Source organism: Lathyrus oleraceus, chromosome 7 (genome assembly GCF_024323335.1).
Source record: "Lathyrus oleraceus cultivar Zhongwan6 chromosome 7, CAAS_Psat_ZW6_1.0, whole genome shotgun sequence".
Lineage (NCBI taxonomy): Eukaryota > Viridiplantae > Streptophyta > Magnoliopsida > Fabales > Fabaceae > Lathyrus > Lathyrus oleraceus.
Genome location: NC_066585.1, coordinates 63,044,510 through 63,116,598, shown reverse-complemented (window position 1 = coordinate 63,116,598; position 72,089 = coordinate 63,044,510). Strand labels below are relative to the sequence as shown.

The window sequence follows — 72,089 nt, the reverse complement described above, 5'->3', positions numbered from 1 at the left end:
TTCTAGCCGTCAAAACCCTCCCCAAAATCCGTATCAACCTCAACAACCGCCGGTCGTCAATTCTAAATTGGAAGAGACATTGACGCAATTCATGCAAATGTCAATGGCCAACCAAAAGAGTAATGACGCGGCCATAAAAAATCTTGAAACTCAAGTTGGGCAACTTGCCAAGCAACTCGCTGAACAACAAACCGGTCCTTCTTTTTCGGCTAATACGCAAACAAATCCTAAGGAGCATTGTAAGGCGATTATGACAAGAAGTGGGAGGGAGTTGGGTAGTGAGAATGAAAAAAGAGTTGAGAGTGAACAAAGAGAGAAAGAGAAGGAGATTGAGGAGGAAATAGTGGAGGAAAATGTTGATGGTGAAGTAGGAGTGTGGAGTGATGAGGAAGTAGTTGAAAAGAATAAAAATAATGATGAAGTTGAAAAAGAAAAAGGTGTGGAGATTGAGGAAAATAAAAGTGATGAGGTAATAAGGGAGGTAGTGAAGAAGCCTAGATGGAAAAGTGCTAGAATTGCAAAGGGAAAGGAGGTAGTGAGCGCTACTCCGGTCCAAAATCTCCCTTACCCTCATGCTCCCTCCAAAAGGGAAAATGAACGGCATTACGCCCGGTTCATGGATATTTTTAAACAGTTGCAAATCAACATTCCGTTTGCTGAAGCCTCGGAACAAATGCCAAAGTATGCCAAATTCATGAAGGACATACTAACCAAAAAGCGGAGGTATACGGAACCGGAGACCATCGTCCTTGATGCGAGCTGTAGTGCCATTATTCAAAGGACGCTTCCTAAGAAAGAGGTTGATCCGGGAAGAGTTACATTGCCGGTTAAAATTGGTGACGTGTATGTCGGGAAGGGACTTATTGACTTGGGGTCGAGCATTAATCTTATACCTTTGTCAATTATCAAGAGGCTTGGCAACATCGAGATTAAGTCCATCCGAATGACATTGCAATTGGCGGATAAGTCGACGACCCATCCTCATGGCGTAGCCCAAGATGTGTTGGTGAAGGTCGACAAATTCTTTTTCCCGGTGGATTTTATTGTAATTGATATGGAGGAAGATGATGATGCTCCGCTCATATTGGGCCGACCATTCATGAAGACCGCAAGAATGATGATAGATGTTGATGACGGTTTAATGAAGGTGCGGGTTCAAAATGAGGAAGTCACATTTGATCTATTCGAGGCGATGAAGCATTCCAAGGATAGAAATGATAGCTTTCGCATCGATGTGATCGAAGACGCTATTATAGAGGTTTCAAAGCATATTCATGAGATATCTCCTATGGAGTTAGCTCTTGACGACTCATTGGAGGTTTTCACTGTTGAAGAGGAGCTAGCTCTTGAGGAATGCTTAAAGGAACTTGATAGTTTGGAAGACCTACAACCGTGGGAAGTAGAGGAAGAAAACTTGAAGAAGGAGGTCATTGACGAGAAAGCGCCAATTGAATTAAAAGAGTTACCTTCAACTTTGAAATATGTGTTTCTAGATGAGACCGAGGCAAAGTCGGTCATCATAAGCAACCTCTTGACAAAAGAAGAAGAAGCCCGTCTAATCATTGTGCTAAAAACCAATCAAGAAGCTATGGGTTGGACTCTTTCCGATCTAAAAGGAATTAGTCCATCCTATTGTATGCACAAGATTTTGATGGAGGAGGATTTCAAGCCGGTAGCTCAACCACAACGCCGCTTAAATCCTACCATGAAAGAGGTTGTAAGAAAGGAAGTGGTGAAGCTATTGGATGCGGGAATGATTTACCCGATCTCGGATAGTCCGTGGGTTAGTCCCGTGCACGTGGTTCCGAAGAAGGGTGGAATGACCGTAATCCGAAATGACAAAGACGAATTGATCCCAACTAAAGTTGCCACGGGGTGGAGAATGTGTATAGATTATAGACGGTTGAATACCGCGACTCGTAAGGACCATTTCCCACTCCCATTTATGGATCAAATGCTTGAAATACTATCGGGCCAACAATACTATTGTTTTTTGGACGGCTACTCCGGGTACAACCAAATTGCGGTTGACCCGGTTGATCATGAGAAGACGGCTTTCACGTGTCCGTTTGGAGTGTTCGCATACAGAAAAATGCCCTTTGGGCTGTGCAATGCACCGGCGACCTTCCAACGATGTGTCCAAGCCATTTTTGCCGATCTGATAGAGAAAACAATGGAAGTCTTCATGGATGACTTCTCGGTATTTGGTGGGACGTTTAGTCTATGCTTGGCAAATTTGAAGACGGTGTTGGAAAGGTGTGTGAAGACCAATTTGGTGCTAAATTGGGAAAAGTGTCACTTCATGGTGACCGAGGGGATCGTGCTAGGCCACAAAGTCTCTAAAAGGGGGCTTGAAGTGGATAGAGCTAAGGTTGAAGTAATTGAAAAATTTCCCCCTCCGGTGAATGTGAAAGGCATCCGTAGCTTTTTGGGGCACGCGGGGTTCTACCGGCGCTTCATCAAGGACTTCTCAAAGGTGGCTAAGCCTTTGAGCAATTTGCTCTCCAAGGACCAGGTATTTCTCTTCACCGAAGATTGTTTGCAAGCTTTTGAGGTTTTAAAAGAAAAATTGGTTACCGCTCCAATAATAGTCGCTCCCGATTGGAATGAAAATTTTGAACTAATGTGTGACGCGAGTGACTATGCTGTTGGAGCGGTACTTGGCCAAAGAAAAGACAAAACTTTTCATGCGATACATTATGCGAGTAAGGTTCTTAACGAGGCTCAAATAAATTATGCCACAACGGAAAAAGAACTACTCGCAATAGTGTATGCGCTAGAAAAGTTTAGGTCCTATCTTATAGGGTCTAAAGTCGTTGTGTATACCGACCACGCGGCGATTAAATATCTGCTAACCAAGCCGGATTCGAAGCAAAGGCTCATCCGTTGGATCCTCTTGTTACAAGAATTTGATGTCGAAATCAAAGACAAGAAGGGGTCGGAAAACTTGGTAGCGGATCATTTATCCCGCTTAGTGAATGTCGAGGTTACCGCATCTGAAAAGGAAATCCGGGAAGAATTTCCTGATGAAAAATTGTTTAAGGTTCAAGTTAGGCCGTGGTTTGCAGACTTTGCAAACCACAAGGCTAGTGGTTTTGTGCCTGCCGACCTAACTTCGAACCAAAAGAGGAAGTTCCTTTCGGATGCGAAGTATTATGTTTGGGATGACCCATACTTGTTTAAGTTGGGTAGCGATAACCTGTTAAGGAGATGCGTAACTGGTGATGAAGCCCAGAGCATCCTTTGGCATTGTCACAACTCGCCTTATGGCGGACATTATAATGGGGTAAGAACGGCCACTAAAATTCTTCAATCGGGATTTTATTGGCCAACTATTTTCAAAGACGCACATACCCATGCGCAAAGTTGTGACAGTTGCCAAAGAAGTGGTGGGATAGGTAAGAGAGATGAGATGCCTCTCCAAAATATCCAAGAAGTGGAAGTGTTCGATTGTTGGGGCATAGATTTTGTAGGACCTTTCCCACCCTCTTATGGGAATGAGTACATGCTTGTTGCTGTTGATTATGTCTCTAAGTGGGTTGAGGCGATTGCCTCACCTCGGGCGGATGCCAAAACGGTGATAAATTTTTTAAAGAAAAACATATTTTCCCGTTTTAGAACCCCCCGAGTGTTGATAAGTGACGGAGGGTCACACTTTTGCAATGCACCTTTGGAAACTATTTTAAAACATTATGGTGTGTCGCATAGGGTGACAACTCCGTACCACCCTCAGGCTAACGGGCAAGCGGAGGTCTCTAATCGTGAGATTAAGAGAATCCTAGAAAAAACCGTGTCTAATTCTAAAAAAGAGTGGTCCCAAAAATTGGACGAAGCATTATGGGCCTACCGTACGGCCTTTAAAGCTCCAATTGGCCTAACTCCGTTTCAATTGGTATTTGGTAAAACTTGCCATTTGCCGGTTGAATTGGAGCACAAGGCCTTGTGGGCCCTAAAGTTTTTAAATTTTGAACATGAGTTGGCCGGTAACAAAAGGAAAGTACAACTACTTGAGTTGGAGGAGATGCGCAATGCCGCATACCACTCAAGTTGGTTGTACAAGGAAAAAGCAAAGAAGTATCACGACAAGAAGATCCGTAACAAAGAATTTGTGCCCGGACAATTGGTCCTATTGTTCAACTCCCGGTTGAAGTTGTTTCCCGGGAAGTTGAAATCAAAATGGTCCGGGCCATTTCGGGTGAAAGAAGTAAAAGAGTACGGGGCCATTGTCATTGAAGACATGGATAAGAAAGATAGTTGGACCGTGAATGGCCAACGATTGAAAGTGTATCTCGACGGTCATGTGGATCGCGAGAGTTGTGCTCAGCCGCTCGATGCTCCTCTGTGAGCATCGCACCGTCGAGCTTAGCCGACGTTAAACAAGCGCTAGTTGGGAGGCACCCCAACATTGTAAGTATTTACTGTTTTATGTTTTGTGTTGTATTGAGTACACTGTGCTAAACCCATGCTGGATGACTTGCAAGTGCAACATTTGCCAATGCACTTGCTGTCATGCTCGCTTGCAGCTCGCTAGGCGAGGCAGTAGCGAGCAAGCTCGCTATCTGCTCGCTAGGCGAGGCAGCAGCGAGCGCTGCAGTACTGTTTACTATTTAAATCTCAGCAGGGCCATTTTGCCCAAACCTTCAAAAAAATTTCTGAACGGCTCTGCTGAGGATTTTGTGCTAGGCTTCTCAAACTCTCTCATTTGCATCTTTATCACCAACACTCCGGTGCTCGAGCATTGTTAGCGCGTGAGCAGTTTATGCTTAACGCTAATTGGCCTGTGGACAGGCCAGTCTATGGTGAGGGGGTGGACGCTGATGCTGATGCTGATGATGTTGATGATGAGGCTACCGGTTCTGATGCCGGTAGTGAGGAGGAGTCCTGAGCCCTTTGTGGGTTAAGTTTTTGTTTTTGTATTTTTTCAGTTTTTTATGTCATTTCTATTTTTATCTTCGGATTTTGTATTTTGACCATGGTGTTGTACTATTGGGGTGTTTTGTCCCCCATGAACAAATTTATATTTTATGTTAATATTATTATTTATGTTTTTAATTTTGTGTGTTTAATAAATTTTTGGTTGATTGAGTGGCAAACCCTTCTAGATTGGTTGCTCCTCAAGAAGTACCCAATGAAGGTGCATCCGAGCTTGGATGGCAATGATAAGAATAAACAAGTGAATGAAGCTAAGGTACATGGTTACCGTCGGCTAGAATTTTAGAATGCATTAGGAACTTTACTCTTTTTGGTAAATTGAATATTGTCTTTTTGCAACATAATTGAATGAATGTTTCATTTAGAACTTAAAACCACAAATTGTGAGGAAACCTCCATTGTTCACTTAAATGCTGGATTCTAATAAGTTTTGTTGATTCATGTGATTCATGCTTTGTCTTTTATTATTGTGAAATTGTGGAAGCAATTAGAAATGATCAAGGCACTTGTTTTCTTATGAGCACAACTACATCCAAAAACAACTTACCTGTGAGCAGAGAGAGTATTTGTTAACCCCTTTGAGCCTAAACAGTTGAATCTCGGCTTGAAATAAAGCGAGATCTCAAAAATCTTTTTTTTTACAACCCGAAAAATCTTGATTATTGTTCTTTTGCCGTAAAAAGTTAAGAGCATTCACTTAGGGTGTGGAAGAAATAAGTTGGGGAGAACGGAAAAGAATTGGTAAGTACCACAACTCTTGAAAAAGAAAAGAAAAACCGAGCAAGCATAGAAAAATATATGTATAGAAAATATAGAAAAGAAACATCTGTTTTGTATATTTGATGTGAAAGAAAATAACAAAAATAGAAAGAATGAAAACGAATGCTTGCTCGGAAGAAAAATAGTGAAAAATAAAAATTGAGTTGTGGAATATGTGTTGTGAAGGTTTCAAATAAGAAACAAATGAAACAAAGTCGAGTAGTGTGAATAATACTGTGAATGTCTCTTTTGCATCGGCACTTTCGTTTCAATGGCCTTAGAAATGACCCTTGTTTGTTAACCTAACCAAGCTTCAACCGAAAAGCCCTTAGTGATCTTTATGCTTCCACAATACCATTTTTAATTGTTAGACATTGTATGAATATATTTGATTTCTTCATTATTTGTTAGAGAGTGAGATTAGTCCCGCGGTTGCAAACGCGCAAAATCTTCATTCCTTATTCGAAGAGGAGAGATAGGATGATTCATTCAGAATAGTATTGTTGTAGATAGATAAATATTTTGCATTGCTATTTAAGTTTTAGTTCTTATGTATTATTTGATTCGAACCGTTGGAAACTTGTATATGCTGATTTCGCTTGTGTTTGAGCCGTTTATCCAACTTCGGAGAAACCGTTTCTTAAAGCAAATCCTCTTGTCCTTCAAGAGGCATACTTTGCTTGAGGACAAGCAAGAATCTAGTTGGGGAGAGTTGTTAGATGCCCAAAAGTGCTTATTTGAGCTATCATATGTGGGCATCTTCCACTCTTTTTCCTTGCTAAAATTGTCAAAACCACATTTGTTTTACATGGAATGAATTACATTGATAAACAAGCTTGGTGCCTTTGATTTGTGTGTTATTGTGCAGGAAAGACATGAACTAATTGAAAATGAAGACACAAGAGAATTGGCAAAGGAACCAAAGAATACAAGCATTTCATCTGCCTGCTCGCTAGGCGAGGCTGTTGTTAGATGCCCAAAAGTGCTTATTTGAGCTATCATATGTGGGCATCTTTCACTCTTTTTCCTTGCTAAAATTGTCAAAACCACATTTGTTTTACATGGAATGCATTACATTGATGAACAAGCTTGGTGCCTTTGATGTGTGTGTTATTGTGCAGGAAAGGCATGAATTAATTGATAATAAAGACACAAGAGAATTGGCAAAGGAACCAAAGCAAGCAAGCATTTCATCTGCCTGCTCGCTAGGCGAGACTGTGGCGAAGAATGGGTTCGCTAGGCGAGCTCCTGGCGAACAGCTCCAGTAAATTGGCAAATTAATTCGCTAGGCGAGCTCATGGCGAAGTTTGCAGCGAATTCATTCTGTTTTGGTGAAAAGTGCAGCCAACACTCACTCGCTAGGCGAGGCTCTAGCGAGTCCCCAGCGAGCATTCCAGTAGCAAAACCTCTCAACCTCGCTGGGGCGAAGGTTGAGGCGAGTCCTTCGCTAGGCGAAGGTATGTTCGCTAGGCGAACATCACAGTTCACCAAGGCCCTGTTTTCTCTGGGCGCAGGGGCTTTTTGTGCTCATATTTGACCTTCGCTAGGCGAGCCATTCTGCTCGCCTAGCGAACATGACAGTTCTGCACTTGTCTATAAGTAGCAGGTGCCACTTTTGGGCACCATACCTCATTTTTACCAACTTTTCCATTTTTTGTACTTTCTCCTAGATATTTTATAGCATTGTTTTGTGGGAGCTTTTATGCCCTAATTTCATTTCTCTTTATCTAGCAACCATCTTCCACAAAAAGAAGGTGGATTCCCATCCAACTTCGATTATCCGACTTGGATGTTGATCAACCTTCTTTCCTTACTTGCCGACCAAGCTACCATGCAAATGAGTAGCTAAGTCTTCCATTTGTCAAGGTTAGATGTAGGTGATTGCTAGCTTTGTGTGTAAATGTAAGGATCCTCATATGTAAACTCTTTAACGGTAAATATATGATGAAAACTTTGTTTCTATTTAAAACTCTTTGTGTTGGTATTTGATCGAGAGATGTTTACCGATTCTTGACCTAGGTTTTCATCCAAACTTGTTTGTTAGCTAGAGATAGTAACGAATGATTTTGTTCACCATAAGGTTGAACCAAAAAGTTGTCATTTTGATAGATTGTGTTCGAGAGAAACAATGGATCAAAATGGCAAAACTCACAATGGGTGTTCGAGAGAAACGCATTGAGAGGACCTTGTGAAATGATTTATCATCTAAAGGAGTTTATAAGATTGTTGACCGAGCAAATATATGCAAAGCAATGTAATCATTGAAACCTAACTTTGACAATATTTCTCATATTAATCAAAACATAACTTTTACCGCAATTAATTACTTTGAATGCAAGATAACTTGATTAAAACCAAAACCCTAGTGTTACATTAAGTTAAGATTAATTCAACCATTGAACGGCAGTGATATCTTACAATCTCTGTGGATACGATAACAAAAACCCGACACTTAAAAACTGTCTCAACAAAATGGCGCCGTTGCCGGGGATTGTAAATTGATATTGCAAGCATCGCATTGGTTGTTTAAGTTTTAGCTTGTGAATTTTTGACTTGTGCTTGTAATTTGTTTGGTTTAGTGTGCAGCTTACGTTTTATGCGAGGGCAAATCCCTGTGGACGAACTTCTTTTTGATCCTGAGATCGAGAGAACCGCAAGGAGGCTCAATAGCAAAACGAGACGTAGGAGGCAACAGGCTAGGCAACGCCAAGAGCAAGGAGAAAGTTCTTCAACCACAAATCCACACCCATTCGTACCAAACATGGAGCCACAACCACCACCACCGATTTCTACTCCATGTATCAACAGTCCAAGGAACACCGCTCAGTTTGCCAACCAAACAGGAAGGCAAGCTGAGATGAAGACGGGAACTCTGAATTTATTGTATGGGAGTCCATTCACCGGAATGGACCATGAAGACCCATTTGCTTTTCTCACAAAATTTTATGAGATAGCATTGGCTGCCGGAGTGGATCAGGCTCAGGAGCTTCCGTTGTTCAGACGATTGTTTCCCCACGCTTTGCTCGGTAAAGCAAAGGATTGGTATCTTGATCAAACACCTGCCGTAATGACCGACTGGAATGTGTTAGAAGAGAAATTCATTGAAAGATTTTTCTCTCATAACCGATTCATGGAATCAAAGACGGCCATCTCGGTGTTTTCTCAAGGAACCAGTGAATCGTTGAATGAAGCGTGGGAGAGATTCAAGTCCATGCTAAGGAAATGCAAAGGGCATGGATTTGATGAATTAACTCAAATCCATATCTTCAGAAATGGACTTCAACCAAACTGTAAGACGTTGTTGGATGCCACCTCGGGTGGCTCGTTGATGTCAAAAAGTGCCGAAGAAGCCACAAACATTATCAACCGTATGGCTTTGAATGATCTTCAAAGTCAAAGTCGTGGAAATTCTTTGAAGAAGGCGGGAGTGCTTGAGTTAGGGACGAATGATGCCATACTTGCCCAAAACAAGCTCATCTCACAACAAGTGGAACTCTTAACGCAACAAATCAAAGAGTTAAGAGAACCGTCAAAAGCTAAACAAATAGCTTGTTGTGAACTTTGTAAAGGTGAACATGACACCGGATTTTGTCCACCTCCCGGTTTTGACGAAGTAAATTACATGGCCAATCAACGGGACTATCAACCAAGACAACAACAACCTTATCAACCGCACCCTCAACAACAACAACAATTCCAAGGGAACCAAGGGTTCCAACCTAGAAGCAACTATTATCATAACCAAGGTTATGGAGGTGGTTCTTCTAGCCGTCAAAACCCTCCCCAAAATCCGTATCAACCTCAACAACCGCCGGTCGTCAATTCTAAATTGGAAGAGACATTGACGCAATTCATGTAAATGTCAATGGCCAATCAAAAGAGTAATGACGCGGCCATAAAAAATCTTGAAACTCAAGTTGGGCAACTTGCCAAGCAACTCGCTGAACAACAAACCGGTCCTTCTTTTTCGGCTAATACGCAAACAAATCCTAAGGAGCATTGTAAGGCGATTATGACGAGAAGTGGAAGGGAGTTGGGTGGTGAAAATGAAAAAAGAGTGGAGAGTGAAAAAAGAGAGAAAGAGAAGGAGATTGAGGAGGAAATAGTGGATGAAAATGTTGATGGTGAAGTAGGAGTGTGGAGTGATGAGGAAGTAGTTGAAAATAATAAAAATAATGGTGAAGTTGAAAAAGAAAAAGGTGTGGAGATTGAGGAAAATAAAAATGATGAGGTAATAAGGGAGGTAGTGAAGAAGCCTAGATGGAAAAGTGCTAGAATTGCAAAGGGGAAGGAGGTAGTGAGCGCTACTCCGGTCCAAAATCTTCCTTACCCTCATGCTCCTTCCAAAAGGGAAAATGAACGGCATTACGCCCGGTTCATGGATATTTTTAAGCAATTACAAATTAACATTCCGTTTGCTGAAGCTTTGGAACAAATGCCAAAGTATGCCAAATTCATGAAAGACATACTGACCAAAAAGCGGAGGTATACGGAACCGGAGACCATCGTCCTTGATGCGAGCTGTAGTGCCATCATTCAAAGGACGCTTCCTAAGAAAGAGGTTGATCCGGGAAGAGTTACATTGCCGGTTAAAATTGGTGATGTGTATGTCGGAAAGGGACTTATTGACTTGGGGTCGAGCATAAATCTTATACCTTTGTCAATTATCAAGAGGCTTGGCAACATCGAGATTAAGTCCATCCGAATGACATTACAATTGGCGGATAAGTCGACGACCCATCCTCATGGCGTAGCCCAAGATGTGTTGGTGAAGGTCGACAAATTCTTTTTCCCGGTGGATTTTATTGTAATTGATATGGAGGAAGATGATGATGCTCCGCTCATATTGGGACGACCATTCATGAAGACCGCAAGAATGATGATTGATGTCGATGACGGTTTAATGAAGGTGCGGGTTCAAAATGAGGAGGTCACATTTGATCTATTCGAGGCGATGAAGCATTCCAAGGATCGAAATGATAGCTTTCGCATCGATGTTATTGAAGACGCTATTATGGAAGTTTCAAAGCATATCCACGAGATATCTCCTATGGAGTTAGCTCTCGACGACTCATTGGAGGTTTTCACTGTTGAGGAGGAGCTAGCTCTTGAGGAATGCTTAAAGGAACTTGATAGCTTGGAAGACCTACAACCGTGGGAAGTAGAGGAAGAAAATTTGAAGAAGGAGGTAATTGACGAGAAAGCGCCAATTGAATTAAAAGAGTTACCTTCGACTTTGAAATATGTGTTTTTAGATGAGACCGAGGCAAAGCCGGTCATCATAAGCAACCTTTTGACCAAAGAAGAAGAAGCCCGTCTAATCATTGTGCTAAAAACCAATCAAGAAGCTATGGGTTGGACTCTTTCCGATCTAAAAGGAATTAGTCCATCCTATTGTATGCACAAGATTTTGATGGAGGAGGATTTCAAGCCGGTAGCTCAACCACAACGCCGCTTAAATCCTACGATGAAGGAGGTTGTAAGGAAGGAAGTGGTGAAGCTATTGGATGCGGGAATGATTTACCCGATCTCGGATAGTCCGTGGGTTAGTCCCGTGCACGTGGTTCCGAAGAAGGGTGGAATGACCGTAATCCGTAATGACAAAGACGAATTGATCCCGACTAAAGTTGCAACGGGGTGGAGAATGTGTATAGATTATAGACGGTTGAATACCGCGACTCGTAAGGACCATTTTCCACTCCCATTTATGGATCAAATGCTTGAAAGACTATCGGGCCAACAATACTACTGTTTTTTAGACGGCTACTCCGGGTACAACCAAATTGCGGTTGACCCGGTTGATCATGAGAAGACGGCTTTCACGTGTCCGTTTGGAGTGTTCGCATACAGAAAAATGCCTTTTGGGCTTTGCAATGCGCCGGCGACATTCCAACGATGTGTCCAAGCTATTTTTGCCGATCTAATAGAGAAAACAATGGAAGTCTTCATGGATGACTTCTCGGTATTTGGTGGGACGTTTAGTCTATGCTTGGCAAATTTGAAGACGGTGTTGGAAAGGTGTGTGAAGACTAATTTGGTGCTAAATTGGGAAAAGTGTCACTTCATGGTGACCGAGGGGATCGTGCTAGGCCACAAAGTCTCAAAAAGGGGGCTTGAAGTGGATAGAGCTAAGGTTGATGTAATTGAAAAATTACCCCCTCCGGTGAATGTGAAGGGCATCCGTAGTTTTTTGGGGCACGCGGGGTTCTACCGGTGCTTCATCAAGGACTTCTTAAAGGTGGCAAAGCCTTTGAGCAATTTACTCGCCAAAGATCAGATGGAGTCTCGATCTGGCGCTGGTAAGAAAAGAAAGGGAGCTGCAAATACTTCCAGGACCGTGCCGATTCAATTCGATACCGACAAGTTTGTCGGTCCAAAACAGGCTGCACGGTACATAGCTTTGGAGAAGCGAAAAATACTTCCTGAGAGGCGTTTTCTGATCAACCCACAGGGCACTTACAGAACTTTTGCCGGGTTGATAGACGCCAAGAAGTGGGATAGGTTGATAAGTCCCTTGGAGCATTACGATATTGCTACGGTGCGGGAGTTCTATGCTAACGCACTGCCCGACGACGACGAGCCCTTCACTTGGGTTTCTAGAGTTGCCGGGCGTGAAATTCCTTTTGGTAGGGATGCTATCAACCGGATCCTAGGGGAACCGCTCCAGCTGGGAGCTGATCAGAGAGACCAGTACCACACCGACCTCAAACTTCACAGAGATGTCCCTGCCATTACCGCCGACCTGCTTTTACCTGGGAAATCGGTTGAGCCGAACCCATCTGGGGTTCCTGTGAGATATCATCGGGAGGACATGACTCCCATGGCTCAGCTGATACTACTCTTGGTTTTGACCAATATCCAGCCCAAATCACACACTTCTACTGTGCCGATCCCAGTGGCACATTTAGTCCATTCCATCCTCACTAATGTTGAGATTGATGTGGCGAGGATAATCGCCAACGAGCTGAAGACCGTCGTCGAGAGCGGGCTTAAGTCAGGGGCTCGTGTTAATTGTCCCTTGGCTTTCCCGTGTTTGATTATGAGCTTATGTATTAAGGCTAGGGTCCGGCTTCCGTCTCGTGGGCAGGTTCGAATCCCGGCACCGATTGATGATAGGTATGTGGCTAAGTATTGTAGAGCTAAGACTTCTGGTGGCAGTGCAGCCTCAGGAAGTACTCGGGCTGCTGATGGTCCTAGTGCTTCTTCTCCCGGACTTGATCCGTACCTGAGGGCTGTTTGTGACTACAGTTTTGAGTGGATGGCAGCATCCCAACGAGCTATGATTGATATGCATAACAGTATGCAGAGGTTGGAGCTGCAAGGTAATGACCCCTCCGGTGCTCGAGCATTGTTAGCGCGTGAGCAGTTTATGCTTAACGCTAATTGGCCTGTGGACAGGCCAGTCTATGGTGAGGGGGTGGACGCTGAAGCTGAGAATGATGATGATGTTGATGATGAGGCTACCGGTTCTGAGGCCGGTAGCGAAGAGGAGTCCTGAGCCCTTTGTGGGTTAAGTTTTTGAGAATTTGTATTTCAGTTTTTATTATGTCATTTTTATTTGTACTTTCGAATTTTGTATTCTGACCATGGGTTGTACTATTGGGGTGTTTTGTCCCCCACGAACAAATTTTTATTTTCAGTTAATGTTATTTATTTTTGTTTTTAATTTTGTGTGTTTAATAAATTTTTGGTTGAATGAGTGGCAAACCCTTCTAGATTGGTTGCTCCTCAAGAAGTACCCAATGAAGGTGCATCCGAGCTTGGATGGCAATGATAAGAATAACAAGTGAATGAAGCTAAGGTACATGGTTACCGTCGGCTAGAATTTTAAAATGCATTAGGAACTTTACTCTTTTTGGTAAATTGAATATTGTCTTTGTGCAACATAATTGAATGAATGTTTCATCTAGAACTTAAAACCACAAATTGTGAGGAAACCTCCATTGTTCACTTAAATGCTGGATTCTAATAAGTTTTGTTGATTCATGTGATTCATTATTTGTCTGTTATTATTGTGAAATTGTGGAAGCAATTAGAAATGATCAAGGCACTTGTTTTCTTTCGAGCACAACTACATCCAAAAACAACTTACCTGTGAGCAGAGAGAGTATTTGTTAACCCCTTTGAGCCTGAACAGTTGAATCTCGGCTTGAAATAAAGCGAGATCTCAAAAATCTTTTTTTTACACAACCCGGAAAATCTTGTTTATTGTTCTTTTGCCGTAAAAAGTTAAGAGCATTCACTTAGGGTGTGGAAGAAATAAGTTGGGGAGAACGAAAAAGAATTGGTAAGTACCACAACTCTTGAAAAAGAAAAGAAAAACCGAGCAAGCATAGAAAAATATATGTATAGGAAATATAGAAAAGAAACATCTGTTTGTATATATGATGTGAAAGAAAAGAACAAAAAATAAAAGAATGAAAATGAATGCTTGCTTGGAAGAAAAAAATAAAAATAGAGTTGTGGAATATGTGTTGTGAAGGTTACAAATAAGAAACAAATGAAACAAGTCGAGTAGTGTGAATATTACTGTGAATGTCTCTTTTGCATCGGCACTTTCGTTTCAATGGCCTTAGAAATGACCCTTGTTTGTTAACCTAACCAAGCTTCAACCGAAAAGCCCTTAATGATCTTTATGCTTCCACAATACCATTTTTAATTGTTAGACATTTTATGAATCTATTTGATATCTTCATTATTTGTTAGTGAGTGAGATTAGTCCCGCGGTTGCAAACGCGCAAAATCTTCATTCCTTATTCGAAGAGGAGAGATAGGATGATTCATTCAGAATAGTATTGTTGTAGATAGATAAATATTTTGCATTGCTATTTAAGTTTAAGTTCCTAGGTATTATTTTATTCGAACCGTTGGGAACTTGTATATGCGAATTTCGCTTGTGTTTGAGCCGTTTATCCAACTTCGGAGAAACCGTTTCTTAAAGCAAATCCTCTTGTCCTTCAAGAGGCATACTTTGCTTGAGGACAAGCAAGAATCTAGTTGGGGAGAGTTGTTAGATGCCCAAAAGTGCTTATTTGAGCTATCATATGTGGGCATCTTTCACTCTTTTTCCTTGCTAAAATTGTCAAAACCACATTTGTTTTACATGGAATGCATTACATTGATGAACAAGCTTGGTGCCTTTGATGTGTGTGTTATTGTGCAGGAAAGGCATGAATTAATTGATAATAAAGACACAAGAGAATTGGCAAAGGAACCAAAGCAAGCAAGCATTTCATCTGCCTGCTCGCTAGGCGAGACTGTGGCGAAGAATGGGTTCGCTAGGCGAGCTCCTGGCGAACAGCTCCAGTAAATTGGCAAATTAATTCGCTAGGCGAGCTCATGGCGAAGTTTGCAGCGAATTCATTCTGTTTTGGTGAAAAGTGCAGCCAACACTCACTCGCTAGGCGAGGCTCTAGCGAGTCCCCAGCGAGCATTCCAGTAGCAAAACCTCTCAACCTCGCTGGGGCGAAGGTTGAGGCGAGTCCTTCGCTAGGCGAAGGTATGTTCGCTAGGCGAACATCACAGTTCACCAAGGCCCTGTTTTCTCTGGGCGCAAGGGCTTTTTGTGCTCATATTTGACCTTCGCTAGGCGAGCCATTCTGCTCGCCTAGCGAACATGACAGTTCTGCACTTGTCTATAAGTAGCAGGTGCCAATTTTGGGCACCATACCTCATTTTTACCCACTTTTCCATTTTTTGTACTTTCTCCTAGATATTTTATAGCATTGTTTTGTGGGAGCTTTTATGCCCTAATTTCATTTCTCTTCATCTAGCAACCATCTTCCACAAAAAGAAGGTGGATTCCCATCCAACTTCGATTATCCGACTTGGATGTTGATCAACCTTCTTTCCTTACTTGCCGACCAAGCTACCATGCAAATGAGTAGCTAAGTCTTCCATTTGTCAAGGTTAGATGTAGGTGATTGCTAGCTTTGTGTGTAAATGTAAGGATCCTCATATGTAAACTCTTTAACGGTAAATATATGATGAAAACTTTGTTTCTATTTAAAACTCTTTGTGTTGGTATTTGATCGAGAGATGTTTACCGATTCTTGACCTAGGTTTTCATCCAAACTTGTTTGTTAGCTAGAGATAGTAACGAATGATTTTGTTCACCATAAGGTTGAACCAAAAAGTTGTCATTTTGATAGATTGTGTTCGAGAGAAACAATGGATCAAAATGGCAAAACTCACAATGGGTGTTCGAGAGAAACGCATTGAGAGGACCTTGTGAAATGATTTATCATCTAAAGGAGTTTATAAGATTGTTGACCGAGCAAATATATGCAAAGCAATGTAATCATTGAAACCTAACTTTGACAATATTTCTCATATTAATCAAAACATAACTTTTACCGCAATTAATTACTTTGAATGCAAGATAACTTGATTAAAACCAAAACCCTAGTGTTACATTAAGTTAAGATTAATTCAACCATTGAACGGCAGTGATATCTTACAATCTCTGTGGATACGATAACAAAAACCCGACACTTAAAAACTGTCTCAACAGCTGTGGCGAAGCTTTGGTTCGCTAGGCGAGTTCCTGGCGAAAAGCTCCAGTAAATTAGCAAATTAATTCGCTAGGCGAGCTCAAGGCGAATGTGGTAGCGAGTTCATTCTGTTTTGGTGAAAAACGCAGCCAGCACTCACTCGCTAGGCGAAACTCTAGCGAGTCCCCAGCGAGCATTACAGTAGCAAAACCTCTCAACCTCGCTGGGGCGAGGTTGAAGCGTGTCCTTCGCTAGGCGAAGGTATGTTCGCTAGGCGAACATGACAGTTCACCAAGACCCTGTTTTCTCTAGGCGCAGGGGCCTTATGTGCCCATTTTAGACCCTCGCTAGGCGAGCCATTCTGCTCACCTAGCGAACATGACAGCCCAACAGTGGTCTATAAGTAGCAGGTGCCACTTTTGAGCACCATACCTCATTTTTACCAACTTTTTCCACTTGTGTACTTTCTTCTAGATATTTTTGGCAGCATTGTTTTGGGAGCTTTTATGCCCTAATTTCCATTTCTCTTCATCTAGCAACCATCTTCCACAAAAAGAAGGTGGATTCCCATCCAACTTCGATTATCCGACTTGGATGTTGATCAACCTTCTTTCCTTACTTGCCGACCAAGCTACCATGAAAATGAGTAGCTAAGTCATCCATTTGTCAAGGTTAGATGTAGGTGATTTCTAGCTTTGTGTGTAAATGTAAGGATCCTCATATGTAAACTCTTTAACGGTAAATATATGATGAAAACTTTGTTTCTATTTAAAACTCTTTGTGTTGGTTTATGATCGAGAGATGTTTACCGATTCTTGACCTAGGTTTTCATCCAAACTTGTTCGTTAGCTAGAGATAGTAACGAATGATTTTGTTCACCATAAGGTTGAACCAAAAAGTTGTCATTTTGATAGATTGTGTTCGAGAGAAACAATGGATCAAAATGGCAAAACTCACAATATGTGTTCGAGAGAAACATTTTGAGAGGACTTTGTGAAATGATTTATCATCTAAAGGAGTTTATAAGATTGTTGACCGAGCAAATACATGCAAAGTGATCATTGAAACCTAACTTTGACAATATTTCTCATTTAATCAAAACATAACTTTACCGCAATTTATTACTTTGTATGCAAGATAACTTGATTAAAACCAAAACCCTATTGTCACATTAAGTTAAGATTAAAACAACCATCGAACGGCAGTGATATCTTACAATCTCTGTGGATACGATAACAAAAACCCGACACGAAATATACATTTCAACAAAATGGCGCCGTTGCCGGGGATTGTAAATTGATATTGCGAGCATCGCAATGGTTGTTTAAGTTTTAGCTTGTGAATTTTTGACTTGTGCTTGTAATTTGTTTGGTTTAGTGTGCAGCTTACGTTTTATGCGAGGGCAAATCCCTGTGGACGAACTTCTTTTTGATCCTGAGATCGAGAGAACCGCAAGGAGGCTCAATAGCAAAACGAGACGTAGGAGGCAACAGGCTAGACAACGCCAAGAGCAAGGAAAAAGTTCTTCGACCACAAATCCACACCCATTCATACCAAACATGGAGCCACAACCACCACCACCTATTTCTACTCCATGTATCAATAGTCCAAGCTGAGATGAAGACGGGAACTCTGAATTTATTATATGGGAGTCCATTCACCGGAATGGACCATGAAGACCCATTTGCTTTTCTCACAAAACTTTATGAGATAGCATTGGCTGCCGGAGTGGATCAGGCTCAGGAGCTTCCGTTGTTCAGACGATTATTTCCCCACGCTTTGCTCGGTAAAGCAAAGGATTGGTATCTCGATCAAACACCAGCCGTAATGACAGACTGGAACGTGTTAGAAGAGAAATTCATTGAAAGATTTTTCTCCCATAACCGATTCATGGAATCAAAGACGACCATCTCGGTGTTTTCTCAAGGAACCAGTGAATCTTTGAATGAACCGTGGGAGAGATTCAAGTTCATGCTTAGGAAATGTAAAGGGTATGGATTTGATGAATTAACTCAAATCCATATCTTCAGAAATGGACTTCAACCAAACTGCAAGACGTTGTTGGATGCCACCTCGGGTGGCTCGTTGATGTCAAAAAGTGCCGAAGAAGCCACCAACATTATCAATCGCATGGCTCTAAATGATCTTCAGAGTCAAAGTCGTGGAAATTCTTTGAAGAAGGCGGGAGTGCTTGAGTTAGGGACGAATGATGCCATCCTTGCCCAAAACAAGCTCATCTCACAACAAGTGGAACTCTTAACGCAACAAATCAAAGAGTTAAGAGAACCGTCAAAAGCTAAACAAATAGCTTGTTGTGAACTTTGTAAAGGTGAACATGACACCGGATTTTGTCCACCTCCCGGTTTTGACGAAGTAAACTACATGGCCAATCAACGGGACTATCAACCGAGACAACAACAACCTTATCAACCACAATAACAACAACAACAACAACAATTCCAAGGGAACCAAGGGTTCCAACCTAGAAGCAACTATTATCATAACCAAGGTTATGGAGGTGGTTCTTCTAGCCGTCAAAACCCTCCCCAAAATCCGTATCAACCTCAACAACCGCCGGTCGTCAATTCTAAATTGGAAGAGACATTGACGCAATTCATGCAAATGTCAATGGCCAACCAAAAGAGTAATGACGCGGCCATAAAAAATCTTGAAACTCAAGTTGGGCAACTTGCCAAGCAACTCGCTGAACAACAAACCGGTCCTTCTTTTTCGGCTAATACGCAAACAAATCCTAAGGAGCATTGTAAGGCGATTATGACAAGAAGTGGGAGGGAGTTGGGTAGTGAGAATGAAAAAAGAGTTGAGAGTGAACAAAGAGAGAAAGAGAAGGAGATTGAGGAGGAAATAGTGGAGGAAAATATTGATGGTGAAGTAGGAGTGTGGAGTGATGAGGAAGTAGTTGAAAAGAATAAAAATAATGGTGAAGTTGAAAAAGAAAAAGGTGTGGAGATTGAGGAAAATAAAAGTGATGAGGTAATAAGGGAGGTAGTGAAGAAGCCTAGATGGAAAAGTGCTAGAATTGCAAAGGGAAAGGAGGTAGTGAGCGCTACTCCGGTCCAAAATCTCCCTTACCCTCATGCTCCCTCCAAAAGGGAAAATGAACGGCATTACGCCCGGTTCATGGATATTTTTAAACAGTTGCAAATCAACATTCCGTTTGCTGAAGCCTTGGAACAAATGCCAAAGTATGCCAAATTCATGAAGGACATACTAACCAAAAAGCGGAGGTATACGGAACCGGAGACCATCGTCCTTGATGCGAGCTGTAGTGCCATTATTCAAAGGACGCTTCCTAAGAAAGAGGTTGATCCGGGAAGAGTTACATTGCCGGTTAAAATTGGTGACGTGTATGTCGGGAAGGGACTTATTGACTTGGGGTCGAGCATTAATCTTATACCTTTGTCAATTATCAAGAGGCTTGGCAATATCGAGATTAAGTCCATCCGAATGACATTGCAATTGGCGGATAAGTCGACGACCCATCCTCATGGCGTAGCCCAAGATGTGTTGGTGAAGGTCGACAAATTCTTTTTCCCGGTGGATTTTATTGTAATTGATATGGAGGAAGATGATGATGCTCCGCTCATATTGGGCCGACCATTCATGAAGACCGCAAGAATGATGATAGATGTTGATGACGGTTTAATGAAGGTGCGGGTTCAAAATGAGGAAGTCACATTTGATCTATTCGAGGCGATGAAGCATTCCAAGGATAGAAATGATAGCTTTCGCATCGATGTGATCGAAGACGCTATTATAGAGGTTTCAAAGCATATTCATGAGATATCTCCTATGGAGTTAGCTCTTGACGACTCATTGGAGGTTTTCACTGTTGAAGAGGAGCTAGCTCTTGAGGAATGCTTAAAGGAACTTGATAGTTTGGAAGACCTACAACCGTGGGAAGTAGAGGAAGAAAACTTGAAGAAGGAGGTCATTGACGAGAAAGCGCCAATTGAATTAAAAGAGTTACCTTCAACTTTGAAATATGTGTTTCTAGATGAGACCGAGGCAAAGCCGGTCATCATAAGCAACCTCTTGACAAAAGAAGAAGAAGCCCGTCTAATCATTGTGCTAAAAACCAATCAAGAAGCTATGGGTTGGACTCTTTCCGATCTAAAAGGAATTAGTCCATCCTATTGTATGCACAAGATTTTGATGGAGGAGGATTTCAAGCCGGTAGCTCAACCACAACGCCGCTTAAATCCTACCATGAAAGAGGTTGTAAGAAAGGAAGTGGTGAAGCTATTGGATGCGGGAATGATTTACCCGATCTCGGATAGTCCGTGGGTTAGTCCCGTGCACGTGGTTCCGAAGAAGGGTGGAATGACCGTAATCCGAAATGACAAAGATGAATTGATCCCGACTAAAGTTGCCACGGGGTGGAGAATGTGTATAGATTATAGACGGTGGAATACCGCGACTCGTAAGGACCATTTCCCACTCCCATTTATGGATCAAATGCTTGAAAGACTATCGGGACAACAATACTATTGTTTTTTGGACGGCTACTCCGGGTACAACCAAATTGCGGTTGACCCGGTTGATCATGAGAAGACGGCTTTCACGTATCCGTTTGGAGTGTTCGCATACAGAAAAATGCCCTTTGGGCTGTGCAATGCACCAGCGACCTTCCAACGATGTGTCCAAGCCATTTTTGCCGATCTGATAGAGAAAACAATGGAAGTCTTCATGGATGACTTCTCGGTATTTGGTGGGACGTTTAGTCTATGCTTGGCAAATTTGAAGACGGTGTTGGAAAGGTGTGTGAAGACCAATTTGGTGCTAAATTGGGAAAAGTGTCACTTCATGGTGACCGAGGGGATCGTGCTAGGCCACAAAGTCTCTAAAAGGGGGCTTGAAGTGGATAGAGCTAAGGTTGAAGTAATTGAAAAATTACCCCCTCCGGTGAATGTGAAAGGCATCCGTAGCTTTTTGGGGCACGCGGGGTTCTACCGGCGCTTCATCAAGGACTTCTCAAAGGTGGCTAAGCCTTTGAGCAATTTGCTCTCCAAGGACCAGGTATTTCTCTTCACCGAAGATTGTTTGCAAGCTTTTGAGGTTTTAAAAGAAAAATTGGTTACCGCTCCAATAATAGTCGCTCCCGATTGGAATGAAAATTTTGAACTAATGTGTGACGCGAGTGACTATGCTGTTGGAGCGGTACTTGGCCAAAGAAAAGACAAAACTTTTCATGCGATACATTATGCGAGTAAGGTTCTTAACGAGGCTCAAATAAATTATGCCACAACGGAAAAAGAACTACTCGCAATAGTGTATGCGCTAGAAAAGTTTAGGTCCTATCTTATAAGGTCTAAAGTCGTTGTGTATACCGACCACGCGGCGATTAAATATCTGCTAACCAAGCCGGATTCGAAGCAAAGGCTCATCCGTTGGATCCTCTTGTTACAAGAATTCGATGTCGAAATCAAAGACAAGAAGGGGTCGGAAAACTTGGTAGCGGATCATTTATCCCGCTTAGTGAATGTCGAGGTTACCGCATCTGAAAAGGAAATCCGGGAAGAATTTCCTGATGAAAAATTGTTTAAGGTTCAAGTTAGGCCGTGGTTTGCAGACTTTGCAAACCACAAGGCTAGTGGTTTTGTGCCTGCCGACCTAACTTCGAACCAAAAGAGGAAGTTCCTTTCGGATGCGAAGTATTATGTTTGGGATGACCCATACTTGTTTAAGTTGGGTAGCGATAACCTGTTAAGGAGATGCGTAACTGGTGATGAAGCCCAGAGCATCCTTTGGCATTGTCACAACTCGCCTTATGGCGGACATTATAATGGGGTAAGAACGGCCACTAAAATTCTTCAATCGGGATTTTATTGGCCAACTATTTTCAAAGACGCACATACCCATGCGCAAAGTTGTGACAGTTGCCAAAGAAGTGGTGGGATAGGTAAGAGAGATGAGATGCCTCTCCAAAATATCCAAGAAGTGGAAGTGTTCGATTGTTGGGGCATAGATTTTGTAGGACCTTTCCCACCCTCTTATGGGAATAAGTACATGCTTGTTGCTGTTGATTATGTCTCTAAGTGGGTTGAGGCGATTGCCTCACCTCGGGCGGATGCCAAAACGGTGATAAATTTTTTAAAGAAAAACATATTTTCCCGTTTTGGAACCCCCCGAGTGTTGATAAGTGACGGAGGGTCACACTTTTGCAATGCACCTTTGGAAACTATTTTAAAACATTATGGTGTGTCGCATAGGGTGACAACTCCGTACCACCCTCAGGCTAACGGGCAAGCGGAGGTCTCTAATCGTGAGATTAAGAGAATCCTAGAAAAAACCGTGTCTAATTCTAAAAAAGAGTGGTCCCAAAAATTGTACGAAGCATTATGGGCCTACCGTACGGCCTTTAAAGCTCCAATTGGCCTAACTCCGTTTCAATTGGTATTTGGTAAAACTTGCCATTTGCCGGTTGAATTGGAGCACAAGGCCTTGTGGGCCCTAAAGTTTTTAAATTTTGAACATGAGTTGGCCGGTAACAAAAGGAAAGTACAACTACTTGAGTTGGAGGAGATGCGCAATGCCGCATACCACTCAAGTTGGTTGTACAAGGAAAAAGCAAAGAAGTATCACGACAAGAAGATCCGTAACAAAGAATTTGTGCCCGGACAATTGGTCCTATTGTTCAACTCCCGGTTGAAGTTGTTTCCCGGGAAGTTGAAATCAAAATGGTCCGGGCCATTTCGGGTGAAAGAAGTAAAAGAGTACGGGGCCATTGTCATTGAAGACATGGATAAGAAAGATAGTTGGACCGTGAATGGCCAACGATTGAAAGTGTATCTCGGCGGTCATGTGGATCGCGAGAGTTGTGCTCAGCCGCTCGATGCTCCTCTGTGAGCATCGCACCGTCGAGCTTAGCCGACGTTAAACAAGCGCTAGTTGGGAGGCACCCCAACATTGTAAGTATTTACTGTTTTATGTTTTGTGTTGTATTGAGTACACTGTGCTAAACCCATGCTGGATGACTTGCAAGTGCAGCATTTGCCAATGCACTTGCTGTCATGCTCGCTTGCAGCTCGCTAGGCGAGGCAGTAGCGAGCAAGCTCACTATCTGCTCGCTAGGCGAGGCAGCAGCGAGCGCTGCAGTACTGTTTACTATTTAAATCTCAGCAGGGCCATTTTGCCCAAACCTTCAAAAAAATTTCTGAACGGCTCTGCTGAGGATTTTGTGCTAGGCTTCTCAAACTCTCTCATTTGCATCTTTATCACCAACACTCCGGTGCTCGAGCATTGTTAGCGCGTGAGCAGTTTATGCTTAACGCTAATTGGCCTGTGGACAGGCCAGTCTATGGTGAGGGGGTGGACGCTGATGCTGATGATGATGATGTTGATGATGAGGCTACCGGTTCTGATGCCGGTAGTGAGGAGGAGTCCTGAGCCCTTTGTGGGTTAAGTTTTTGTTTTTGTATTTTTTCAGTTTTTTATGTCATTTCTATTTTTATCTTCGGATTTTGTATTTTGACCATGGTGTTGTACTATTGGGGTGTTTTGTCCCCCATGAACAAATTTATATTTTATGTTAATATTATTATTTATGTTTTTAATTTTGTGTGTTTAATAAATTTTTGGTTGATTGAGTGGCAAACCCTTCTAGATTGGTTGCTCCTCAAGAAGTACCCAATGAAGGTGCATCCGAGCTTGGATGGCAATGATAAGAATAAACAAGTGAATGAAGCTAAGGTACATGGTTACCGTCGGCTAGAATTTTAGAATGCATTAGGAACTTTACTCTTTTTGGTAAATTGAATATTGTCTTTTTGCAACATAATTGAATGAATGTTTCATTTAGAACTTAAAACCACAAATTGTGAGGAAACCTCCATTGTTCACTTAAATGCTGGATTCTAATAAGTTTTGTTGATTCATGTGATTCATGCTTTGTCTTTTATTATTGTGAAATTGTGGAAGCAATTAGAAATGATCAAGGCACTTGTTTTCTTATGAGCACAACTACATCCAAAAACAACTTACCTGTGAGCAGAGAGAGTATTTGTTAACCCCTTTGAGCCTAAACAGTTGAATCTCGGCTTGAAATAAAGCGAGATCTCAAAAATCTTTTTTTTTTACAACCCGAAAAATCTTGATTATTGTTCTTTTGCCGTAAAAAGTTAAGAGCATTCACTTAGGGTGTGGAAGAAATAAGTTGGGGAGAACGGAAAAGAATTGGTAAGTACCACAACTCTTGAAAAAGAAAAGAAAAACCGAGCAAGCATAGAAAAATATATGTATAGAAAATATAGAAAAGAAACATCTGTTTTGTATATTTGATGTGAAAGAAAATAACAAAAATAGAAAGAATGAAAACGAATGCTTGCTCGGAAGAAAAATAGTGAAAAATAAAAATTGAGTTGTGGAATATGTGTTGTGAAGGTTTCAAATAAGAAACAAATGAAACAAAGTCGAGTAGTGTGAATAATACTGTGAATGTCTCTTTTGCATCGGCACTTTCGTTTCAATGGCCTTAGAAATGACCCTTGTTTGTTAACCTAACCAAGCTTCAACCGAAAAGCCCTTAGTGATCTTTATGCTTCCACAATACCATTTTTAATTGTTAGACATTGTATGAAGCTATTTGATTTCTTCATTATTTGTTAGAGAGTGAGATTAGTCCCGCGGTTGCAAACGCGCAAAATCTTCATTCCTTATTCGAAGAGGAGAGATAGGATGATTCATTCAGAATAGTATTGTTGTAGATAGATAAATATTTTGCATTGCTATTTAAGTTTTAGTTCTTATGTATTATTTGATTCGAACCGTTGGAAACTTGTATATGCTGATTTCGCTTGTGTTTGAGCCGTTTATCCAACTTCGGAGAAACCGTTTCTTAAAGCAAATCCTCTTGTCCTTCAAGAGGCATACTTTGCTTGAGGACAAGCAAGAATCTAGTTGGGGAGAGTTGTTAGATGCCCAAAAGTGCTTATTTGAGCTATCATATGTGGGCATCTTTCACTCTTTTTCCTTGCTAAAATTGTCAAAACCACATTTGTTTTACATGGAATGCATTACATTGATAAACAAGCTTGGTGCCTTTGATTTGTGTGTTATTGTGCAGGAAAGACATGAACTAATTGAAAATGAAGACACAAGAGAATTGGCAAAGGAACCAAAGAATACAAGCATTTCATCTGCCTGCTCGCTAGGCGAGGCTGTGGCGAAGCTTTGGTTCGCTAGGCGAGTTCCTGGCGAAAAGCTCCAGTAAATTAGCAAATTAATTCGCTAGGCGAGCTCAAGGCGAATGTGGTAGCGAGTTCATTCTGTTTTGGTGAAAAACGCAGCCAGCACTCACTCGCTAGGCGAAGCTCTAGCGAATCCCCAGCGAGCATTACAGTAGCAAAACCTCTCAACCTCGCTGGGGCGAGGTTGAAGCGTGTCCTTCGCTAGGCGAAGGTATGTTCGCTAGGCGAACATGACAGTTCACCAAGACCCTGTTTTCTCTGGGCGCAGGGGCCTTATGTGCCCATTTTAGACCCTCGCTCGGCGAGCCGTTCTGCTCGCCTAGCGAACATGACAGCCCAGCAGTGGTCTATAAGTAGCAGGTGCCACTTTTGAGCACCATACCTCATTTTTACCAACTTTTTCCACTTGTGTACTTTCTTCTAGATATTTTTGACAGCATTGTTTTGGGAGCTTTTATGCCCTAATTTCCATTTCTCTTCATCTAGCAACCATCTTCCACAAAAAGAAGGTGGATTCCCATCCAACTTCGATTATCCGACTTGGATGTTGATCAACCTTCTTTCCTTACTTGCCGACCAAGCTACCATGAAAATGAGTAGCTAAGTCATCCATTTGTCAAGGTTAGATGTAGGTGATTTCTAGCTTTGTGTGTAAATGTAAGGATCCTCATATGTAAACTCTTTAACGGTAAATATATGATGAAAACTTTGTTTCTATTTAAAACTCTTTGTGTTGGTTTATGATCGAGAGATGTTTACCGATTCTTGACCTAGGTTTTCATCCAAACTTGTTCGTTAGCTAGAGATAGTAACGAATGATTTTGTTCACCATAAGGTTGAACCAAAAAGTTGTCATTTTGATAGATTGTGTTCGAGAGAAACAATGGATCAAAATGGCAAAACTCACAATATGTGTTCGAGAGAAACATTTTGAGAGGACTTTGTGAAATGATTTATCATCTAAAGGAGTTTATAAGATTGTTGACCGAGCAAATACATGCAAAGTGATCATTGAAACCTAACTTTGACAATATTTCTCATTTAATCAAAACATAACTTTACCGCAATTTATTACTTTGTATGCAAGATAACTTGATTAAAACGAAAACCCTATTGTCACATTAAGTTAAGATTAAAACAACCATCGAACGGCAGTGATATCTTACAATCTCTGTGGATACGATAACAAAAACCCGACACGAAATATACATTTCAACAGTTGTCACCAGCATCTGTTAAATCCATCTGTAAAGGGTATCTTTACGTTTGGTTGTCACCAACACCCTTGAAGTCCAGTGGTAACTGGAACTAATTCGTCTAAGGATGGTGGCGATCTACGTTTATGGTATAAGTCCAATTATTGTTGGCACCTACAGAGAGTTTTCTGTCCTTTTTGACCCCGGTGCTTCCTAGAAAGCTATCGTTTTGACTTTTTCAGTGACAGTATTTTCCGAAATTTTTGATCGGACGATTGTCTTGTGAGAAATATCCGGATTTGTCAAGAATGTTTCAAGTTGTCATTAAGTCATGTATGAACCTATTGATATACTCTCTTTGAACTTTCAAATGTCGTCAGGTCACGTTTGAACTTACTGTCAGAACTCCTTGACATTCCCTAGCATTGTCAGGTCATGTATGAACCCGTTGCTGAACTTTTTATTCCAGTATTCCCAGGTCATGTTTGAACCTGTTTTTAAGACCCTTTTTCTTTGATTATTCCAGTGTTGTCAGACCATTTATGAACTTGTTGTGGGAATTTTCTAAAAAAAATAATATATATTCGAGTTGTTAGTAAGTCATGTGCGAACTTACTGACGGAATCTCTTGTATTCAAAGTGTCATATATCAACTTTCACTTTGAGTACTCCCCAGTGTGTGTCTGACTCTCCAGCATGATTGTTATCCCTAGCGAGTTATTTTACCCTATTTGCCTGTTTCTCTGTGGGCCATCAGTATTCCCCACAGATTGTTTTGTCTGGAATGACATCTCCTGTTAAGGATTCACTATGTCCCTAACAGATAAGTTCAGAAGCAAAAGTCTTTCATCCATGCATATCACATCATAGCATTTCCATTTCAGGATCAAAATCCGGGTATTCTTAGTATTTAACTATCTCCCACCGTGATCATATGAAGAGTGTCCTGCTGCATATAATCTGGTTGAAGATACTTAAATAGGGGCAACTGTTACACTCTGATTTTGACCCTGAATCGCCGATTCAACATATCCATCATAGCTATTGCATCCATACATATCATAACATGCATTCCATACCGCATAGTGCGTAGAATATCAGTCGAAATAATTTTCTTGGAATTACAGGCGATCCGGTTGAGTTAGTCGTCAGATGTGCGTCAAATCAGTAGACGAAAATTTTTAAAATCAAGCTTGCAAACACCAGTTTTATTGTACTTGAGGAATGACTATTTGTTGTGTTATCTGACCCATTTGAACCTCCAAATTTTTGAAAGAAGCAATGGTATTCCTTTGATTATTTCTTATTTCTCCTTTGTATTGTTCCTTTTCTTTTTTAATAATACTCTTCGCCCTTAACGTAAAATTTAAAAATATATATTCTATTTAAAGTGTCTAACTTCTTTAAAAAAAAATCTTATATTACTTATGTTATTTAATTCATTTCATATTTTACCGATATTTAATATCACAATAATAGTTATAGCAAACACTATACCATTTGTATTTTCCTAGTCTAGAGTCTCTTTGTAAATCTTGCCTCACAAATATTGTAAATTTTATATTTCTTTTAGGGTTTTATGTAGGTAAGTTGTAAGATTTTCTTTAAACTCTATATCATGTCAAAAATAAAAGCTTTAATTTACATATACATTGTCGATCACATCACTATGTGAATTAACAACTCATTAATCAACTAAAAGTATTGTAGCATAAATAGCCTCAACCTATCTGAAAATATTTTATAGAAATTTAATGATATATTTTATAAATTCAAAATAAGATGAATAAAATCACAACTGACTCAAAATATAAAAATCAAATTTGAATTTAAGTTTACAATAAAAGAGATAACAAACTATAATGAAAGTTAGAAAGGTTAAAAAATATAAAAATTATAACAAATTAAAAAGAAAACTCTCAATATAATTTTTTATTAATTAATGCTATAAAATCAAATCTAATTTTGTTTATAAAATCAAATCAAATAATATTTAAAAAACTATAAATTAAGAAATTAGAAATAATTTTTGAAATATTTATTTGAATATTAATTCAAATCCTACCAAGTAGATATTTATTAAAATATTTTTGAAAAACTAACCTAATAAAAATATATGATTAAATAACTTATTCAATTTATTTCCCACTTTCCAAGGAATATCTTTTCCGTGTTTAGGGTTTACTTTTAATATAAAAAAGCCAAATCTACTCTCATCTCATAGCATCACACAATCCTAGTATTCACCTGCAGTTGTTTTTTCTCTCTTTCAATTCAACTTCAAAATCAATTCTTCAAGAAATTCAACATGACCATGTTGAAGGAAGTCATTATCCGTGAAGTTTGGGCGTACAATTTAGAGTATGAATTCAATCTCATCCTTCAAGCTATCTCTGAACATCATCTAATCATTTCAATGGATACTGAATTTCCCGGCGTAATTCATTCCCCAAAAATTGACTATCGTCATCTTCTACCCTCTGATCACTACCGTTATTTGAAAGCCAATGTCGATGATCTTAAACTCATTCAAGTTGGACTCACACTTTCGGATTCTGAGGGAAACCTTCCTGACTTTGGAACCAATAACAGTTACATCTGGGAGTTTAACTTCTGTGATTTTGACGTCAATCATGATCTCTGTAATCAAGATTCCATTGATATGCTCCGCCGTCAAGGGATTAATTTTGAGCGCAATTTATTTCACGGTGTGGATTCAAAGCTTTTCGCTGAACTAATGTTCTCGTCGATACTTGTTTATAACGATTTTGTTACTTGGGTCACGTTTAGTAGCGCTTATGATTTTGGATATTTGGTGAAGATCCTGACCGGAATGAATTTACCAAACCTGTTAGAGGATTTTTTGAAAATGGTTGGAGTGTTGTTTGGATTAGAAATTGCAGCTTAGTAAATAGATTATAAAAAAATTGTAATGAAAATTCAAATATATAAAATATTCATTCTTTTTAATATATAATTTCATTATCTAATTTCTATTTATGTCTTTATTTTGGTAGGAGTGTATGGTTAGTAAGAGAAAACAAGTACTTAGTTTAACAAGTAAAGTATAATGCTTTTTGATGTCTGCTACAATATATATTAAAGAATTATAGAGAACATTATGAACTTCATTAAAATGTGGCTTAGTTGCATTTTTTGTGCTCTCAATCCACTGTTGAACTCTCTTGTATGGGCCAATAATATGATCATGATCCTTCTAGTCTAAAAGCTGCATCCAAAAAATATGTAATATCACCATGTTATCAGAAATTATCACTTAAATGGAAACTTGTTTCAACTATACCTTCCTATTTTTCTTCTAAAGCTTCTTCGTGCTTATATCAACAAAATATATAACAACCATTAAAGCGATTATTGTCAAAAAGAGTACTAAAATTATCAGAATGGCATGTTTGTAGAATTTGGAAAAACTTAGTATCAATACTTAATTAGTATTTAAAACAAAAGGTGAAAATACATGTCCAGAAACATATATGTATGTAAACAGGAAAATGACACTTCACAGTGCCTTCTTCAAACCCCTAGTCTTTTTTTCTATCATTACAATTACTACTTGAAATTCATAATAATTGCCACAAAAACAATCACATAATAATAAAATTAATCAACGAAAGAAAATGATAAATTATTGAAATTAAATTAACCCCCAAAATCCCAACCAAAAACAAGAATCCATTTATAGTCCTATCTGTTTCTTGTAAGAGCTAGCTGGATCTGGTGTCTCAATCATGAAGAAAATTACATTAAACTAATTTCTTCCTCTTTACCCACTTCAAAAGTGAGAGAACAAATTTAATATATAAAATACTTTTAGGAATTTAGAATTGAGTATTCTTCATACACATTAAAATCAATTAATAACTTCAAATATAATTAAATATTCATCCATTTATATAACTATGTTGTAGCTATAAATGGAAACTTGTTTAAAACTATATCCCCCACTCTTAGCATCCTATTACAAGCATCTGGATCACATATTCATCACAAATAAACAAGTTCATGTTAGAACAAGAGTTGGTTTTTTATTTATATCTTTGAGTTTTGATGATAATAATTTAGTATTTGTGTGAAAACAATTTTGATATTCGAATGATTTATTATTGTGTAACTTTAATATCCAGTTCTGATTCTAAGTTTATGATGTTCAACATCATCAATTTCTGAACATTTATTCTGAATTCCTATTATGTGATTCACTCATGAGAAGTTCTGAAAAACGCTATGTTGTTGCTACCATATTCTTTCTGCTTCTGTGTTGATTCACTCTTAATAAGTTTTGGAAAGACGTTGTGTTGTTGCTACAATGTTCTCTTCGCTTATGTTTTTGGACGTGACTCTGATCATCAAACTTCTGAAGAATGACAAGCTTCTGAAGTTTTGTTACTTAGATGAAGACTCTGAAGATGTCAAGCCAGATGCTGTCAAGGTTCTAGCTGAAGATTTTCTGAAGTTTTGTTACTTAGCTGAAGACTATGAAGATCTCATCATATTTGAATAAAACTTTGTGTTTCATTAATACATAACCAAATAACAATAAAACCCATCATATTTGAATAAAACTTTATCATTTATTATTAAAAATCAAATTAGATAAAAGTGGAATAAAAAATATAAAATAATAACATTAAAATATGGTTGTAACCAGTATTTGTTAATAAGTCCAACTGTTATTGGCATTACCTGTCAAGTCCAGTTGTAACTGGTATCTTTTTAAAAAAAGGCCTGGTTGTAACCAGTATTGTTTACGAGTGTTAGATGCCCAAAAGTGCTTATTTGAGCTATCATATGTGGGCATCTTTCACTCTTTTTCCTTGCTAAAATTGTCAAAACCACATTTGTTTTACATGGAATGCATTACATTGATAAACAAGCTTGGTGCCTTTGATTTGTGTGTTATTGTGCAGGAAAGACATGAACTAATTTAAAATGAAGACACAAGAAAATTGGCAAAGGAACCAAAGAATACAAGCATTTCATCAGCCTGCTCGCTAGGCGAGGCTGTGGCGAAGCATTGGTTCGCTAGGCGAGTTCCAGGCGAAAAGCTCCAGTAAATTGTCAAATTAATTCGCTAGGCGAGCTGTAGGCGAAGGTGGTAGCGAGTTCGTTCTGTTTTGGTGAAAAACGCAGCCAGCACTCACTCGCTAGGCGAAGCTCTAGCGAGTCCCCAGCGAGCATTCCAGTAGCAAAACCTCTCAACCTCGCTGGGGCGAAGGTTGAAGCGTGTCCTTCGCTAGGCGAAGGTATGTTCGCTAGGCGAACATGACAGTTCAGCAGGCCCTGTTTTCTCTGGGCGCAGGGGCCTTATGTGCCCATTTTAGACCCTCGTTAGGCGAGCCATTCTGCTCGCCTAGCGAACATGACAGCCCAGCAGTGGTCTATAAGTAGCAGGTGCCACTTTTGAGCACCATACCTCATTTTTACCAACTTTTTCCACTTTTGTACTTTAGAGAGATATTTTACAGCATTGTTAGAGGGGATCTTTTATGCCCTAATTTTCATTTCTTTTCATCTAGAAACCATCTTCCACAAAAAGAAGGTGGATTCCCATCCAACTTCGATTATCCGACTTGGATGTTGATCAACCTTCTTTCCTTACTTGCCGACCAAGCTACCATGAAAATGAGTAGCTAAGTCATCCATTTGTCAAGGTTAGATGTAGGTGATTACTAGCTTTGTGTGTAAATGTAAGGATCCTCATATGTAAACTCTTTAATGGTAAATATATGATGAAAACTTTGTTTCTATTTAAAACTCTTTGTGTTGGTTTATGATCGAGAGATGTTTACCGACTCTTGACTTAGGTTTTCATCCAAACTTGTTTGTTAGCTAGAGATAGTAATGAATGATTTTGTTCACCATAAGGTTGAACCAAAAAGTTGTCATTTTGATAGATTGTGTTCGAGAGAAACAATGGATCAAAATGGCAAAACTCACAATGTGTGTTCGAGAGAAACATATTGAGAGGACTTTGTGAAATGATTTATCATCTAAAGGAGTTTATAAGATTGTGGACCGAGCAAATACATGCAAAGTGATCATTGAAACCTAACTTTGGCAATATTTCTCATTTATTCAAAACATAACTTTTACCGCAATTTATTACTTTTTATGCAAGATAACTTGATTAAAATCAAAACCCTATTGTTACATTAAGTTAAGATTAATACAACCATTGAACGGCAGTGATATCTTACAATCTCTGTGGATACGATAACAAAAACCCGACACGAAATATACGTTTCAACAACGAGTCCAATTTTTATTGGCATTACCTCTCAAGTCTGGTTGTAACTAGCATCTTGGTTTCAAAATCCAATGGTAATTGGTACCTGTAAGTATGGTTGTAACCAACATTTGTTTGCAAGTCCAATTGTTATTTGGCATTACCTGTTGAGTCCAGTTGTAACTGGCGCTCAAATTTTAAAATCCAGTTGTAACTGGTATCATTTTAAAATCTGGTTGTCACCAGCATCTGTCAAATCTAGTTGTAACTGATATCCTTTTAAAGTCTGGTTGTCACTAGCATCTTTCAAATCCAGTTGTAACTGGTATCCTTTTAAAGTCTGGTTGTCACCAGCATCTGTCAAATCAAGTTGTAACTAGCATCCTTTTAAAGTCTGGTTGTCACCAGCATCTGTCAAATCCAGTTGTAACTGGTATCCTTTTAAAGTCTGGTTGTCACCAGCATCTGTCAAATCCAGTTGTAACTAGTATCCTTTTAAAGTCTGGTTGTCACCAGCATCTGTTAAATCCAGTTGTAACTGGTATCCTTTAAAGTCTGGTTGTCACCAGCATCTGTCAAATCCAATTGTAACTGGTATCCTTTTAAATTTAGGTTGTCACCAACATCTGTCAAATCCAGTTGTAACTGGTATCCTTTTAAAGTATGGTTGTCACCAGCATCTGTCAAATCTAGTTGTAACTGGTATCATTTTAAAGTTAGGTTGTCACCAGCATCTGTTAAATCCATCTGTAAAGGGTATCTTTACGTTTGGTTGTCACCAGCACCCTTGAAGTCCAGTGGTAACTGGAACTAATTCGTCTAAGGATGGTGGTGATCTACGTTTATGGTATAAGTCCAATTATTGTTGGCACCTACAGAGAGTTTTCTGTCCTTTTTGACCCCGGTGCTTCCTAGAAAGCTATCGTTTTGACTTTTTCAGTGACAGTATTTTCCGAAATTTTTGATCGGACGATTGTCTTGTGAGAAATATCCGGATTTGTCAAGAATGTTTCAAGTTGTCATTAAGTCATGTATGAACCTATTGATATACTCTCTTTGAACTTTCAAATGTCGTCAGGTCACGTTTGAACTTACTGTCAGAACTCCTTGACATTCCCCAGCATTGTCAGGTCATGTATGAACCCGTTGCTGAACTTTTTATTCCAGTATTACCAGGTCATGTTTGAACCTGTTTTTAAGACCCTTTTTATTTGATTATTCCAGTGTTGTCAGACCATTTATGAACTTGTTGTGGGAATTTTCTAAAAAAAATAATATATATTCGAGTTGTTAGTAAGTCATGTGCGAACTTACTGACGGAATCTCTTGTATTCAAAGTGTCATATATCAACTTTCACTTTGAGTACTCCCCAGTGTGTGTCTGACTCTCCAGCATGATTGTTATCCCTAGCGAGTTGTTTTACCCTATTTGCCTGTTTCTCTGTGGGCCATCAGTATTCCCCACAGATTGTTTTGTCTGGAATGACATCTCCTGTTAAGGATTCACTATGTCCCTAACAGATAAGTTCAGAAGCAAAAGTCTTTCACCCATGCATATCACATCATAGCATTTCCATTTCAGGATCAAAATCCGGGTATTCTTAGTATTTAACTATCTCCCACCGTGATCATATGAAGAGTGTCCTGCTGCATATAATCTGGTTGAAGATACTTAAATAGGGGCAACTGTTACACTCTGATTTTGACCCTGAATCGCCGATTCAACATATCCATCATAGCTATTGCATCCATACATATCATAACATGCATTCCATACCGCATAGTGCGTAGAATATCAGTCGAAATAATTTTCTTGGAATTACAGGCGATCCGGTTGAGTTAGTCGTCAGATGTGCGTAAAATCAGTAGACGAAAATTTTTAAAATCAAGCTTGCAAACACCAGTTTTATTGTACTTGAGGAATGACTATTTGTTGTGTTATCTGACCCATTTGAACCTCCAAATTTTTGAAAGAAGCAATGGTATTCCTTTGATTATTTCTTATTTCTCCTTTGTATTGTTCCTTTTCTTTTTTAATAATACTCTTCGCCCTTAACGTCAAATTTAAAAATATATATTCTATTTAAAGTGTCTAACTTCTTTAAAAAAAAATCTTATATTACTTATGTTATTTAATTCATTTCATATTTTACCGATATTTAATATCACAATAATAGTTATAGCAAACACTATACCATTTGTATTTTCCTAGTCTAGAGTCTCTTTGTAAATCTTGCCTCACAAATATTGTAAATTTTATATTTCTTTTAGGGTTTTATGTAGGTAAGTTGTAAGATTTTCTTTAAACTCTATATCATGTCAAAAATAAAAGCTTTAATTTACATATACATTGTCGATCACATCACTATGTGAATTAACAACTCATTAATCAACTAAAAGTATTGTAGCATAAATAGCCTCAACCTATCTGAAAATATTTTATAGAAATTTAATGATATATTTTATAAATTCAAAATAAGATGAATAAAATCACAACTGACTCAAAATATAAAAATCAAATTTGAATTTAAGTTTACAATAAAAGAGATAACAAACTATAATGAAAGTTAGAAAGGTTAAAAAATATAAAAATTATAACAAATTAAAAAGAAAACTCTCAATATAATTTTTTATTAATTAATGCTATAAAATCAAATCTAATTTTGTTTATAAAATCAAATCAAATAATATTTAAAAAACTATAAATTAAGAAATTAGAAATAATTTTTGAAATATTTATTTGAATATTAATTCAAATCCTACCAAGTAGATATTTATTAAAATATTTTTGAAAAACTAACCTAATAAAAATATATGATTAAATAACTTATTCAATTTATTTCCCACTTTCCAAGGAATATCTTTTCCGTGTTTAGGGTTTACTTTTAATATAAAAAAGCCAAATCTACTCTCATCTCATAGCATCACACAATCCTAGTATTCACCTGCAGTTGTTTTTTCTCTCTTTCAATTCAACTTCAAAATCAATTCTTCAAGAAATTCAACATGAGCATGTTGAAGGAAGTCATTATCCGTGAAGTTTGGGCGTACAATTTAGAGTATGAATTCAATCTCATCCTTCAAGCTATCTCTGAACATCATCTAATCATTTCAATGGATACTGAATTTCCCGGCGTAATTCATTCTCCAAAAATTGACTATCGTCATCTTCTACCCTCTGATCACTACCGTTATTTGAAAGCCAATGTCGATGATCTTAAACTCATTCAAGTTGGACTCACACTTTCGGATTCTGAGGGAAACCTTCCTGACTTTGGAACCAATAACAGTTACATCTGGGAGTTTAACTTCTGTGATTTTGACGTCAATGATCTCTGTAATCAAGATTCCATTGATATGCTCCGCCGTCAAGGGATTAATTTTGAGCGCAATTTATTTCACGGTGTGGATTCAAAGCTTTTCGCTGAACTAATGTTCTCGTCGATACTTGTTTATAACGATTTTGTTACTTGGGTCACGTTTAGTAGCGCTTATGATTTTGGATATTTGGTGAAGATCCTGACCGGAATGAATTTACCAAACCTGTTAGAGGATTTTTTGAAAATGGTTAAAGTATTGTTTGGAAAAAGTGTTTATGACATGAAATATATGATGAAGTCCTGCAACTCTCTTTATGGTGGTCTCGAGCGGGTAGCTACTACGCTTGATGTGTGTCGGGCAGTTGGAAATGCTCATCAAGCTGCATCGGATAGTTTGTTGACGTGGCATGTATTCGACAAAATGATAAAGACTTATTTTAAGGATGACGAAGCTGCCAAACATGCCGGAGTGTTGTTTGGATTAGAAATTGCAGCTTAGTAAATAGATTATAAAAAAATTGTAATGAAAATTCAAATATATAAAATATTCATTCTTTTTAATATATAATTTCATTATCTAATTTCTATTTATGTCTTTATTTTGGTGGGAGTGTATGGTTAGTAAGAGAAAACAAGTACTTAGTTTAACAAGTAAAGTATAAAGCTTTTTGATGTCTGCTACAATATATATTAAAGAATTATAGAGAACATTATGAACTTCATTAAAATGTGGCTTCGTTGCATTTTTTGTGCTCTCAATCCACTGTTGAACTCTCTTGTATGGGCCAATAATATGATCATGATCCTTCTAGTCTAAAAGCTGCATCCAAAAAATATGTAATATCACCATGTTATCAGAAATTATCACTTAAATGGAAACTTGTTTCAACTATACCTTCCTATTTTTCTTCTAAAGCTTCTTCGTGCTTATATCAACAAAATATATAACAACCATTAAAGCGATTATTGTCAAAAAGAGTACTAAAATTATCAGAATGGCATGTTTGTAGAATTTGGTAAAACTTAGTTTCAATACTTAATTAGTATTTAAAACAAAAGGTGAAAATACATGTCCAGAAACATATATGTATGTAAACAGGAAAATGACACTTCACAGTGCCTTCTTCAAACCCCTAGTCTTTTTTTCTATCATTACAATTACTACTTGAAATTCATAATAATTGCCACAAAAACAATCACATAATAATAAAATTAATCAACGAAAGAAAATGATAAATTATTGAAATTAAATTAACCCCCAAAATCCCAACCAAAAACAAGAATCCATTTATAGTCCTATCTGTTTCTTGTAAGAGCTAGCTGGATCTGGTGTCTCAATCATGAAGAAAATTACATTAAACTAATTTCTTCCTCTTTACCCACTTCAAAAGTGAGAGAACAAATTTAATATATAAAATACTTTTAGGAATTTAGAATTGAGTATTCTTCATACACATTAAAATCAATTAATAACTTCAAATATAATTAAATATTCATCCATTTATATAACTATGTTGTAGCTATAAATGGAAACTTGTTTAAAACTATATCCCCCACTCTTAGCATCCTATTACAAGCATCTGGATCACATATTCATCACAAATAAACAAGTTCATGTTAGAACAAGAGTTGGTTTTTTATTTATATCTTTGAGTTTTGATGATAATAATTTAGTATTTGTGTGAAAACAATTTTGATATTCGAATGATTTATTATTGTGTAACTTTAATATCCAGTTCTGATTCTAAGTTTATGATGTTCAACGTCATCAATTTCTGAACATTTATTCTGAATTCCTATTATGTGATTCACTCATGAGAAGTTCTGAAAAACGCTATGTTGTTGCTACCATATTCTTTCTGCTTCTGTGTTGATTCACTCTTAATAAGTTTTGGAAAGACGTTGTGTTGTTGCTACAATGTTCTCTTCGCTTATGTTTTTGGACGTGACTCTGATCATCAAACTTCTGAAGAATGACAAGCTTCTGAAGTTTTGTTACTTAGATGAAGACTCTGAAGATGTCAAGCCAGATGCTGTCAAGGTTCTAGCTGAAGATTTTCTGAAGTTTTGTTACTTAGCTGAAGACTATGAAGATCTCATCATATTTGAATAAAACTTTGTGTTTCATTAATACATAACCAAATAACAATAAAACCCATCATATTTGAATAAAACTTTATCATTTATTATTAAAAATCAAATTAGATAAAAGTGGAATAAAAAATATAAAATAATAACATTAAAATATGGTTGTAACCAGTATTTGTTAATAAGTCCAACTGTTATTGGCATTACCTGTCAAGTCCAGTTGTAACTGGTATCTTTTTAAAAAAAGGCCTGGTTGTAACCAGTATTGTTTACGAGTGTTAGATGCCCAAAAGTGCTTATTTGAGCTATCATATGTGGGCATCTTTCACTATTTTTCCTTGCTAAAATTGTCAAAACCACATTTGTTTTACATGGAATGCATTACATTGATAAACAAGCTTGGTGCCTTTGATTTGTGTGTTATTGTGCAGGAAAGACATGAACTAATTTAAAATGAAGACACAAGAAAATTGGCAAAGGAACCAAAGAATACAAGCATTTCATCAGCCTGCTCGCTAGGCGAGGCTGTGGCGAAGCATTGGTTCGCTAGGCGAGTTCCAGGCGAAAAGCTCCAGTAAATTGTCAAATTAATTCGCTAGGCGAGCTGTAGGCGAAGGTGGTAGCGAGTTCGTTCTGTTTTGGTGAAAAACGCAGCCAGCACTCACTCGCTAGGCGAAGCTCTAGCGAGTCCCCAGCGAGCATTCCAGTAGCAAAACCTCTCAACCTCGCTGGGGCGAAGGTTGAAGCGTGTCCTTCGCTAGGCGAAGGTATGATCGCTAGGCGAACATGACAGTTCAGCAGGCCCTGTTTTCTCTGGGCGCAGGGGCCTTATGTGCCCATTTTAGACCCTCGTTAGGCGAGCCATTCTGCTCGCCTAGCGAACATGACAGCCCAGCAGTGGTCTATAAGTAGCAGGTGCCACTTTTGAGCACCATACCTCATTTTTACCAACTTTTTCCACTTTTGTACTTTAGAGAGATATTTTACAGCATTGTTAGAGGGGATCTTTTATGCCCTAATTTTCATTTCTTTTCATCTAGAAACCATCTTCCACAAAAAGAAGGTGGATTCCCATCCAACTTCGATTATCCGACTTGGATGTTGATCAACCTTCTTTCCTTACTTGCCGACCAAGCTACCATGAAAATGAGTAGCTAAGTCATCCATTTGTCAAGGTTAGATGTAGGTGATTACTAGCTTTGTGTGTAAATGTAAGGATCCTCATATGTAAACTCTTTAATGGTAAATATATGATGAAAACTTTGTTTCTATTTAAAACTCTTTGTGTTGGTTTATGATCGAGAGATGTTTACCGACTCTTGACTTAGGTTTTCATCCAAACTTGTTTGTTAGCTAGAGATAGTAATGAATGATTTTGTTCACCATAAGGTTGAACCAAAAAGTTGTCATTTTGATAGATTGTGTTCGAGAGAAACAATGGATCAAAATGGCAAAACTCACAATGTGTGTTCGAGAGAAACATATTGAGAGGACTTTGTGAAATGATTTATCATCTAAAGGAGTTTATAAGATTGTGGACCGAGCAAATACATGCAAAGTGATCATTGAAACCTAACTTTGGCAATATTTCTCATTTATTCAAAACATAACTTTTACCGCAATTTATTACTTTTTATGCAAGATAACTTGATTAAAACCAAAACCCTATTGTTACATTAAGTTAAGATTAATACAACCATTGAACGGCAGTGATATCTTACAATCTCTGTGGATACGATAACAAAAACCCGACACGAAATATACGTTTCAACAACGAGTCCAATTTTTATTGGCATTACCTCTCAAGTCTGGTTGTAACTAGCATCTTGGTTTCAAAATCCAATGGTAATTGGTACCTGTAAGTATGGTTGTAACCAACATTTGTTTGCAAGTCCAATTGTTATTTGGCATTACCTGTTGAGTCCAGTTGTAACTGGCGCTCAAATTTTCAAATCCAGTTGTAACTGGTATCATTTTAAAATCTGGTTGTCACCAGCATCTGTCAAATCTAGTTGTAACTGATATCCTTTTAAAGTCTGGTTGTCACTAGCATCTTTCAAATCCAGTTGTAACTGGTATCCTTTTAAAGTCTGGTTGTCACCAGCATCTGCCAAATCAAGTTGTAACTAGCATCCTTTTAAAGTCTGGTTGTCACCAGCATCTGTCAAATCCAGTTGTAACTGGTATCCTTTTAAAGTCTGGTTGTCACCAGCATCTGTCAAATCCAGTTGTAACTGGTATCCTTTTAAAGTCTGGTTGTCACCAGCATCTGTTAAATCCAGTTGTAACTGGTATCCTTTAAAGTCTGGTTGTCACCAACATCTGTCAAATCCAATTGTAACTGGTATCCTTTTAAATTTAGGTTGTCACCAACATCTGTCAAATCCAGTTGTAACTGGTATCCTTTTAAAGTATGGTTGTCACCAGCATCTGTCAAATCTAGTTGTAACTGGTATCATTTTAAAGTTAGGTTGTCACCAGCATCTGTTAAATCCATCTGTAAAGGGTATCTTTACGTTTGGTTGTCACCAGCACCCTTGAAGTCCAGTGGTAACTGGAACTAATTCGTCTAAGGATGGTGGTGATCTACGTTTATGGTATAAGTCCAATTATTGTTGGCACCTACAGAGAGTTTTCTGTCCTTTTTGACCCCGGTGCTTCCTAGAAAGCTATCGTTTTGACTTTTTCAGTGACAGTATTTTCCGAAATTTTTGATCGGACGATTGTCTTGTGAGAAATATCCGGATTTGTCAAGAATGTTTCAAGTTGTCATTAAGTCATGTATGAACCTATTGATATACTCTCTTTGAACTTTCAAATGTCGTCAGGTCACGTTTGAACTTACTGTCAGAACTCCTTGACATTCCCCAGCATTGTCAGGTCATGTATGAACCCGTTGCTGAACTTTTTATTCCAGTATTACCAGGTCATGTTTGAACCTGTTTTTAAGACCCTTTTTATTTGATTATTCCAGTGTTGTCAGACCATTTATGAACTTGTTGTGGGAATTTTCTAAAAAAAGTAATATATATTCGAGTTGTTAGTAAGTCATGTGCGAACTTACTGACGGAATCTCTTGTATTCAAAGTGTCATATATCAACTTTCACTTTGAGTACTCCCCGGTGTGTGTCTGACTCTCCAGCATGATTGTTATCCCTAGCGAGTTGTTTTACCCTATTTGCCTGTTTCTCTGTGGGCCATCAGTATTCCCCACAGATTGTTTTGTCTGGAATGACATCTCCTGTTAAGGATTCACTATGTCCCTAACAGATAAGTTCAGAAGCAAAAGTCTTTCACCCATGCATATCACATTATAGCATTTCCATTTCAGGATCAAAATCCGGGTATTCTTAGTATTTAACTATCTCCCACCGTGATCATATGAAGGGTGTCCTGCTGCATATAATCTGGTTGAAGATACTTAAATAGGGGCAACTGTTACACTCTGATTTTGACCCTGAATCGCCGATTCAACATATCCATCATAGCTATTGCATCCATACATATCATAACATGCATTCCATACCGCATAGTGCGTATAATATCAGTCGAAATAATTTTCTTGGAATTACAGGCGATCCGGTTGAGTTAGTCGTCAGATGTGCGTCAAATCAGTAGACGAAAATTTTTAAAATCAAGCTTGCAAACACCAGTTTTATTATACTTGAGGAATGACTATTTGTTGTGTTATCTGACCCATTTGAACCTCCAAATTTTTGAAAAAGGCAATGGTATTCCTTTGATTATTTCTTATTTCTCCTTTGTATTGTTCCTTTTCTTTTTTAATAATACTCTTCGCCCTTAACGTCAAATTTAAAAATATATATTCTATTTAAAGTGTCTAACTTCTTTAAAAAAAAATCTTATATTACTTATGTTATTTAATTCATTTCATATTTTACCGATATTTAATATCACAATAATAGTTATAGCAAACACTATACCATTTGTATTTTCCTAGTCTAGAGTCTCTTTGTAAATCTTGCCTCACAAATATTGTAAATTTTATATTTCTTTTAGGATTTTATGTAGGTAAGTTGTAAGTTTTTCTTTAAACTCTATATCATGTCAAAAATAAAAGCTTTAATTTACATATACATTGTCGATCACATCACTATGTGAATTAACAACTCATTAATCAACTAAAAGTATTGTAGCATAAATAGCCTCAACCTATCTGAAAATATTTTATAGAAATTTAATGATATATTTTATAAATTCAAAATAAGATGAATAAAATCACAACTGACTCAAAATATAAAAATCAAATTTGAATTTAAGTTTACAATAAAAGAGATAACAAACTATAATGAAAGTTAGAAAGGTTAAAAAATATAAAAATTATAACAAATTAAAAAGAAAACTCTCAATATAATTTTTTATTAATTAATGCTATAAAATCAAATCTAATTTTGTTTATAAAATCAAATCAAATAATATTTAAAAAACTATAAATTAAGAAATTAGAAATAATTTTTGAAATATTTATTTGAATATTAATTCAAATCCTACCAAATAGATATTTATTAAAATATTTTTGAAAAACTAACCTAATAAAAATATATGATTAAATAACTTATTCAATTTATTTCCCACTTTCCAAGGAATATCTTTTCCGGGTTTAGGGTTTACTTTTAATATAAAAAAGCCAAATCTATTCTCATCTCATAGCATCACACAATCCTAGTATTCACCTGCAGTTGTTTTTTCTCTCTTTCAATTCAACTTCAAAATCAATTCTTTAAGAAACTCAACATGAGCATGTTGAAGGAAGTCATTATCCGTGAAGTTTGGGCGTACAATTTAGAGTATGAATTCAATCTCATCCTTCAAGCTATCTCTGAACATCATCTAATCATTTCAATGGATACTGAATTTCCCGGCGTAATTCATTCCCCAAAAATTGACTATCGTCATCTTCTACCCTCTGATCACTACCGTTATTTGAAAGCCAATGTCGATGATCTTAAACTCATTCAAGTTGGACTCACACTTTCGGATTCTGAGGGAAACCTTCCTGACTTTGGAACCAATAACAGTTACATCTGGGAGTTTAACTTCTGTGATTTTGACGTCAATCATGATCTCTGTAATCAAGATTCCATTGATATGCTCCGCCGTCAAGGGATTAATTTTGAGCGCAATTTATTTCACGGTGTGGATTCAAAGCTTTTCGCTGAACTAATGTTCTCGTCGATACTTGTTTATAACGATTTTGTTACTTGGGTCACGTTTAGTAGCGCTTATGATTTTGGATATTTGGTGAAGATCCTGACCGGAATGAATTTACCAAACCTGTTAGAGGATTTTTTGAAAATGGTTGAAGTATTGTTTGGAAAAAGTGTTTATGACATGAAATATATGATGAAGTCCTGCAACTCTCTTTATGGTGGTCTCGAGCGGGTAGCTACTACGCTTGATGTGTGTCGGGCAGTTGGAAATGCTCATCAAGCCGCATCGGATAGTTTGTTGACGTGGCATGTATTCGACAAAATGATAAAGACTTATTTTAAGGATGACGAAGCTGCCAAACATGCCGGAGTGTTGTTTGGATTAGAAATTGCAGCTTAGTAAATAGATTATAAAAAAATTGTAATGAAAATTCAAATATATAAAATATTCATTCTTTTTAATATATAATTTCATTATCTAATTTCTATTTATGTCTTTATTTTGGTGGGAGTGTATGGTTAGTAAGAGAAAACAAGTACTTAGTTTAACAAGTAAAGTATAAAGCTTTTTGATGTCTGCTACAATATATATTAAAGAATTATAGAGAACATTATGAACTTCATTAAAATGTGGCTTCGTTGCATTTTTTTTGCTCTCAATCCACTGTTGAACTCTCTTGTATGGGCCAATAATATGATCATGATCCTTCTAGTCTAAAAGCTGCATCCAAAAAATATGTAATATCACCATGTTATCAGAAATTATCACTTAAATGGAAACTTGTTTCAACTATACCTTCCTATTTTTCTTCTAAAGCTTCTTCGTGCTTATATCAACAAAATATATAACAACCATTAAAGCGATTATTGTCAAAAAGAGTACTAAAATTATCAGAATGGCATGTTTGTAGAATTTGGTAAAACTTAGTATCAATACTTAATTAGTATTTAAAACAAAAGGTGAAAATACATGTCCAGAAACATATATGTATGTAAACAGGAAAATGACACTTCACAGTGCCTTCTTCAAACCCCTAGTCTTTTTTTCTATCATTACAATTACTACTTGAAATTCATAATAATTGCCACAAAAACAATCACATAATAATTAAATTAATCAACGAAAGAAAATGATAAATTATTGAAATTAAATTAACCCCCAAAATCCCAACCAAAAACAAGAATCCATTTATAGTCCTATCTGTTTCTTGTAAGAGCTAGCTGGATCTGGTGTCTCAATCATGAAGAAAATTACATTAAACTAATTTCTTCCTCTTTACCCACTTCAAAAGTGAGAGAACAAATTTAATATATAAAATACTTTTAGGAATTTAGAATTGAGTATTCTTCATACACATTAAAATCAATTAATAACTTCAAATATAATTAAATATTCATCCATTTATATAACTATGTTGTAGCTATAAATGGAAACTTGTTTAAAACTATATCCCCCACTCTTAGCATCCTATTACAAGCATCTGGATCACATATTCATCACAAATAAACAAGTTCATGTTAGAACAAGAGTTGGTTTTTTATTTATATCTTTGAGTTTTGATGATAATAATTTAGTATTTGTGTGAAAACAATTTTGATATTCGAATGATTTATTATTGTGTAACTTTAATATCCAGTTCTGATTCTAAGTTTATGATGTTCAACGTCATCAATTTCTGAACATTTATTCTGAATTCCTATTATGTGATTCACTCATGAGAAGTTCTGAAAAACGCTATGTTGTTGCTACCATATTCTTTCTGCTTCTGTGTTGATTCACTCTTAATAAGTTTTGGAAAGACGTTGTGTTGTTGCTACAATGTTCTCTTCGCTTATGTTTTTGGACGTGACTCTGATCATCAAACTTCTGAAGAATGACAAGCTTCTGAAGTTTTGTTACTTAGATGAAGACTCTGAAGATGTCAAGCCAGATGCTGTCAAGGTTCTAGCTGAAGATTTTCTGAAGTTTTGTTACTTAGCTGAAGACTATGAAGATCTCATCATATTTGAATAAAACTTTGTGTTTCATTAATACATAACCAAATAACAATAAAACCCATCATATTTGAATAAAACTTTATCATTTATTATTAAAAATCAAATTAGATAAAAGTGCAATAAAAAATATAAAATAATAACATTAAAATATGGTTGTAACCAGTATTTGTTAATAAGTCCAACTGTTATTGGCATTACCTGTCAAGTCCAGTTGTAACTGGTATCTTTTTAAAAAAAGGCCTGGTTGTAACCAGTATTGTTTACGAGTGTTAGATGCCCAAAAGTGCTTATTTGAGCTATCATATGTGGGTATCTTTCACTCTTTTTCCTTGCTAAAATTGTCAAAACCACATTTGTTTTACATGGAATGCATTACATTGATAAACAAGCTTGGTGCCTTTGATTTGTGTGTTATTGTGCAGGAAAGACATGAACTAATTTAAAATGAAGACACAAGAAAATTGGCAAAGGAACCAAAGAATACAAGCATTTCATCAGCCTGCTCGCTAGGCGAGGCTGTGGCGAAGCATTAGTTCGCTAGGCGAGTTCCAGGCGAAAAGCTCCAGTAAATTGTCAAATTAATTCGCTAGGCGAGCTGTAGGCGAAGGTGGTAGCGAGTTCGTTCTGTTTTGGTGAAAAACGCAGCCAGCACTCACTCGCTAGGCGAAGCTCTAGCGAGTCCCCAGCGAGCATTCCAGTAGCAAAACCTCTCAACCTCGCTGGGGCGAAGGTTGAAGCGTGTCCTTCGCTAGGCGAAGGTATGTTCGCTAGGCGAACATGACAGTTCAGCAGGCCCTGTTTTCTCTGGGCGCAGGGGCCTTATGTGCCCATTTTAGACCCTCGTTAGGCGAGCCATTCTGCTCGCCTAGCGAACATGACAGCCCAGCAGTGGTCTATAAGTAGCAGGTGCCACTTTTGAGCACCATACCTCATTTTTACCAACTTTTTCCACTTTTGTACTTTAGAGAGATATTTTACAGCATTGTTAGAGGGGATCTTTTATGCCCTAATTTTCATTTCTTTTCATCTAGAAACCATCTTCCACAAAAAGAAGGTGGATTCCCATCCAACTTCGATTATCCGACTTGGATGTTGATCAACCTTCTTTCCTTACTTGCCGACCAAGCTACCATGAAAATGAGTAGCTAAGTCATCCATTTGTCAAGGTTAGATGTAGGTGATTACTAGCTTTGTGTGTAAATGTAAGGATCCTCATATGTAAACTCTTTAATGGTAAATATATGATGAAAACTTTGTTTCTATTTAAAACTCTTTGTGTTGGTTTATGATCGAGAGATGTTTACCGACTCTTGACTTAGGTTTTCATCCAAACTTGTTTGTTAGCTAGAGATAGTAATGAATGATTTTGTTCACCATAAGGTTGAACCAAAAAGTTATCATTTTGATAGATCGTGTTCGAGAGAAACAATGGATCAAAATGGCAAAACTCACAATGTGTGTTCGAGAGAAACATATTGAGAGGACTTTGTGAAATGATTTATCATCTAAAGGAGTTTATAAGATTGTGGACCGAGCAAATACATGCAAAGTGATCATTGAAACCTAACTTTGACAATATTTCTCATTTATTCAAAACATAACTTTTACCGCAATTTATTACTTTTTATGCAAGATAACTTGATTAAAACCAAAACCTTATTGTTACATTAAGTTAAGATTAATACAACCATTGAACGGCAGTGATATCTTACAATCTCTGTGGATACGATAACAAAAACCCGACACGAAATATACGTTTCAACAAAATGGCGCCGTTGCCGGGGATTGTAAATTGATATTGCGAGCATCGCAATGGTTGTTTAAGTTTTAGCTTGTGAATTTTTTGACTTGTGCTTGTAATTTGTTTGGTTTAGTGTGCAGCTTACGTTTTATGCGAGGGCAAATCCCTGTGGACGAACTTCTTTTTGATCCTGAGATCGAGAGAACCGCAAGGAGGCTCAATAGCAAAACGAGACGTAGGAGGCAACAGGCTAGACAACGCCAAGAGCAAGGAGAAAGTTCTTCAACCACAAATCCACCACCATTCATACCAAACATGGAGCCACAACCACCACCACCTATTTCTACTCCATGTATCAATAGTCCAAGGAACACCGCTCAGTTTACCAACCACACAGGAAGGCAAGCTGAGATGAAGACGGGAACTCTGAATTTATTATATGGGAGTCCATTCACCGGAATGGACCATGAAGACCCATTTGCTTTTCTCACAAAATTTTATGAGATAGCATTGGCTGCCGGAGTGGATCAGGCTCAGGAGCTTCCGTTGTTCAGACGATTATTTCCCCACGCTTTGCTCGGTAAAGCAAAGGATTGGTACCTCGATCAAACACCTGCCGTGATGACAGATTGGAACGTGTTAGAAGAGAAATTCATTGAAAGATTTTTCTCCCATAACCGATTCATGGAATCAAAGACGGCCATCTCGGTGTTTTCTCAGGAACCAGTGAATCTTTAAATGAAGCGTGGGAGTGATTTAAGTCCATGCTTAGGAAATGTAAAGGGCATGGATTTGATGAATTGACTCAAATCCATATCTTCAGAAATGGACTTCAACCAAACTGCAAGACGTTGTTGGATGCCACCTCGGGTGGCTCGTTGATGTCAAAAAGTGCCGAAGAAGCCACAAACATTATCAATCGAATGGCTTTAAATGATCTGCAGAGTCAAAGTCGTGGAAATTCTTTGAAGAAGGCGGGAGTGCTTGAGCTAGGGACGAATGATGCCATCCTTGCCCAAAACAAGCTCATCTCACAACAAGTGGAACTCTTAACGCAACAAATCAAAGAGTTAAGAGAACCGTCAAAAGCTAAACAAATAGCTTGTTGTGAACTTTGTAAAGGTGAACATGACACCGGATTTTGTCCACCTCCCGGTTTTGACGAGGTAAACTACATGGCCAATCAACGGGACTATCAATCGAGACAACAACAACCTTATCAACCGCACCCTCAACAACAACAACAACAACAATTCCAAGGGAACCAAGGGTTCCAACCTAGAAGCAACTATTATCATAACCAAGGTTATGGAGGTGGTTCTTCTAGCCGTCAAAACCCTCCCTAAAATCCGTATCAATCTCAACAACCGCCGGTCGTCAATTCTAAATTGGAAGAGACATTGACGCAATTCATGCAAATGTCAATGGCCAATCAAAAGAGTAATGACGCGGCCATAAAAAATCTCGAGACTCAAGTTGGGCAACTTGCCAAGCAACTCGCTGAACAACAAACCGGTCCTTCTTTTTCGGCTAATATGCAAACAAATCCTAAGGAGCATTGTAAGGCGATTATGACGAGAAGTGGGAGGGAGTTGGGTAGTGAGAATGAAAAAAGAGTTGAGAGTGAACAAAGAGAGAAAGAGAAAGAAATTGAGGAGGAAATAATGGAGGAAAATGTTGATGGTGAAATAGGAGTGTGGAGTGATGAGGAAGTAGTTGAAAAGAATAAAAATAATGGTGAAGTTGAGAAAGAAAAAGGTGTGGAGATTGAGGAAAATAAAAGTGATGAGGTAATAAGGGAGGTAGTGAAGAAGCCTAGATGGAAAAGTGCTAGAGTTGCAAAGGGAAAGGAGGTAGTGAGCGCTACTCCTATCCAAAACCTTCCTTACCCTCATGCTCCTTCCAAAAGGGAGAATGAACGGCATTACGCCCGGTTCATGGATATTTTTAAACAGTTGCAAATCAACATTCCGTTTGCCGAAGCCTTGGAACAAATGCCCAAGTATGCCAAATTCATGAAGGACATACTAACCAAAAAGCGGAGGTATACGGAACCGGAGACCATCGTCCTTGATGCGAGCTGTAGTGCCATTATTCAAAGGACGCTTCCTAAGAAAGAGGTTGATCCGGGAAGAGTTACATTGTCGGTTAAAATTGGTGACGTTTATGTCGGGAAGGGACTTATTGACTTGGGGTCGAGCATTAATCTTATACCTTTGTCAATTATCAAGAGGCTTGGCAACATCGAGATTAAGTCCATCCGAATGACGTTGCAATTGGCGGATAAGTCGACGACCCATCCTCATGGCGTAGCCCAAGATGTTTTGGTGAAGGTCGACAAATTTTTTTTCCCGGTGGATTTTATTGTAATTGATATGGAGGAAGATGATGATGCTCCGCTCATCTTGGGCCGACCATTCATGAAGACCGCAAGAATGATGATAGATGTTGATGACGGTTTAATGAAGGTGCGAGTTCAAAATGAGGAAGTCACATTTGATCTATTCGAGGCGATGAAGCATTCCAAGGATAGAAATGATAGCTTTCGCATCGATGTGATCGAAGACGCTATTATGGAGGTTTCAAAGCATATTCATGAGATATCTCCTATGAAGTTAGCTCTTGACGACTCATTGGAGGTTTTCACTGTTGAAGAGGAGCTAGCTCTTGAGGAATGCTTAAAGGAACATGATAGTTTGGAAGACCTACAACCGTGGGAAGTAGAGGAAGAAAATTTGAAGAAGGAGGTTATTGACGAGAAAGCGCCAATTGAATTAAAAGAGTTACCTTCGACTTTGAAATATGTGTTTCTAGATGAGACCGAGGCAAAGTCGGTCATCATAAGCAACCTTTTGACAAAAGAAGAAGAAGCCCGTCTAATCATTGTGCTAAAAACCAATCAAGAAGCTATGGGTTGGACTCTTTCCGATCTAAAAGGAATTAGTCCATCCTATTGTATGCACAAGATTTTGATGGAGGAGGATTTCAAGCTGGTAGCTCAACCACAACGCCGCTTAAATCCTACCATGAAAGAGGTTGTTCGAGAGGAAGTTGTGAAGCTGTTGGATGCGGGGATGATTTACCCGATCTCGGATAGTCCGTGGGTTAGTCCTGTGCACGTTGTTCCGAAGAAGAATGGAATCACCGTAATCCGAAATGACAAAGACGAATTGATCCCGACTAAAGTTGCCACGGGATGGAGAATGTGTATTGATTATCGGCGGTTGAATACCGCGACTCGAAAGGACCATTTTCCACTCCCATTTATGGATCAAATGCTCGAAAGACTATCGGGCCAACAATACTATTGTTTTTTGGACGGCTACTCCGGGTACAACCAAATTGCGGTTGACCTGGTTGATCATGAGAAGACGGCTTTCACGTGTCCGTTTGGAGTGTTCGCATACAGAAAAATGCCCTTTGGGCTATGCAATGCACCGGCGACCTTCCAACGATGTGTCCAAGCCATTTTTGCCGATCTGATAGAGAAAACAATGGAAGTCTTCATGGATGACTTCTCGGTATTTGGTGGGACGTTTAGTCTATGCTTGGCAAATTTGAAGACGGTGTTGGAAAGGTGTGTGAAGACCAATTTGGTGCTGAATTGGGAAAAGTGTCACTTCATGGTGACCGAGGGGATCGTGCTAGGCCACAAAGTCTCTAGAAGGGGGCTTGAAGTGGATAGAGCTAAGGTTGAAGTAATTGAAAAATTACCCCCTCCAGTGAATGTGAAGGGCATCCGTAGCTTTTTGGGGCACGCGGGGTTCTACCGGCGCTTCATCAAGGACTTCTCAAAGGTGGCTAAACCTTTGAGCAATTTGCTCGCCAAGGACCAGGTATTTCTCTTCACCGAAGATTGTTTGCAAGCTTTTGAGGTTTTAAAAGAAAAATTGGTTACCGCTCCAATAATAGTCGCTCCCGATTGGAATAAAAATTTTGAACTAATGTGTGACGCGAGTGACTATGCTGTTGGAGCGGTACTTGGCCAACGAAAAGACAAAACTTTCCATGCGATACATTATGCGAGTAAGGTTCTGAACGAGGCTCAAATAAATTATGCCACAACGGAAAAAGAACTACTTGCAATAGTGTATGCGCTAGAAAAGTTTAGGTCTTATCTTATAGGGTCTAAAGTCGTTGTGTATACCGACCACGCGGCGATTAAATATCTGCTAACCAAACCGGATTCGAAGCAAAGGCTCATCCGTTGGATCCTCTTGTTACAAGAATTCGATGTGGAAATCAAAGACAAGAAGGGGTCGGAAAACTTGGTAGCGGATCATTTATCCCGATTAGTGAACGTGGAGGTTACCGCATCTGAAAAAGAAATCCGGGAAGAATTTCCTGATGAAAAATTGTTTAAGGTTCAAGTTAGGCCGTGGTTTGCAGACTTTGCAAACCACAAGGCTAGTGGTTTTGTGCCTGCCGACCTAACTTCGAACCAAAAGAGGAAGTTCCTTTCGGATGCGAAGTATTATGTTTGGGATGACCCATACTTGTTTAAGTTGGGTAGCGATAACCTGTTAAGGAGATGCGTAACTGGTGATGAAGCCCAGAGCATCCTTTGGCATTGTCACAACTCGCCTTATGGCGGACATTATAATGGGGTTAGAACGGCCACTAAAATTCTTCAATCGGGATTTTATTGGCCAACTATTTTCAAAGACGCACATACCCATGCGCAAAGTTGTGACAATTGCCAAAGAAGTGGTGGGATAGGTAAGAGAGATGAGATGCCTCTCCAAAATATCCAAGAAGTGGAAGTGTTCGATTGTTGGGGCATAGATTTCGTAGGACCTTTCCCACCCTCTTATGGGAATGAGTACATGCTTGTTGCTGTCGATTATGTCTCTAAGTGGGTTGAGGCGATTGCCTCACCTTGGGCGGATGCCAAAACGGTGATAAATTTTTTAAAGAAAAACATATTTTCCCGTTTTGGAACCCCCCGAGTGTTGATAAGTGACGGAGGGTCACACTTTTGCAATGCACCTTTGGAAACAATTCTAAAACATTATGGTGTATCGCATAGGGTGACAACTCCGTACCACCCTCAGGCTAACGGGCAAGCGGAGGTCTCTAATCGAGAGATTAAGAGAATCCTAGAAAAAATCGTGTCTAATTCTAAAAAAGAGTGGTCCCAAAAATTGGACGAAGCATTATGGGCCTACCGTACGGCCTTTAAAGCTCCAATTGGCCTAACTCCCTTTCAATTGGTATTTGGTAAAACTTGTCATTTGCCGGTTGAATTGGAGCACAAGGCCTTGTGGGCCCTAAAGTTTTTAAATTTTGAACATGAGTTGGTCGGTAACAAAAGGAAAGTACAACTACTTGAGTTGGAGGAGATGCGCAATGCCGCATACCACTCAAGTTGGTTGTACAAGGAAAAAGCAAAGAAGTATCACGACAAGAAGATCCGTAACAAAGAATTTGTGCCCGGACAATTGGTCCTATTGTTCAACTCCCGGTTGAAGTTGTTTCCCGGGAAGTTGAAATCAAAATGGTCCGGGCCATTTCGGGTGAAAGAAGTAAAAGAGTACGGGGCAATTGTCATTGAAGACATGGACAAGAAAGATAGTTGGACCGTGAATGGCCAACGATTGAAAGTGTATCTCGGCGGTCATGTGGATCGCGAGAGTTGTGCTCAGCCGCTCGATGCTCCTCTGTGAGCATCGCACCGTCGAGCTTAGCCGACGTTAAACAAGCGCTAGTTGGGAGGCACCCTAACATTGTAAGTATTTACTGTTTTATGATTTATGTTGTATTGAGTACACTGTGCTAAACCCATGTTGGATGACTTGCAAGTGCTGCATTTGCCAATGCACTTGCTGTCACGCTCGCTTGCAGCTCGCTAGGCGACGCAGTAGCGAGCACGCTCGCTATCTGCTCGCTAGGCGAGGCAGCAGCGAGCGCTGCAGTACTGTTTACTATTTAAATCTCAGTAGGGCCATTTTGCCCCAAACCTTCAAAAAAATTTCTGAACGGCTCTGCTGAGGAATTTGTGCTAGGCTTCTCAAACTCTCTCATTTGCATCTTTATCACCAACACTTGCTCTTTTCGGTCGATTGCAAACTCTTCTCACTTCACATTTCCGAATCCGTGTAACTAAGGTTTGCCCTACTACATTTTTCTTTTTGTTTGAACTCTTAATTTCCAAATGTGAATGGCAAATAGGATGAGTGTGGTATGGGAACATTGAGGTTGCATGTGGTATTTTGGAGTTTGCAATTTTTGGAGATTTAGGTTTTCAAATTGGGGATTTAGTGTTACTTTAGGTTTTGCATGCAATTAGGCAATCCCCAATAGCATAGAACGATTAATTGTCATGAGAAATCATTAGGTTCTGATGTGGGAACCATTAGAGTATGGGTATTGGGGGAAAAATCTTTGAAAATGCAGAAAACCCCAAAACCCGTAAGGTTCGCTAGCACTCGCTAGGCGAACCTGGGGCGAGCGTTCGCTGCCACTTCGCTAGGCGAAGCAGCAGCGAGCAAGGCAGTCTTTGGAATTATGCTTTGATGGCTAATCTGTTTGTTGGTGTGTGTTGTTTCTTTGTATATTTTGCAGATGGAGTCAAGATCTGGAGCGGGTAAGAAAAGAAAGGGAGCGACTACATCTCGGACAGTTCCTATCCAATTCGATACCGACAAGTTTGTCGGTCCAAAACAGGCTGCACGGTACATCGCTCTGGAGAAGCGAAAGATACTTCCAGAGAAGCGATTTCTGATCAACCCACAGGGCACTTACAGAAATTTCGCCGGGTTGATTGACGCGAAGAAGTGGGATAGGTTGATAAGTCCCTTAGAGCATTACGACATTGCTACAGTGCGTGAATTCTATGCTAACGCACTGCCCGACGACGACGAGCCCTTTACTTGGGTATCTAGAGTTGCCGGGCGTCCAATTCCATTTGACCGGGATGCTATCAACCGAATCCTTGGGGAACCGCTCCAGCTGGGAGCTGACCAGAGAGACCAATACCACACCGACCTCAGGCTTCACCGAGATGTTCCTGCCATTACCGCCGCCCTGCTTTTACCTGGGAAATCTGTTGAGCCGAACCCATCTGGGGTTCCCGTGAGGTATCACCGGGAGGACATGACTCCCATGGCTCAGCTGATACTGCTCTTGGTTTTGACCAACATACAGCCAAAATCCCACACCTCTACTGTGCCGATCCTAGTGGCACATTTGGTCCATTCCATCCTCACAAATGTCGAGATAGATGTGGCGAGGATAATCGCAAATGAGCTGAAGTCCGTAGTCGAGAGCGGGCTTAAGTCGGGGGCTCGTGTTAATTGTCCCCTGGCTTTCCCGTGTTTGATCATGAGCTTATGCGTTCAGGCAAGGGTGAGACTTCCGTCTCGTGGGCAGGTAAGGATCCTGTCACCTATCGATGATCGGTATGTGGCTAAATATTGTAGAGCAAAGACTACCGGTGGCAGTGCAGCCTCAGGAAGTACTCGGGCTTCTGATGGTCCTAGTGCTTCTACTCCCGGACTTGATCCCTACCTCCGAGCTGTGTGTGACTACAGTTTTGAGTGGATGACGGCATCTCAGAGAGCTATGATTGATATGCACAACAGTATGCAGAGGTTGGAACTGCAAGGTAATGACCCCTCCGGTGCTCGAGCATTGTTGGCGCGTGAGCAGTTTATGCTTAACGCTAACTGGCCTGTGGACAGGCCAGTCTATGGTGAGGGGGTGGGCGCTGATGCTGATGATGATGATGATGTTGATGATGAGGCTACCGGTTCTGATGCCGGTAGTGAGGAGGAGTCCTGAGCCCTTAGTGGGTTAAGTTTTTGTATTTTTTTTCAGTTTTTATGTTATTTCTATTTGTATTTTCGGATTTTGTATTTTGACCATGGTGTTGTACTATTGGGGTGTTTTGTCCCCCATGAACAAATTTATATTTTCAGTTAATGTTACTTATTTATGTTTTTAATTTTGTGTGTTTAATAAATTTTTGGTTGATTGAGTGGCAAACCCTTCTAGATTGGTTGCTCCTCAAGAAGTACCCAATGAAGGTGCATCCGAGCTTGGATGGCAATGATAAGAATAAACAAGTGAATGAAGCTAAGGTACATGGTTACCTTCGGCTAGAATTTTAGAATGCATTAGGAACTTTACTCTTTTTGGTAAATTGAATATTGTCTTTTTGCAACATAATTGAATGAATGCTTCATCTAGAACTTAAAACCACAAATTGTGAGGAAACCTCCATTGTTCACTTGAATGCTGGATTCTAATAAGTTTTGTTGATTCATGTGATTCATTCTTTGTCTTTTATTATTGTGAAATTGTGGAAGCAATTAGAAATGATCAAGGCACTTGTTTTCTTTCGAGCACAACTAAATCCAAAAACAACTTACCTGTGAGCAGAGAGAGTATTTGTTAACCCCTTTGAGCCTAAACAGTTGAATCTCGGCTTGAAATAAAGCGAGATCTCAAAAATCTTTTTTTTACAACCCGGAAAATCTTGATTATTGTTCTTTTGCCGTAAAAAGTTAAGAGCATTCACTTAGGGTGTGGAAGAAATAAGTTGGGGAGAACGAAAAAGAATTGGTAAGTACCACAACTCTTGAAAAAGAAAAGAAAAACCGAGCAAGCATAGAAAAATATATGTATAGAAAATATAGAAAAGAAACATATGTTTTGTATATTTGATGTGAAAGAAAAGAACAAAAATAGAAAAAATGAAAATGAATGCTTGCTTGGAAGAAAAATAGTGAAAAATAAAAATTGAGTTGTGGAATATGTGTTGTGAAGGTTTCAAATAAGAAACAAATGAAACAAAGTCGAGTAGTGTGAATAATACTGTGAATGTCTCTTTTGCATCGGCACTTTCGTTTCATTGGCCTTAGAAATGACCCTTGTTTGTTAACCTAACCAAGCTTCAACCGAAAAGCCCTTAGTGAGCTTTATGCTTCCACAGTACCATTTTTAATTGTTAGACATTGTATGAATCTATTTGATTTCTTCATTATTTGTTAGAGAGTGAGATTAGTCCCGCGGTTGCAAACGCGCAAAATCTTCATTCCTTATTCGAAGAGGAGAGATAGGATGATTCATTCAGAATAGTATTGTTGTAGATAGATAAATATTTTGCATTGCTATTAAGTTTTAGTTCTTATGTATTATTTTATTCGAACCGTTGGGAACTTGTATTTGCTGATTTCGCTTGTGTTTGAGCCGTTTATCCAACTTCGGAGAAACCAGTTTCTTAAAGCAAATCCTCTTGTCCTTCAAGAGGCATACATTGCTTGAGGACAAGCAAGAATCTAGTTGGGGAGAGTTGTTAGATGCCCAAAAGTGCTTATTTGAGTTATCATATGTGGGCATCTTTCACTCTTTTTCCTTGCTAAAATTGTCAAAACCACATTTGTTTTACATGGAATGCATTACATTGATAAACAAGCTTGGTGCCTTTGATTTGTGTGTTATTGTGCAGGAAAGACATGAACTAATTTAAAATGAAGACACAAGAAAATTGGCAAAGGAACCAAAGAATACAAGCATTTCATCAGCCTGCTCGCTAGGCGAGGCTGTGGCGAAGCATTGGTTCGCTAGGCGAGTTCCAGGCGAAAAGCTCCAGTAAATTGTCAAATTAATTCGCTAGGCGAGCTGTAGGCGAAGGTGGTAGCGAGTTCGTTCTGTTTTGGTGAAAAACGCAGCCAGCACTCACTTGCTAGGCGAAGCTCTAGCGAGTCCCCAGCGAGCATTCCAGTAGCAAAACCTCTCAACCTCGCTGGGGCGAAGGTTGAAGCGTGTCCTTCGCTAGGCGAAGGTATGTTCGCTAGGCGAACATGACAGTTCAGCAGGCCCTGTTTTCTCTGGGCGCAGGGGCCTTATGTGCCCATTTTAGACCCTCGCTAGGCGAGCCATTCTGCTCGCCTATCGAACATGACAGCCCAGCAGTGGTCTATAAGTAGCAGGTGCCACTTTTGAGCACCATACCTCATTTTTACCAACTTTTTCCACTTTTGTACTTTAGAGAGATATTTTACAGCATTGTTAGAGGGGATCTTTTATGCCCTAATTTTCATTTCTTTTCATCTAGCAACCATCTTCCACAAAAAGAAGGTGGATTCCCATCCAACTTCGATTATCCGACTTGGATGTTGATCAACCTTCTTTCCTTACTTGCCGACCAAGCTACCATGAAAATGAGTAGCTAAGTCATCCATTTGTCAAGGTTAGATGTAGGTGATTACTAGCTTTGTGTGTAAATGTAAGGATCCTCATATGTAAACTCTTTAATGGTAAATATATGATGAAAACTTTGTTTCTATTTAAAACTCTTTGTGTTGGTTTATGATCGAGAGATGTTTACCGACTCTTGACTTAGGTTTTCATCCAAACTTGTTTGTTAGCTAGAGATAGTAATGAATGATTTTGTTCACCATAAGGTTGAACCAAAAAGTTGTCATTTTGATAGATTGTGTTCGAGAGAAACAATGGATCAAAATGGCAAAACTCACAATGTGTGTTCGAGAGAAACATATTGAGAGGACTTTGTGAAATGATTTATCATCTAAAGGAGTTTATAAGATTGTGGACCGAGCAAATACATGCAAAGTGATCATTGAAACCTAACTTTGGCAATATTTCTCATTTATTCAAAACATAACTTTTACCGCAATTTATTACTTTTTATGCAAGATAACTTGATTAAAACCAAAACCCTATTGTTACATTAAGTTAAGATTAATACAACCATTGAACGGCAGTGATATCTTACAATCTCTGTGGATACGATAACAAAAACCCGACACGAAATATACGTTTCAACAACGAGTCCAATTTTTATTGGCATTACCTCTCAAGTCTGGTTGTAACTAGCATCTTGGTTTCAAAATCCAATGGTAATTGGTACCTGTAAGTATGGTTGTAACCAACATTTGTTTGCAAGTCCAATTGTTATTTGGCATTACCTGTTGAGTCCAGTTGTAACTGGCGCTCAAATTTTAAAATCCAGTTGTAACTGGTATCATTTTAAAATCTGGTTGTCACCAGCATCTGTCAAATCTAGTTGTAACTGATATCCTTTTAAAGTCTGGTTGTCACTAGCATCTTTCAAATCCAGTTGTAACTGGTATCCTTTTAAAGTCTGGTTGTCACCAGCATCTGTCAAATCAAGTTGTAACTAGCATCCTTTTAAAGTCTGGTTGTCACCAGCATCTGTCAAATCCAGCTGTAACTGGTATCCTTTTAAAGTCTGGTTGTCACCAGCATCTGTCAAATCCAGTCGTAACTGGTATCCTTTTAAAGTCTGGTTGTCACCAGCATCTGTTAAATCCAGTTGTAACTGGTATCCTTTAAAGTCTGGTTGTCACCAGCATCTGTCAAATCCAATTGTAACTGGTATCCTTTTAAATTTAGGTTGTCACCAACATCTGTCAAATCCAGTTGTAACTGGTATCCTTTTAAAGTATGGTTGTCACCAGCATCTGTCAAATCTAGTTGTAACTGGTATCATTTTAAAGTTAGGTTGTCACCAGCATCTGTTAAATCCATCTGTAAAGGGTATCTTTACGTTTGGTTGTCACCAGCACCCTTGAAGTCCAGTGGTAACTGGAACTAATTCGTCTAAGGATGGTGGTGATCTACGTTTATGGTATAAGTCCAATTATTATTGGCACCTACAGAAATTTTTGATCGGACGATTGTCTTGTGAGAAATATCCGGATTTGTCAAGAATGTTTCAAGTTGTCATTAAGTCATGTATGAACCTATTGATATACTCTCTTTGAACTTTCAAATGTCGTCAGGTCACGTTTGAACTTACTGTCAGAACTCCTTGACATTCCCCAGCATTGTCAGGTCATGTATGAACCCGTTGCTGAACTTTTTATTCCAGTATTACCAGGTCATGTTTGAACCTGTTTTTAAGACCCTTTTTATTTGATTATTCCAGTGTTGTCAGACCATTTATGAACTTGTTGTGGGAATTTTCTAAAAAAAGTAATATATATTCGAGTTGTTAGTAAGTCATGTGCGAACTTACTGACGGAATCTCTTGTATTCAAAGTGTCATATATCAACTTTCACTTTGAGTACTCCCCGGTGTGTGTCTGACTCTCCAGCATGATTGTTATCCCTAGCGAGTTGTTTTACCCTATTTGCCTGTTTCTCTGTGGGCCATCAGTATTCCCCACAGATTGTTTTGTCTGGAATGACATCTCCTGTTAAGGATTCACTATGTCCCTAACAGATAAGTTCAGAAGCAAAAGTCTTTCACCCATGCATATCACATTATAGCATTTCCATTTCAGGATCAAAATCCGGGTATTCTTAGTATTTAACTATCTCCCACCGTGATCATATGAAGGGTGTCCTGCTGCATATAATCTGGTTGAAGATACTTAAATAGGGGCAACTGTTACACTCTGATTTTGACCCTGAATCGCCGATTCAACATATCCATCATAGCTATTGCATCCATACATATCATAACATGCATTCCATACCGCATAGTGCGTATAATATCAGTCGAAATAATTTTCTTGGAATTACAGGCGATCCGGTTGAGTTAGTCGTCAGATGTGCGTCAAATCAGTAGACGAAAATTTTTAAAATCAAGCTTGCAAACACCAGTTTTATTATACTTGAGGAATGACTATTTGTTGTGTTATCTGACCCATTTGAACCTCCAAATTTTTGAAAAAGGCAATGGTATTCCTTTGATTATTTCTTATTTCTCCTTTGTATTGTTCCTTTTCTTTTTTAATAATACTCTTCGCCCTTAACGTCAAATTTAAAAATATATATTCTATTTAAAGTGTCTAACTTCTTTAAAAAAAAATCTTATATTACTTATGTTATTTAATTCATTTCATATTTTACCGATATTTAATATCACAATAATAGTTATAGCAAACACTATACCATTTGTATTTTCCTAGTCTAGAGTCTCTTTGTAAATCTTGCCTCACAAATATTGTAAATTTTATATTTCTTTTAGGATTTTATGTAGGTAAGTTGTAAGTTTTTCTTTAAACTCTATATCATGTCAAAAATAAAAGCTTTAATTTACATATACATTGTCGATCACATCACTATGTGAATTAACAACTCATTAATCAACTAAAAGTATTGTAGCATAAATAGCCTCAACCTATCTGAAAATATTTTATAGAAATTTAATGATATATTTTATAAATTCAAAATAAGATGAATAAAATCACAACTGACTCAAAATATAAAAATCAAATTTGAATTTAAGTTTACAATAAAAGAGATAACAAACTATAATGAAAGTTAGAAAGGTTAAAAAATATAAAAATTATAACAAATTAAAAAGAAAACTCTCAATATAATTTTTTATTAATTAATGCTATAAAATCAAATCTAATTTTGTTTATAAAATCAAATCAAATAATATTTAAAAAACTATAAATTAAGAAATTAGAAATAATTTTTGAAATATTTATTTGAATATTAATTCAAATCCTACCAAATAGATATTTATTAAAATATTTTTGAAAAACTAACCTAATAAAAATATATGATTAAATAACTTATTCAATTTATTTCCCACTTTCCAAGGAATATCTTTTCCGGGTTTAGGGTTTACTTTTAATATAAAAAAGCCAAATCTATTCTCATCTCATAGCATCACACAATCCTAGTATTCACCTGCAGTTGTTTTTTCTCTCTTTCAATTCAACTTCAAAATCAATTCTTTAAGAAACTCAACATGAGCATGTTGAAGGAAGTCATTATCCGTGAAGTTTGGGCGTACAATTTAGAGTATGAATTCAATCTCATCCTTCAAGCTATCTCTGAACATCATCTAATCATTTCAATGGATACTGAATTTCCCGGCGTAATTCATTCCCCAAAAATTGACTATCGTCATCTTCTACCCTCTGATCACTACCGTTATTTGAAAGCCAATGTCGATGATCTTAAACTCATTCAAGTTGGACTCACACTTTCGGATTCTGAGGGAAACCTTCCTGACTTTGGAACCAATAACAGTTACATCTGGGAGTTTAACTTCTGTGATTTTGACGTCAATCATGATCTCTGTAATCAAGATTCCATTGATATGCTCCGCCGTCAAGGGATTAATTTTGAGCGCAATTTATTTCACGGTGTGGATTCAAAGCTTTTCGCTGAACTAATGTTCTCGTCGATACTTGTTTATAACGATTTTGTTACTTGGGTCACGTTTAGTAGCGCTTATGATTTTGGATATTTGGTGAAGATCCTGACCGGAATGAATTTACCAAACCTGTTAGAGGATTTTTTGAAAATGGTTGAAGTATTGTTTGGAAAAAGTGTTTATGACATGAAATATATGATGAAGTCCTGCAACTCTCTTTATGGTGGTCTCGAGCGGGTAGCTACTACGCTTGATGTGTGTCGGGCAGTTGGAAATGCTCATCAAGCCGCATCGGATAGTTTGTTGACGTGGCATGTATTCGACAAAATGATAAAGACTTATTTTAAGGATGACGAAGCTGCCAAACATGCCGGAGTGTTGTTTGGATTAGAAATTGCAGCTTAGTAAATAGATTATAAAAAAATTGTAATGAAAATTCAAATATATAAAATATTCATTCTTTTTAATATATAATTTCATTATCTAATTTCTATTTATGTCTTTATTTTGGTGGGAGTGTATGGTTAGTAAGAGAAAACAAGTACTTAGTTTAACAAGTAAAGTATAAAGCTTTTTGATGTCTGCTACAATATATATTAAAGAATTATAGAGAACATTATGAACTTCATTAAAATGTGGCTTCGTTGCATTTTTTTTGCTCTCAATCCACTGTTGAACTCTCTTGTATGGGCCAATAATATGATCATGATCCTTCTAGTCTAAAAGCTGCATCCAAAAAATATGTAATATCACCATGTTATCAGAAATTATCACTTAAATGGAAACTTGTTTCAACTATACCTTCCTATTTTTCTTCTAAAGCTTCTTCGTGCTTATATCAACAAAATATATAACAACCATTAAAGCGATTATTGTCAAAAAGAGTACTAAAATTATCAGAATGGCATGTTTGTAGAATTTGGTAAAACTTAGTATCAATACTTAATTAGTATTTAAAACAAAAGGTGAAAATACATGTCCAGAAACATATATGTATGTAAACAGGAAAATGACACTTCACAGTGCCTTCTTCAAACCCCTAGTCTTTTTTTCTATCATTACAATTACTACTTGAAATTCATAATAATTGCCACAAAAACAATCACATAATAATAAAATTAATCAACGAAAGAAAATGATAAATTATTGAAATTAAATTAACCCCCAAAATCCCAACCAAAAACAAGAATCCATTTATAGTCCTATCTGTTTCTTGTAAGAGCTAGCTGGATCTGGTGTCTCAATCATGAAGAAAATTACATTAAACTAATTTCTTCCTCTTTACCCACTTCAAAAGTGAGAGAACAAATTTAATATATAAAATACTTTTAGGAATTTAGAATTGAGTATTCTTCATACACATTAAAATCAATTAATAACTTCAAATATAATTAAATATTCATCCATTTATATAACTATGTTGTAGCTATAAATGGAAACTTGTTTAAAACTATATCCCCCACTCTTAGCATCCTATTACAAGCATCTGGATCACATATTCATCACAAATAAACAAGTTCATGTTAGAACAAGAGTTGGTTTTTTATTTATATCTTTGAGTTTTGATGATAATAATTTAGTATTTGTGTGAAAACAATTTTGATATTCGAATGATTTAGTATTGTGTAACTTTAATATCCAGTTCTGATTTTAAGTTTATGATGTTCAACGTCATCAATTTCTGAACATTTATTCTGAATTCCTATTATGTGATTCACTCATGAGAAGTTCTGAAAAACGCTATGTTGTTGCTACCATATTCTTTCTGCTTCTGTGTTGATTCACTCTTAATAAGTTTTGGAAAGACGTTGTGTTGTTGCTACAATGTTCTCTTCGCTTATGTTTTTGGACGTGACTCTGATCATCAAACTTCTGAAGAATGACAAGCTTCTGAAGTTTTGTTACTTAGATGAAGACTCTGAAGATGTCAAGCCAGATGCTGTCAAGGTTCTAGCTGAAGATTTTCTGAAGTTTTGTTACTTAGCTGAAGACTATGAAGATCTCATCATATTTGAATAAAACTTTGTGTTTCATTAATACATAACCAAATAACAATAAAACCCATCATATTTGAATAAAACTTTATCATTTATTATTAAAAATCAAATTAGATAAAAGTGGAATAAAAAATATAAAATAATAACATTAAAATCTAGTTGTAACCAGTATTTGTTAATAAGTCCAACTGTTATTGGCATTACCTGTCAAGTCCAGTTGTAACTGGTATCTTTTTAAAAAAAGGCCTGGTTGTAACCAGTATTGTTTACGAGTCCAATTTTTATTGGCATTACCTCTCAAGTCTGGTTGTAACTACACTACGCCAAAAACTAGAATAGACAGCGCCCCTTAGAGGGCGCTTTATTACAAAAGCGCACTCTAAAGTGAAGAGAAAAAATAAGGAGCGAACAACTGGAATAGACAGCGCACTTTAGAGGGCGCTTTTGTAATAAAGCGCCCTCTAAGGTGAAGCGAAAAAATAAGGAGGAGATAGAGGGACAACAATACAGGGCGCTTTTTAGAAAGCGCCCTTTAAGGTTACCCTTAGAGGGCGCTTTTAAAAAAGCGCTCTATAAGTCCATGTGCATTTCCAGTTTATAAAGCGCTTTTGGAAAGCCTTAGAGAGCGCTTTTAGAAGCCCCCTCTTAGGCCCCCTTTAGAGGGCGCTTTTGTAACAAAGCGCCCTCTAAAGTGAAGCCAAAAAAAAAATGGAAGGACAACAATAGAGGGCGCTTTTGTGAAAGCGCCCTCTAAGGTTACCCTTAGAGGGCGCTTTTGAAAAAGCGCTCTCTAAGTCCATGTACATTTCCAGTTTATAAAGCGCTTCTGGAAAGCCTTAGAGAGCGCTTTCATAAGCGCCCTCTTAGGCCCCCTTTAGAGGGCGCTTTTTTCCCACAAGCGCCCTCTAATGTCCCCTTTAGTAAACATTAAAATTATAACATACTGCGCATTTTGTTATTTCACTATCTGTTATTAGCGTTCTTTTTCACGTTAGGGTTCTGAGGCGTTTTCCTTCCACCTCTGTTAGATCTACATGCGCGTTTCCTCCTTCTACCAATCAAAGGTACACGCTTTTCCCAATTACTGTTTTCTGTTATTGCTTTGTTTTAGCTTTGCCCAATTTCTGTTTTACCTTATTACTGCGCGTTTCCTCCTTCTACGTTTGTTTCGACCATGATAGCGGATGCACTAGGAAATTGACGGTTGGTTTTTAGTGTCCATGATTGCGGATGCAATGGGTTATACGACCTATGAACATCTGATTTTGTGTCAACACCAGTATCATTAGAAACCTAGGTCCGAATGTGTTTGAACTCTTCTGAAATTGTTTTTTATTTATTCTAATTAGTAATGGATAATACATGGATGTCTTCCAATCGATTGTCGAGAGAGTACGAGAATGGGGTATCAGAATTCGTTAAGTTTGCCGTTGCGCACGCCGAAGACCCCAGTAGAATGATATGTCCTTGCTTGGGTTGTTGTTATGGGAAACGGGTTGACGCAGTTCAGTTGACATCGCATCTAATGAGGCATGGAATTGATCGAAGTTATACATGTTGGAATTTGCATGGTGAGAAAAGTAACGAGAATGTTGAACCGGGGGATAGTACGACCTATGCCTCAAACTATAGTGGCGCAGATACATACGATTGTGATCGAGTTGAAGAGATTGCAGAAGCACTTGAAGGAGATCTTAAGGATTGTCCCGAAATGTTTGAGAGGTTGGTAAGTGATGCAGAGAAACCTTTGTATGATGGTTGCACTAAATTCACAAGATTGTCTGCGGTATTAAAGTTGTACAACTTAAAGGCGGGCAATGGGTGGTCGGATAAAAGTTTCACAGAGTTATTAGCCCTTTTGAAAGATATGTTTCCTGAGGATAATGTTCTTCCCAATCGAACATATGAGACCAAAAAGATGTTGTGCTCTATTGGCATGAGCTATGATAAGATACATGCATGTCCAAACGATTGCGTTTTGTTTCGAAATGAGTATGCATCGTTAAATGAGTGTCCTAAATGCGGTGTCTCGCGATATAAGAACAAGTTGTCTCCAGCAAAGGTCTTGTGGTATTTTCCTGTTATTCCGAGATTTAGACGCATGTTTCGTAGTGAAACCGATTCAAGACACTTGACCTGGCATGCAGATGAAAGAATTATAGATGGAAAGTATCGACATCCGGCAGATTCACCACAGTGGTTGAAAATTGATAATGATTATCCTGAATTTGGAGAAGAATCAAGAAACCTTCGCTTGGCATTATCTACTGATGGAATGAACCCACACGGTATCCAGAGTATCTCACACAGTACATGGCCTGTGATTATTATGATTTATAACCTACCTCCATGGCTATGTATGAAGCGTAAGTACATGATGTTGTCTATGTTGATTTCTGGACCTAAACAACCAGGGAATGACATAGACGTGTACTTGAAGCCCTTAATCGAAGATTTAAAGATTTTGTGGGAGACCGGTGTGGAGGTTTATGATGGATATAGGAAAGAAAGTTTCAACTTGAGGGCGATGTTGTTTGGCATAATTAATGATTTTCCAGCATACGGAAATCTATCAGGGTATAGCATAAAAGGTCAATGTGCGTGTCCTGTTTGTGAAGATAAAACAGATTGGAAGCGCTTGGAGTTTGGTCAGAAGAATGTCTTTCTCGGTCATCGGAGATTCTTAAATTCAAATCATCACTACCGTGGATGGAGAAAGGCGTTCAATGGAGAGACAGAACAAGGCAGAGCTCCACCTATATTGACGGGTGATCAAATTTTTGAAAAGGTGAAAGATTTGGATACTCAGTTTGGCAAGCCTTTTGCCCACACACTTGTCAAAAGTGGGTGGAAGAAGAGGTCAGTTTTTTTTGAATTGCCGTATTGGAAGTCCTTGTATGTGAGACATTTTCTTGATGTTATGCATATTGAAAAAAATGTATTTGAATGTGTTATTGGCACGTTACTCAATATACAAGGAAAGTCTAAGGATGGCCTTAAGGCAAGAAAGGACTTGATAGCGATGGGAATAAGAACTGAATTAGGACCCTTGAAGAAAGGAAAACGAACATATCTACCGCCTGCTGCTTATACTCTATCTAGAAAGGAGAAAAAAACATTGTGTAAGTTTCTAAGTGAAGTTAAAGTTCCAAAAGGGTACTCTTCAGATATTAGAAGACTTGTGTCTATGAAAGACCTCAAGTTAAAGAGTTTAAAGACCCATGATTGCCATGTTATAATGGAACATTTTCTCCCAATAGGTATACGTTCTATTCTTCCAGAAAAAGTAAGAAGCTCTATAACTAAGTTGTGTTCTTTCTTCAAGTCAATTTGCAGTAAGGTGATCAATCCTGCGATCTTACCAATGTTGCAAAAAGAAATCGTTATTACTTTGTGTGAGCTTGAAATGTTTTTTCCTCCATCATTTTTTGACATAATGGTACATCTAGTTGTTCATCTTGTGAAAGAGACACAATTGTGTGGACCAGCTTATATGAGATGGATGTACCCTGTTGAACGTTATATGAAAATATTAAAAGGGTACGTGAAGAACCGAAGTCGACCAGAAGGTTGTATGGTTGAAAGATACATTGTTGAAGAAGCGATTGAGTTTTGTACTGAATATTTGTCTAATGTTCAGTCAATCGGACTCCCCAAGTCTCAGCTTGTCGAAAAGAAAGAAGGAAAAAATCTAATTGGAAATAAAATCGTGGCAATATCAAGGGTCGAACGGGATCAAGTGCATTTGTATGTTCTGCACAATGAGAATGAGGTTGAGCCGTATGTTGAAATTCACAAGGATGTTCTCCGAGGTTTAAATCCCAATAGAAATGAAAATTGGATAGTACGAGAGCACAATCGATGTTTTATACCTTGGTTTAAGGATCATATTTATTCAAAGTATTATTCAGATCCCGCTTCAATAACAGAAAGGTTGAGATGCTTAGCATATGGTCCAAGTTTCCATGTTTTTTCTTATAGCGCATACGCGATTAATGGATACACATTTTATACCAAAGAACAAGATGATAAAAGTACTATGCAGAATAGTGGTGTCACCGTGGTAGCTGAAGCAATGCACATATCAAGTGTGAAGGACTTAAACCCCAAATTTGCAAATCTGTCGTATTTTGGTGTTATCGAGCGCATTTGGGTGTTTGATTATGAGAAGTTTCAGATTCCTATATTTGGTTGCAAGTGGGTTGAAAATAATAACGGCATTCGAATGGATAAGTCAGGATTTTTGCAAGTGGATCTTAATAGGGTGGGATACAAAGATGAGTCTTTTATTCTAGCCTCTCAAGCTAGACAAGTGTTCTATGTCAATGATCCGAAAAGTACGAAATGGTCTATAGTTCTTTTTTCCAACAAAGTAATTGATGAAAACACTGGAGATCAAGGTGATATTGATGTTGAGATTGAATCGTTTACCAGAAATGATCAAGATGAGAATATTATATCAAATGGTTCATATATTAGAAATGATCATAATGTGGGTATTTGGATCAATCCAACCGTCCGTGTTGTTAAGAGACATGTAGAACATATTCCAACCAAGAAAAGAAAGAGAACTTAGTGAAAAAGGTACAGGTCAAATGATTTTAATTGTTTTCTTTATTACAGGTAAAATGACTTTTATGATTTTAATTGTTTTTACATTTGTCATCTGATTTTAATTGTTTTCTTTTTTACAGGTTCAATGTTGGCAAGTTACATCGGTTTCCTTGTTCGACAACATATTCCGATTACATGTGATAATTGGAGAAGTCCGGACTTGAAGGTTGGCAAAGAAAAAATATGGTCGGAGATACAGGTACTTACCATATATTGTTATATGTTTTTTGTTGCATCAACTTTGCAGCCCTGTATTATAGGCAGAATTTAGGACTTCTCAAAGTTGATTTCTTGTTACTTTGTCGTTCATAAAATACACCACTAAATTCTCTGCGTTTAATTTTTAATTTTTTTTCATCAGGCTTGTGTCTCAATAGAGGATGGGTATCTACCTAAAGTTACTTTTGTAGTGGTCCAAAAGAGACATCACACCTGTCTCTTTCCTGTCAACCCCAAAGAGACCGATAGAAGTGGAAATATTATGCCAGATTTTTTCAATATATTTCTCAACGCAGCTGGTATATATTATCATTTGAATTTATCACTTTTTGCTGATTTTGTTGTTCTAAATTGTCAAAGGAACCGTGGTAGACACCAGCATTTGTCACCCTAGGGAATTTGATTTTTACCTTAACAGCCATGCAGGAATTCAGGTAATATTAGCTATGTCATTTAACTTTATGCCATTGTTTACTATTTGTTGCTCAATCGCCTTTTGACAGTTCTGTGTTATTTGCATTTGGACGTGTTCTTTTTGCAGGGGACTACTTATGCTGCCATCTGTTGTTTTGGTTGAGCCTTATTTTGTATGGATGTGCGATAGAACTACTAGACAGCTTTTGGATATACAGAACATGTTTGCCACCATGGGTGGATGGGCGTTTTTGTTTAGTGTTGGTTAGAACTACTAGACAGCTTTTGGATACAGTGGTCACTGGGTGTTGGTTGCTATGTTTTATTCTCTTAATTGTAGTACTTTGAGAATATGTTGTTGTATATTGTTGATCAAAGAATCATATATTAATGTTGTATATATGGAGGATTAATGTTGTATATAAATGGATTCATGTTGTATATATCAATGGATTAATGGTGTATAACATTGGATTAAAGGATGAAATCAATATGAATTTTACACTTTTGCAGCATGCGAACAGGTTACCAATTAAATATATATCCACTGTTTTTCAAACAATTTTTTTTAAAATAACTAACACTTTAGAGGGCGCTTTGTCCAGAAAGCGCCCTCTAAACACTTTACATTGACAACTTTAGAGGGCGCTTTTTCCTGAAAGCGCCCTCTAAACACTTTACATTGACAACTTTAGAGGGCGCTTTTTTCTGAAAGCGCCCTCTAAACACTTTACAATGACAACTTTAGAGGGCGCTTCTTCCTGAAAGCGCCCTCTAAACACTTTACATTGACAACTTTAGAGGGCGCTTTTTCCAGAAAGCGCCCTCTAAACACTTTACACTGACAACTTTAGAGGGCGCTTTTTCCAGAAAGCGCCCTCTAAGGTGTCCCTTTATGGACCACTCCAGAGGGCGCTTTTTTCTTAAAGCGCACTATAATGTGGCCACTTTAGACAGCGCTTTCTCCAGGAGAACAAAGCGCTGTCTTTACCTATGCCAGCGCCAGATTAGAGGGCGCATAAAAGCGCTGTTATAGGCCAAAATAAGCGCCCTCTTTTCCCTTATTTGGCGTAGTGCTAGCATCTTGGTTTCAAAATCCAATGGTAATTGGTACCTGTAAGTATGGTTGTAACCAACATTTGTTTGCAAGTCCAATTGTTATTTGACATTACCTATTGAGTCCAGTTATAACTGGCGCTCAAATTTTAAAATCCAGTTGTAACTGGTATCATTTTAAAGTCTGGTTGTCACCAGCATCTGTCAAATCTAGTTGTAACTGATATCCTTTTAAAGTCTGGTTGTCACTAGCATCTTTCAAATCCAGTTGTAACTGGTATCCTTTTAAAGTCTGATTGTCACCAGCATCTGTCAAATCAAGTTGTAACTAGTATCCTTTTAAAGTCTGGTTGTCACCAGCATCTGTCAAATCCAGTTGTAACTGGTATCCTTTTAAAGTCTGGTTGTCACCAGCATCTGTCAAATCCAGTTGTAACTGGTATCCTTTTAAAGTCTGGTTGTCACCAGCATCTGTTAAATCCAGTTGTAACTGGTATCCTTTTAAAGTCTGGTTGTCACCAGCATCTGTCAAATCCAATTGTAACTGGTATCCTTTTAAATTTAGGTTGTGACCAACATCTGTCAAATCTAGTTGTAACTGATATCCTTTTAAAGTATAGTTGTCACCAGCATCTGTCAAATCTAGTTGTAACTGGTATCCTTTTAAAGTTAGGTTGTCACCAGCATCTGTTAAATCCATCTGTAAAGGGTATCTTTACGTTTGGTTGTAACCAACACCCTTGAAGTCCAGTGGTAACTGGAACTAATTCGTCTAAGGATGGTGGTGATCTACGTTTATGGTATAAGTCCAATTATTGTTGGCACCTACAGAGAGTGTTCTGTCCTTTTTGACCCCGGTGCTTCCTAGAAAGCTATCGTTTTGACTTTTTCAGTGACACTATTTTCCGAAATTTTTAATTGGACGATTGTCTTGTGAGAAATATCCGGATTTGTCAAGAATGTTTCAAGTTGTCATTTAGTCATGTATGAACCTATTGATATACTCTCTTTGAACTTTCAAATATCGTCAGGTCACGTTTGAACTTACTGTATGAACTCCTTGACTTTCCCTAGCATTGTCAGGTCATGTATGAATCCGTTGCTGAACTTTTTATTCCAGTATTACCAGGTCATGTTTGAACCTGTTTTTAAGACCCTTTTTCTTTGATTATTCCAGTGTTGTCATGCCATTTATGAACTTGTTGTGGGAATTTTCTAAAAAAAATAATATATATTCGAGTTGTTAGTAAGTCATGTGCGAACTTACTGACGAAATCTCTTGTATTCAAAGTGTCATATATCAACTTTCACTTTGAGTACTCCCCGGTGTGTGTCTGACTCTCCAGCATGATTGTTATCCCTAGCGAGTTGTTTTACCCTATTTGTCTGTTTCTCTGTGGGCCATCAGTATTCCCCAAAGATTGTTTTGTCTGGAATGACATCTCCTGTTAAGGATTCACTATGTCCCTAACAGATAAGTTCAGAAGCAAAAGTCTTTCACCCATGCATATCACATCATAGCATTTCCATTTCAGGATCAAAATCCGGGTATTCTTAGTATTTAACTATCTCCCACCGTGATCATATGAAGAGTGTCCTGCTGCATATAATCTGGTTAAAGATACTTAAATAGGGGGAACTGTTACACTCTGATTTTGACCCTGAATCGCCGATTCAACATATCCATCATAGCTATTGCATCCATACATATCATAACATGCATTCCATACCGCATAGTGCCTAGAATATCAGTCGAAATAATTTTCTTGGAATTACAGGCGATCCGGTTGAGTTAGTCGTCAGATGTGCGTCAAATCAATAGACGAAATTTTTTAAAATCAAGCTTGCAAACACCAATTTTATTGTACTTGAGGAATGACTATTTGTTGTGTTATCTGACCCATTTGAACCTCCAAATTTTTGAAAGAAGCAATGGTATTCCTTTGATTATTTCTTATTTCTCCTTTGTATTGTTCCTTTTCTTTTTTAATAATACTCTTCGCCCTTAACGTCAAATTTAAAAATATATATTCTATTTAAAGTGTCTAACTTCTTTAAAAAAAAAAATCTTATATTACTTATGTTATTTAATTCATTTCATATTTTACCGACATTTAATATCACAATAATAGTTATAGCAAACATTATACCATTTGTATTTTCCTAGTCTAGAGTCTCTTTGTAAATCTTGCCTCACAAATATTGTAAATTTTATATTTCTTTTAGGATTTTATGTAGGTAAGTTGTAAGTTTTTCTTTAAACTCTATATCATGTCAAAAATAAAAGCTTTAATTTACATATACATTGTCGATCACATCACTATGTGAATTAACAACTCATTAATCAACTAAAAGTATTGTAGCATAAATAGCCTCAACCTATCTGAAAATATTTTATAGAAATTTAATGATTTATTTTATAAATTCAAAATAAGATGAATAAAATCACAACTGACTCAAAATATAAAAATCAAATTTGAATTTAAGTTTAAAATAAAAGAGATAACAAACTATAATGAAAGTT

General features: G+C 38.1%; 3 protein-coding genes across 3 annotated transcripts; all 3 read left to right on the top strand.

Moving 5' to 3' along the window:
• Positions 1-28,838: 28,838 nt before the first annotated feature.
• LOC127102034 (probable CCR4-associated factor 1 homolog 11) lies at positions 28,839-36,655 on the top strand. The gene is made up of 2 exons (XM_051039454.1): positions 28,839-29,496; positions 35,788-36,655. Exons 1-2 carry the CDS (start codon positions 28,898-28,900, stop codon positions 36,653-36,655), a joined length of 1,467 nt encoding a protein of 488 aa, XP_050895411.1. The 5' UTR covers positions 28,839-28,897.
• Positions 36,656-42,937: 6,282 nt separating this feature from the next.
• Positions 42,938-43,816, top strand: LOC127105587 (probable CCR4-associated factor 1 homolog 9). Its single transcript, XM_051042781.1, has one exon. The coding sequence runs from the start codon at positions 43,001-43,003 to the stop codon at positions 43,814-43,816; it is 816 nt and encodes a 271-aa protein (XP_050898738.1). The 5' UTR covers positions 42,938-43,000.
• A 16,975-nt stretch (positions 43,817-60,791) lies between these two features.
• LOC127105588 (probable CCR4-associated factor 1 homolog 9) lies at positions 60,792-61,670 on the top strand. Its single transcript, XM_051042782.1, has one exon. It carries the CDS (start codon positions 60,855-60,857, stop codon positions 61,668-61,670), a length of 816 nt encoding a protein of 271 aa, XP_050898739.1. The 5' UTR covers positions 60,792-60,854.
• The last annotated feature ends 10,419 nt before the right edge of the window (positions 61,671-72,089 follow it).

Excerpts from the sequence above, each read along its gene's own strand:
- LOC127102034 (XM_051039454.1), top strand. The coding sequence starts at position 28,898 with ATGACCATGTTGAAGGAAGTCATTATCCGTGAAGTTTGGGCGTACAAT. Across the intron at positions 29,497-35,787 it reads GGATTAGAAATTGCAGCTTA|TTGTTTTTTCTCTCTTTCAA; the intron begins GTAAATAGATTA and ends ATTCACCTGCAG.
- LOC127105588 (XM_051042782.1), top strand. The coding sequence starts at position 60,855 with ATGAGCATGTTGAAGGAAGTCATTATCCGTGAAGTTTGGGCGTACAAT.
- LOC127105587 (XM_051042781.1), top strand. The coding sequence starts at position 43,001 with ATGAGCATGTTGAAGGAAGTCATTATCCGTGAAGTTTGGGCGTACAAT.